General features: G+C 39.4%; 1 pseudogene; it reads right to left on the reverse strand.

The window, feature by feature from the left end:
• Positions 1-12,309: 12,309 nt before the first annotated feature.
• LOC118574724 lies at positions 12,310-49,694 on the reverse strand (annotated as a pseudogene).
• Between the last annotated feature and the right edge of the window lie 22,395 nt (positions 49,695-72,089).

Genomic DNA, 72,089 nt, shown 5'->3' on the forward strand with positions numbered 1-72,089 from the left:
ATTTGGGAACATGAGAGGGTGGCAAGTAGAGAACAGCCTTCCATTTCTCTTTGATGACACTGTCCCTTGAAATCAGCTTCAATTACTCATAGGCCATGTAGCCAGCAGCCAATACTGGTGCCATTTGCACTTTAGCTCTTATTTTATCTCTTTCAGCTCCAGCCATCTTCTATTTTGATTTTGTCTCTCATTTCCTACTTTTTCCTTACTCTTTGCATTCGATAATTGCCTTATGTCACTCAGCCACTGACTGGCTTTTTGAAGGAACCCATTGTGGCCTTCACTAATGGATCAAACAAAACAGATACTTTGGGCCATTTGATCATCAGAGCTGCCCTGTGTCTCTTGCTATAACACATAGATCGACTTTTCTAGCCTCCTTGGACCAAGAGGAAAGAGAGAGGCTGGATAACATTCTCAGTTACTTGTCAAATATCACTCTACAAAGGCCTCAGTCTGGGAAACCCTGACATCATCACTGCCAGGATCACCTCTGAGCTAACCAAATTGTATACCTTGAAACCTCAAATTCTTTTCAAGAGATTGAGCCTGCCAATCAGCTTCCAAAGCTATCTGGAAGTCATTTGGTTCCTTTTTATTTGGTCAGATCTAGAGGTTTGGCACTTACCTTGTTTTTATAGGCTTTTTATGTGATTTGAACAACCAAGGTGGCTTTTCTAGAGAGGCAACAATTCTACTATTGCACTTATTTTTCTAGGAAACAAACTAGAGTCCACAGAAGCTCTGCAGGATCCTTGCAGGATGGCACAGTGGGGAAAGAGACCTGAAGACCTGATTTGATGAAATACCTGTGTGGAAGGAGAGAAATGACTTCTACAGGCTGTCCTCTGACCTTTTATACACAGATTGTGGCAAGTGTGCCTGCACACACACACACACACACACACACACACACACACACACAAACACACACACCATAAATAAATAAACAAATGAATAAATAAATAAACCAGTGAATAAATAAACAAGCAAAGAAAATTCTCCACAGGGTGAGAATAAGAATTTCACTGAGCTGCATCTATAGCTCAGTGGTATAACACTTGTTTCTCATCTAAGGTTCAATTACTAGTACTACCAAAAAACAATTACCCACTTCAGGACTGGTTGAGGCATTCAGAAGGCACTAGATAGTCATTGTCTTCAAGGATTGAGCTCTTCTGTGTTGCAGATCATTTGGTTGTGAATCCTTCTTCTTTTGAGATATTTTGGTCCCAAAGACACAGGAGGAGCTATGTGACATGGTAAGAGTTTGTTATCAGACAGATGCTTACACAGTGGTTTACTTCTTATCAGAATAGCTCCCAAACACTCAAAGAATTGTCCTACTAGAAGGCCACCATCACTTACCCTGGGATAGCTTACAAATATCTCTGCTACTATGCTGCATTAGCAAGCCACTGAGCTCCATTCTGGGCACCAGCACTGACTTCCTAGGATTTCTTGTGTCCATAAATCTAGCTTGCACCTCATAAGGCAACAAGATAGTTTATGAATCTAGAAGGCCATAGGACTACTGAAGTCTCATTGAGATCACTGGAGATTTTTCTGCAGGAGATGCATATCTTGTGATCCATGTGGAGCCTGACCCCATCCCAGTGCCACAGGGCCACATAGTGTGAATGCTCTCTCCTATATTTTATCCCTTGCTCAAGATTATTATCTATGTCAAATAATGCTGCCTTGTCAAGAAAGAGCCTCATTTTCATCTTCCTGGGCACATTGGACTATCTACCACCCACAACCTGCAAACTAGACGAGTCAAAGAATTGGATCACAGAAGGATACTGTTTGTTCTGCACACTGTCATACCTCCATAGCATGAAATTCCTGTCTAAGAATTCCTTGTCCAGACCATACCTTGGCCTTCTGATTGTATGTTTCACACAGGCTTCCTGAAAACACAAAGGACCTCTAGAGGTACAGACCACCCAGGAAAACCTAACTTGATATATACAGTGGGAAATTTCACTAGGTTTATGGCAACAGGCATCAAACACTGGCAATGGGGCTTGAGGTTTATAGCAGCTTCATTAAAAATCTTGAAGGACAGCCCCCTATAACACAGGATGAGCTATGACTTTTTGAGAAATATCCATTGTGCTCTTCTGTCAACTGGGCACATCCTCTGGCCATAGGCTATGTCTGTTACAATTCTGGAAATGATCACTTAAATAATGTGCAAAGAGTTGGTTGGTAGTAATTCAAGATGGGGATCAAAGCAAAACTCTTGTAACTCTCTAAAAATCTTATGCTTTTGTGGAGACCCACAGAGAAGCTCTGTTAATTCCTTTAATTTTTTATTTTGTTTAATTTAAATTTTGCTTTGCTTATCTATTTTATTTTTTCATGTAATATATTTTGATCATGTTCTTGCCCTTCTCCCAGTTCCTCCCCATCTCCCTATCTACCTAACTTTATGTTCTCTCTATCTCAAAAAACCCCAAGAAAAACAACCAAAATCAGAAAACAAAAATCAAAACAGACAACAAATCCCAATAACCCAAAATACCCAAACAAAACAAAATGTTCACAGAAACAGACAAATAAGCATGGATGGAGTCTATTTTGTGTCGGCCAACTCCTCTTAGACATGGTCCCTGCCCTGGAGTGTGGGTGATATATCCAGTGACACTTGGTTGGGAGTGGGACTTGGTGTCCATTTCACCTTCTCAGTGCTGAGATTTTTATAAATTAATCAATTAATTCTATACTCCAACCATAGTTTTCCCTCCCTCTTCTCCTCTCAGTCCCCACCACTATTTCCCATCTGCTTCCCCTGCCCCCCAACCCACTCCACTCCTATTCAGAAACGGGCAGGCCTCCCATGAATAGTGACAAAACACAGCATATCAAGTTGTAGTAAGACTAAGCATTTTCCTATGAATTAAGGCTGAGGACAAGGAAACCCTGTATGAGGAGTAGGGTCCCAAAAGCCAGTAAAAGAGTCGGAGAAAGTCCCTGTTCCCTCTGTTATGAGACCCACAAGAAGACCAAACTATACAACTGTCACATATATGCAGAGAGCCTAGATCAGTTCCAGGAAGGCTCCCTGGTTGTCTGTTCAGTCTCTATGAGCCCCTGTGAGCCCAGGTTAGTTGATTCTGTGGGTTTTCTTGTGCTGTCCTTGACCCCTCTGGCTCCTACACTCCTTCTTCCCTCTCTTCTGCAGGATTCCCGGAGCTTGGCCTAATGTTTAGCTGTGGGTCTCTGTATCTGTTTCCATAAGTTACTGGATGAAGCCTCTCTGATAACAATTGGGGTAGGCACCAATATATGAGTATAGCAGAATATCATCAAGCATCATTATGTTGACATTTTTTGTCCAGTTGTGTTCAGTTCTATCCTAGGTCTCTGGGCTATCTAACCTCTGGATTATGGCCCTCCAGGTAGTGTCAGGGGCTGGCTCACTCTCATAGCATGGGTCTCAGGTTGGGCCAGTAATTGGTTAGCCATTCCCACAATCTGTGTCACCCTTACACCAGCACATCCCATAGACCAGTTCAGCTGTTAAAAACTATGACACCATGAAATTCTAAGAAAAAAAATGGATAAAACTAGAAAAAAATCATCCTGAATGAGGCAAGCCAGACCCAGAAAGACAAACATGGTATGTACTTACTTATAAGTGGATATTAACTATAAGGTAAATGATAACAATGCTACAATCCACAGCCCCAAAGAGGCTAGGTATCAAGGAGGGCTCAAGAGGGGAAGCATAGATCTCTCCGGGAAGGGGAAATAGAAGAGATTTTGTGGGCGGGCTGGGGGCAGGTGAGGATGAGGACATGAGGGATCAAGTGTGGGTGGGGTGGGAGGAGAGCAGTGAAAGAGTAGACTGGAGAGGAAGTCATTTCAGGGTCAGGTAGAAACCTGGTACAAGGGAATCCCCCAGGAGTCTACAAGGATGACCCCAGCTAAGACTCCTAGCAATAAGGGATATGAAGCCTGAACTGGCCATCTCCTGTGACAAGGCAAGACTACCAGTGGAGGGACTGGGACCCCAACCCAGCCACATAACCTTCGACCTACAGTGCTGAAGTTTTTATCTGGTTTGAACTTGTGTAGGTCTTGTGCCCACAGAGAAACTTTGTTCATTCTTAAGAAACACAATCCAAGAAGGGGAAATTGTATAAAAATATTTACAGAATTATGGGTTTGCTCTGCAGCCTCAACATTCTTCAGTGTTGGTAAATTGAGAATTCTAGGTATGAGGACAACTTGAGAGGCATTTTCTTACTTCCCATCCCTTATCGTGAAGTTCCTCCTCTAGACTTCTGTAGAGATAAAGCCTAAAGATCTCATGATCCACCCAAAATTGGAATTGATCCATCTTCATTCTTTCTTCCCACAAAATAAGAGCTCAGAGTACTCATGGGAGTCAAGTTGGCGAGTGTGCTAAGATAGCATACATGTAGACTATGATGATGCTTGATGAAAGATTCATTCTGCCCCACAGTTAAGGTACACTGCTATTTGCTATTTTTCATGTTATGTCATGTCTTTTTTTTTTTTTTAAGTGTGTGTGTGATAGAATTTTTTTGTTTTGTTTTTTGAGACAGGGTTTCTTTGTGTAGCTTTGTGCCTTTCCTGGAACTCACTTGGTAGCCCAGGCTGGCCTTGAACTCACAGAGATCTGCCTGCCTCTGCCTCCTGAGTGCTGGGATTAAAGGCATGTGCCACCACCGTCCAGCACAATAAATATTCCTTTTTTTTTTTTTTTTTTGGTTTTTCGAGACAGGGTTTCTCTGTAGATTTGTAGACCAGGCTGGCCTCGAACTCACAGAGATCCACCTGCCTCTGCCTCCTGAGTGCTGGGATTATAGGTGTGCGCCACCACCGTCTGGCACGAATTCTTTTATGTAAATCAAGCTGACTTTGAACTCACTGTGTAGCTTATACTGGCCTCAATTCATAGCAATCCTTCTGTTTTGCCTTCTGAGTGCTAACTAGGATTACAGGTTTGCACTACCATGCCCAGCTCACCTTGCTATTTCTATATGCTTTATCTTTTCTCTCTGTTCTTTCTTTACTATTTTCTTTCACATTAAATGTGTATTTTCTAGTATATCATTAGGATTCCTTGTTTTGTTAGCCAATTTTCACAAAGTTTTATTTTTTATGTGTATGTGGGATTTGCCTGTATGTATTTTTATGCATCACACATGTGTCTGGTTCCCAGGGGGGTCAGAAGAGGGCATCAGATCTCTGGAACTGGAGTTGTGGATAGTTGTGAGCTACCATGTGGGTGATGTGGGTGTTGGGAACCAAGCTCAGGCCCACTGGAAAAGCAGTCAGTGCTCTTAGCCACTGAGCAATCTCTCTTCTCCCATATATATTCATTTTTAAAGGAGGTATCTCATTATTTTGCCAGGCTGGTCTCAAACCCCTTTTCTTAGTTAGATTTTATTGCTGAAGAGACATGATGACCATGGCAACTCTTATAAACAAAAATATTGCATTGGGGTTGGCACACATTTCAGAGGTTTAGTTCATTATAGTCATGGTGGGAAGCTTGGCAGCATGTAGGAAGACATGGTGCTGGAAAAGGAGCTAAGAGTTCTACATAGTTACCTGCAAACATCAGAAAGAAACTGTATACCACACTGTGTGTAGCTTGAACATATGAGACCTCAATTCCACCCTCAGTGACACACTTCTTCCCAAAAGGCCACATCTACTCCAACAATGCCACACTTCCCAGTAGTGCCACTCCCTATGATCCCATCGGGCCACTTTCATTCAAACTACCACATTCCACTCCCTGGCTCCCATAGGCTTATAACTATATGATAATGCAAAAAAAAAATCAAAGCAGATCACATACTTCTAACACACAATGGCACAGGATATACATTACCATTTCAAAAGAGAGGAAAGGAAGCAGAGTGAGAAAAAACTAGACCAAAGCAAGACCAAAAACCAGATGGGCAAACTCCAAACTCTACATCTCCACATCTGATGTCAAAGCAATCTTCAGATCTCCAACTCCTTTCAGCTTTGTTGACTGAAACACTTTTTTCTCTTGGACTGCCTCCACTCCCTGGTAGCAGCTCTCCTCAGCAGATATCCCAGGGCTCTGGCATCTTCAACATCTTGGGGTCTCCAAGGCAATCTAGGCTTCACCTTCAGAGCTCTATACAATGGCCTCTTGAGGCCTCCATGCAGGGTCACCCCTGACGTACACCTGACCTCACAGTGGCTTTCCTTAGTCATGGAGGGAGATTCCATAACCTCTTTATTGTATCCTTGATTTTAAAGCCAGAACAATGTGACTGAAGCTGCCAACTTCTGCTGCTTGCTGGAGCTGTAACATGCCCCTTAATTCAGTTACATCTTCACCAGCTTTCTGTTCTTCATGGTTTCCTTCATTGCCTAAGCTTTATTGTCCTTGAGCTTGATCTGTAGAACAGACTGGCCTGAGATCCACTTGCTATTGCCTCTGGAGTACTGGGATTAAAGGTGTGTCCCACCACACCGGACTCCAAGCTTTTCTTTAGTTCCTTTTCACAAATTGCAAGCTTAGCTGGGTGGGATCTTGCCCTGAGGTCACCACTCCCTTTATTCCATTTCTTAATTTGTTTATTTCCTTGGGCACAGGACTTAGCTCCACTCCACTTCCTGGTGCCCCATTTCTCCTCAAATTGTACATGTTGTATTTTTCCTTACACAGCTTACTCCTTTTCAACATGAACTGGAGAAGGAACTGAGAGTTCTACATCTTGATCTGCAGAAATCAGGAAGAGACAGTGAGCCACTAGACCTGGTTTGAGCTTCTGAGATCATACTCCTGGTCTCAAGGAATCCTTCTACATCAGCCTCCCAAGTAAGGAGACTGCAGACATGAGTCACTGTGTCTCACTGCATTTATCTTTTGAACCAGTTAAGAAAAAGAATGGAATAAAATGACATTTTATACCATTTTTATATTTATCAATGTAATTGCCAGTGCTTTTTATTTCTGTGTATGGATCCAAGTTACCATCTAATTTGCTTTCTTTTCAGCTTGAAGGCCTCCTTTCAGAATATCTTGTAATGCAGTTCTGCTGGCAATGAATTCTTTTAGTCTTTGTTTAATCTGGAGATATCTTTATCTCATGTTTTTATGATATAATTTTGGATATAGATTCCTTAGTTTATGGTCTTCTTCTGGCAACACATTGAATATAGTATTATACTGTTCCTTGGATTTCTTTATGATGAGAAGTCAGGGACTCCCTTATATATGATAAGTCACTTCTCTCTTGCCTCTATCAAAATTCTGTTTTGCTTATGGAGAGAAATTTAGGAAGTCACCTAACATCAACCTCTAGTCTTCACATGCACACATGTACATGCACCCACATCTACATATATATACACACATGTGTACTGCTATAGTCTCACATGTATACACACAAACATTTCTCTTTAACTTTCATGAGTGACTATTGTATACCTTTGTTTGAATCTCTGAGTTTCTTGGCATTCATTGTAGACTGGTGAACTTTTTTTTTATTTCTTCAAAATTCTTGATCCTTTCTCTTTCTCCTTTACTTCCAGGACTTTCATTATGTACATGCTGTCCTGCAGATCTCTTAGGCTATATTAAGTTTCTTCCTTTTTTTCTCTTTCTGCTTCCTAAACTAAAGACTCTCACTGCTAACTCAAATGTGCTATTTATCCCCTTTATAGAGTATTCATTTATTTTAACTTTCAAGTCCAGAACCTCTGTTTCGTTCATGTTTCAAGTAATTTCTTTGTCTCCATTAATATCCTCTACTTGGTTAGACATTGTTCTTTGATGGTCTTTATTTATTGTATTTATTATATTTGATTTAAAGTCTCTGTCTAGTGAGTGTTATTTTCCATGTTCTCATGCCTTATTTTCATGTTTCTTTATGTGCCTGATACCTTTTAAAAATTAAACTGATAACATGATGTGCTACAGCAAGTCTGGTATTGGATCTGCCTTCAGAGTTTGTTTTCCTGTAGTTAGGTTTGTCATTGTTGTTGAAGTTTTTGTTTCAGCTGTTTTGCATAGTGAGCTTCCCATGTCAGTTCTGCAGCTTTTGTATTCCCAGTGTTCTGTAGTCAGTGAATTCACTAACTTTTAAACTTTTTATTTTCAAACTTAATTTCCTAGATGTTCTAGTTTGAGTCCTGGTACTATGATAAAATACTCTGGTAGGCTGAATAAAGATGGCCCCTGTAGACTCATATATTTGAATACTTAGTCATCAGGGAGTGGCACTACTTGGGAGGAACTGGGAGAGGTGGCCTTGTTGCCCGCCAGTCCCACAGTCGCTCAGACCCAACCAAGAAAGTACACAGAGACTTACATTGTTTAGAAACTGTATGGCTGTGGCAGGCTGCTTGTTATCTGCTTCTTCTCTCTTAAATTAACCCATTTCTGTTAGTCTATACTTTGCCACATGGCTTGTGGCTTACCAGTGTCTTTACATGTTGCTTTTCATGGCGGCGGCTGGCGGTGTCTCTCCCCAGCCTTCTCTTTCCCAGAATTCTCTTCTCTCTTGTCCCGCCTATACTTCCTGCCTGGCCACTGGCCAATCAGAACTTTATTTACACAGAGCGATATCCACAGCACTTCCCTTTTCTTTTTTTTTTTTTTTAAGGACGATTTTAACTTTTACATAGTAAAATTACATATGACAAAACAATTATCAAGCAAGAATTACAGGTACAATATTAAAGAAGATATCCTATCTATCTTATATTTGTGAGTCTAAGGTTTTATATCTAACTTATCTTTTATCATAAACTGAGGAAATTATAACTATCTATTCTTCAACCACATCAAAGACCTCAGAAGGATATAATATTACCTGAGAACAGGGAGAAGGATGTAAGCATTTTTCAGGAGTCTTGCAAGAGTAGACAGAGACAGCTGGCAGCCTGAACAGTCACCTAATGTTCCTTTGTAAAGTTGGGGCATTTGTCTTCAGCCCACAGGGCTAGAGTCTCTCGGTCACTTCTCTCAGTGTCCTGTAGAATGTCTGGCAGTTTCCTCTGCAAAGCAGGAACCTGAAGGACCATTTTGTCAAGCAAAGTTCAGTGATCACCTTTCTATGGGTCCTGTACGTCCAGTTGATCGAGCAGTCCAGGCAAGAGCAGTTTCTTGCCCAAATGGCTATTTTTGCCAAGGTGAAGATAAACTCCATATGAAGTGTCTTCAATGTCCATCCTCCTCTCTGAAGTAAATTGGTGCTGCCAGGAGCAGACATGTCTCACTGTCCAGAAAGTCTAAATTTTAAAAATATTTTAAATGCCATATTCTGTAGACCTTTGAAGTGTTTGAGGATTACCTGTCTATCTGAAATATCTCTCTGTATATCTAGAAGACTTAACTAACATGGCTACGAGTATGATTATCATACATGACTAATTATTAATCTATTTTTAATTATCCATTTCAATTTAAAATGAGCTGTACAAACATAATACCTTAAACAAGAGTAGAAATATACACACAGTATAACAAAATTAACTTTAAGTTTGTATCAAGACTAAAATCTATACCAATGTAAAACATTTTAAATGAGTTGTTGCTCTTTAGAAGTAAGTTCATTAATCTACCCTTTCATCCTATCATATCTATATCATATCCCCTTTTTAATCTTTAGAAAGAGATTGCATTTATAATCAACCTGTTTTAAATAAAATAGTGGTTTTTCTCTGTCCCACACCAGAGGGCTCTTTTGATTTGGGACACAAGAATCTCTTAACCTTTTCTTTTAGCAATATGTCTGGGTTTAGAGAAGGAGTGAGCCAATTCCATCTCTAAAGCCAGCTGGGAATTTGGGCGTAGTTTTTCTTACTACTACCCGCTGGAGGGGGACACTGTATCTTATGGGAACACAAAGAAAATTTTAGGATTATGGAGTAGTCCATGAGGATGAACCTCTGAGCCAGTAACCTTGAAACCATTTTGGATGTCGGATCATCTGGGCCATGGTGTCATCGGAGACCTTTCTTGGCTGATCAAACCTGATGTATCTTAACCTGGAACAAATCCACAGCCTCTGGCTTTCTGTGGAAACAAAAGCAGAGACTCTTTTTCAAAGCAACATATCCTTATATCCAAATTTTGAAGTCAAGGTACCTTTAAAATTTACATATTTGTTTAACTCAACAGCTTTTACGATCAAATCTTTTTCTGTAGTTAAAAATCCCAAAGACAACATAAACCAGATTCTCTGTGTAATATCCATCTTTGTAAGACTGAAACACCACTGTGGCTGCTGGCTCTGCCCACCTCAGCTTTCCATTATGGCGGTGGTACAGTTTACCGCCAGCTTTGGGTCTGGAGCCATGTGTACCATCAACTATCAGAAGCAGTTCTATCAGAGCAGTACATAGCCCAGAAACCTTTTTTTTTTTTTTAATCTAGCAAAGGCTAAATCCACCATGCAGCAGAGTAAAGTGTTGCTTATAGATTCCTCATTCCCGCCACACAGCAGGTCAGACTCATACGCCAGGAACCCGCCATAGTAGCTCAAACCGGCAGGCTGCCGCTAATTTGAGAGAGACAACTAGGAAGCTGTTTTTAGCTCCGTTTTAGAATCTTTTTTTCTCAGGTTTTAGGTGGAAATTCTTGCCCCACGTTGGGCGCCATTTGTAGCTAGAGTTTTCCTGCTTGGCCCAGTCAGGACAAATCTCTCTTACCTGCTAGACCCACAGTCGCTCAGACCCAACCAAGAAAGTACACAGAGACTTACATTGTTTAGAAACTGTATGGCTGTGGCAGGCTGCTTGTTATCTGCTTCTTCTCTCTTAAATTAACCCATTTCTGTTAGTCTATACTTTGCCACATGGCTTGTGGCTTACCAGTGTCTTTACATGTTGCTTTTCATGGCGGCGGCTGGCGGTGTCTCTCCCCAGCCTTCTCCTTTTCCCAGAATTCTCTTCTCTCTTGTCCCGCCTATACTTCCTGCCTGCCCACTGGCCAATCAGAACTTTATTTACACAGAGCGATATCCACAGCGGGTATGCCTTGTTGGAGGAAGTTTATAACTGAGAGTGGGCTTTGAGGTTTCAAAAACCCAATCCAGACCCAGTGTCTCTCTCTTCCTGCTGCCTATGAATCCAGTTGTAGAACTCTCAGCTACTTCTTCAGCACCATGTCTGCCTACATACTACCACACTTTCCACAATGATGAAAATGGACTAAACCTCTGAAACTTCAAGCAAGCCCCAATTTAATGCTTTCTTTTTATAAGAGTTGCTGTGGTCATGGTGTCTCTTTATAATAAGAGAACACTGACTAAGACAAATATCATGGCCAAAAACAATTCAGGGAGGGAAAGGTTTATTTGGCTTATAGATTACAGTTCATCACTGAGGGATGCTGGAGGAAGGAACTCAGAGGGGGGAAACTGGAGAGGCAAAAACTAAAGCAGAGATCATGGAGGAATGTTGCTTACTGGCTTGCTCGCAGACTCACGTTCAGCTAATTTTCTTACACAGCCTGGTCTACCTACCCAGGGATGCTACCACTCACAGGGGACTCAGCCCTCCCACATTAATTATCAGTTAAGAAAATGCCCCACAGACATACCCACAGGCCAATCCAATGGAAGCAACTCTTTAACTGTGATCTCCCTTCTCAGGTTTGTCTAAATTTGTGTCAAGTTGATGAAAATTAACCAGTAAATTAAACATCACACTTCAGTCAGTATGATTTCATGGCCATCCAATGATGAGTCAGAATTCTTTAAATGCCTTGACTGCTTGTAAAGAGAACCTGTGTATGGAGGCATGCCTTCAAATTACAGGTAATTTACAAATCAACCTTAGCTTTCACTTTCTGCTTGCTGAGGCCAGCCAGAATTATGTGAATGAAGGCTTTTCCCCTAGTCCCTCTGGACGTATGTAGAGCCTTCTAAATCCTCAAGAATATGTTGAACTTTTCCAAAGTTCCCTGTGGCCATTTATTTTAAAATCCTTTCCTTTTCAGTTTTTTACCAGGGTTGTGTTTTCCACAACTGAAATCATAGACTTAGGTAGCAGCAGCACAATTACCAGAGAAGATTGATATTTTAATGTTACAACCACGGGGATAAGACTTTGTTCACAGAGCTGAGTTAAGTCAAGTAACTGCAATACCCTGGGACTGAAGATGTTTCTAGGGAGCTGATAGTTAAATGAAAAAGTATATTTTCTGTGCTTCAGGCATGAGGTTTTTAAGGAAACTTCAAAATAGGTTAGCCTCCTTCACTGGTTGAGGTTGCAAACTTTTAATCACTACCATGCCACTGAGCTAGGGAAGGAGTAGTGGGGATGGGATTATTCCTAAGTTAAAAGACCACAGGCAGCAGCAATGGTGTATGCACCCATGTTCTTTTTTTTAAGATTTATTTTTATTTATTATGTAAACAGTGTACTTCCTGCAAGTTTGCCATATGCCAGAAGAGGGCATCAGATCTCATTATAGATGGCTGTGAGCCACCATGTGGTTGCTGGGAATTGAACTCGGGACCTCTGGAAGAGCAGACAGTGCTCTTAACCTCTGAGCCACCTCTCCAGCCCTGCACCCATGTTCTTAAAGAGCATCCAATCACCCACATGCATTTAAGGCAGGTTATAGCGCTCGACAATCCAATCAAGGCCATCACATGTTGTCCCCAGATGCTGGATGGGTAATACTTCTCATCTGGCTTGGGTCTCTTCAGCAGCAGGGCCTTGACATGTGCATGATCATAAAGAATGCAGTTGAATGATCCACAGACTTCGTCATTCACATAATACATGATGGTTTGCTAATTTGACTCATCCTCATCATCAGAGGTGGTCTGCTCTTTCCATACTACTTTTTTGACAATGATATTGACTGCCAGTGTGAAAGCTGACGCGACATAGTATCTGCCTGGCTCAGCTATGACTCTCACTCCAGAGTCTGGTGCGAAGTACTTGTCCAAAGCCGGGTTGATCACACTGGTGATCTCTTCAAATTTAAGCTTTGTATCCTCAGATCCAGGAAAGCCACCACTAATATCAAGCAGATACATGCTGAAACCAACTTCTGTTCCTATGTCAAAGACACAGCGGGCATCTGACAGGGCCTGTATGAAGGTCTCAGGGTGTGCCCCTCAGCTGCTGAGCAAGCGTTTGTACCTTGTACATTTGGTAGAATGGGCCAAAAGCTAATGTTATGACCCATTTTGAAAAATAAACTATCTTGAAATAAATTTAAAAAAGACCACAGGCCACGTGTTCTTATAGACTTAGAAGTTTTTCTTTTATTCATACATTTATGTGCACTCTAACCTTTGTTAAGAACTCTTAAGCCAGTATCTGTAGCTTTATCAGTCTATTTCATTGCTTTTGTGATAGAGTGGGCTAATGCAGTCCTCAGCCATTTTGGACACTGATCTCCTATTATCACATGCTTTTGTTTGTTTGAGACAGAGTCTCATCCTGTAACACAAACTGGCCTTGAACTCACACCAATCCTCTTGCCTTAGTTCCCTTAATACTATGATTGTAGGCAGGATCCATCATGCCTGCCTATCTTTGTTTCCATTTGGGTTTTATTGTTATGTTTACTTTTTTTCAGCCAGGGTCTCAGGTATGCCAGGATGGCTTAAACAGCTAGCTGATCCTGCTCTTCAGCCTACTACATGTTGGGATTATAGTTGTTCTCTACTACACCCACCCCTAAAAAACTTATATTTCACAAGTTTCAATCTATTTGAGAGGTTTTTGTTTGTTTTGTGGTGGTGAAGATTGAACCTAGGGCTAGACTAGTACTCTGCCAGTGAACGCTATCCTCAACCCCCATATTATTTTTAATTAATACATAATATTATTTATAATAATGTACTATCGTTAATGTCACTATTTTGATAAACATTAGCTTCCAAAAATTTAGAAAGTAAAGAATAATTTTACTCATCTTTGTATATATGCAAATAGAATGAAATTCTAAGTTCAAATTTTAGGTACATACTGACTTTTAAAGGGTATTGCTAAATGACTTTACAAAATAACTATTCAAATTTACTTTATAAACAGCATATTGATGTATAATTTTCCTATATACTTTTCCAACACCTGATATTAATTTTTTAATTTATGCCCATCTGATGCATATAGTATTTCACAATATTGTTTTAATCTTCATTTCCTTGATTACCAGTGAAATTAACTTTAAATGTTTATTACATTTTGTTTCTTGTTTTTATACTCTTTGATTAATTTATATTTTTCTTATTGACTTGTAAAACAGTTTTGTTTACTTTGGATTTGGATTCTGTTTTGTGTTATATACCTACCAAGTCCATTTAGAGCTGCCTGTATGTGCATGGATATGGGACCAACTACTGGAGCATAGATATCTCAGGAGCTGCGTTTCTGAAGAAAAGTGACTCTCCCTCTTCCAGTAACCATCAACTGCCAATGGCTACTCCAGGGTGGCACGTCAAGAACCCCTCCATAATCCAGGGATTTTGGCTGGGTTGATCTTGTGCAAGTCTTTTGTACACAGTCCCAGCCCCTTTGAGTTCATATATGTAACTGCATTATTGTGTCCAGCAAATAGTCTTTCCCTACAAGCATTCAGTTTCTCTGGCTCTGAAAATCTGTTCACTGTAGTGGGTAGCTGTTCCAGCTTTGGCCTGGAAGTATTACCCCCCTTGAGGCATGCCTACAAGGAGGGGCCAAGACAGGAGCCCTTAAGACCCGAGATCCAGATGTGCCGGCTTTCTGGGTTCCTGGATCCTAGATGCTAGAGGTAGGTTGAGCAGAGTTCTCCAGAGAACATTGCTGGACTGCACTACTACCTTTCCTGGAGCCTGTAACCTATCCCTTTACTTGTAAGTTACCCTACAAAATAAACCTCCTTTTTAACTACGTGGAGTTGCCTTAATACTACAACCAATACTTCACCTCCTCATCTGTAATAATCCCTGAGCCTTGGGGGGAAAGAGTGTGATATAGATTGTGGGGCATTTACCCACCAACCCCACAGCTCCCCAGAGTTTTCTTGAGTGTGAGCAGCAGGAAATATTAGATAGAAGGATTTAGATTGGGAGATAAATAAAGGATAGCCTCAAGAGGGCCTGGAACCTATTCCAACAGGCCTTGACTGTCTCTGCCCCAGGGTATTTATAGAGACGCCAAGGGGGTGGAGCAAAAGACCTCCTCCCCCAGCACAGCCAAGTGCAGACCATTTCAGACACCTGCACTCAGGCCCGTGGCCCTCATCATCCTCTATGCGGACCTGCTGGGTAAAGCCATGAGGAGCCCAAAAACAGGCTCCCACAGGTCCCCCTTTATTAATATATAAAAAATAACTCATTATTAATAACTTACAGCAATCTCCATAGCTGTTACACGTCCCAGTATAGGAGTAGAGGATGATATAGATGGCATTTCTTTTTTGAATTAGGTCCAAGGTGACTACAACAGTCTTTAGCTGCATCAAGCCCTTTATAAACCAAAAACTTAATGCAATTACAAACTTAAAGAATCCCTTAACTTCATTATTACCATTAACACGTTAACATAAATATTGCAATACATAGTCACAATCCTCCCAATCTTACAACTCAAAGCAAATTCTTTACAGAACCATTTGAATTAACATAAATGGTGTTATATATAGTTAACAATTTTCTCAGTCTTACAGCTTTAACTCTTAATAGAATCATTTGAATTTTCTTGCTAACAGAACACAGGAAAAACTTCGATGTATTCACATCAAACTTAAATATTTCCTTAACTGCACAAAACCGGGGTGCATTAATACCAATAGGTTAAACATCATTTCTGGAAACATAATTCAACCTTAATTCACTCATAACTCCTCCTTTTCTTTATAATTTTTTAAACAAAATCTCAAACCTAGTTAGAAAAAAAACCAAACTTATACAATTCCTACAAACCCATACTGAAAAGCAATATTCTCAATCTAACCATTAACACTTTGAAAACTTTTAGCAAAACATCCAAAAGCAGTTTCTTAAACTTTTTACACTTCAAAAGTAGTCTCTTAATATACCCCATTTGCATTTCTTACTAACAAAACATGACATTAATCCACTCAAATAAGAAAATATTTTAAAAACTAAACAGACTCTCCCTTTTCTTTTTTTATTATTATGTGTTTTAATTTTATACATCAGCCATGGGTTCCCCTGTCCTCCCCCCTCCCGCCCCCATCCTCACCTTCCCCCAGACGCTCCCCTCCATTTCCATGTCCTCCAGGACCAAGACACCCCTGGGGACTCATTTAAACCTGGTGGATTCAGTACAGGCAGGGCCAGTCCCCTCCTTCCAGGCTGAGCATGTGTCCCTGTGTAAGCCCAAGGTTCCAAACAGCCAGCTCATGCACTAAGGACAGGTCCCAGTCCCACAGCCTGGGATCCTCCCAAACAGATCAAGCTATTCAATTGTCTCACTTATCCAGAGGGCCTGATCTAGCTGGGGGCTCCACAGCCTTTGGTTCATAATTCATGTGCTTCCATTCGATTGGCTATTTGTCCCTGTGCTTTTTGCAATCTTGGATTCAACAATTCATGCTCTTGCAGTCCCTCCTCCTTCTCCACAGTTGGACACCTGGAGCTCCACCTGGGGCCTGGCCGAGGATCTCTGCATCCACTTCCATCAGACCCAGGGATCACCCAATGACAGAGAAATGGATGAGATCTACATGAACAACCTAGACGACAGTGGGAGTAATGAAGGGCAAGATTTGAGGGAAAGAAAGCTTAGGGGAGCAGGAGATCCCAGCTGGATCAAGAACAGAAAGGGAGAACGAGGAATAACAGACCATGATAAATGAAGACCACATGAGGCCAGGAATAGGCAGAGGGCTGGAGAGGTCCCCAGAAATCCACAATGATACATCCTCTGTAGACTTCTGGCAGTGGTCGAGGGAGGGTCTGATCTGACCTAGTCTGGTGATCAGATGACTAAACACCCTAGCAGTCGTCTTGGGACTCTCCCTTTTCTTGATAATTTTTTTAAACAAAGTCTTAAGCCTAGTCAGAAAACCCAAATTTTTCCATTTAAACAGTTCCATTTGCAACACAAAACCAGTTCCAAAAGTAATTCCATTTTTACATAAACAGTTCCATAAAACAATTCATGAATTACCAGTTAATAAAGTATATATGCATACACAAAATTGCATCTTGACTCTAGGTAGAAAAAATAAATTTCTTCATTTAAACAGTTCCATTTTTAACCCAATTCCAGAAAACATTTCCTAGGTCATTCCTATAAGTAAACTCAAAATTGTACCATTGCAATGAAATCACTATTGTTCATTTCTTAAGTCCTAAAATTCAAATAATAAATTCTGGTATGAGTCTTCCAAATATGAAGAAATCCATAACAAAAAAATTTGTAGTTTTATCTCTTTTTTAAGTTCAAAAAGTTCATAAATAAATTCTGGTATCAGATTTCAACTTCTAAATATGAAGAGACATTTTACAACCAACACTTTTTGCAGTTAACAATTTTAGTTCAAACAAGTGTCTCTGCAACTTTTGTTCTCACAGAGATCTTTTTAGTTACAGTAGCATTCTAATCCAAACCGTTTTTGATGTTAGCTCAGGTTTTTCTGTGTTGCATTGATTTTCCACGGATCTCAGCTGCAGATGCCTTGTTGTGCTGGTTCTGGCGTCCGCCATTCTTAGCTTCTTAGCGGCTTCTGGAGCTTTTGAAACCACTCAGACTGCCTGCTTTGCAGTCTACTAGGACTCTACCTTCTGTGTCTCAGGTTCTTTCATCATGTACATTAAGCATAGATTCACACTCAATATTTACACTTTTTCACAGACTCACATATAACATGTGCTTAAGCAAAAACTCACACTCTACATTTACACATTTTTACAAACTCACATATAACATTAACATCTACTTATTTATACTCCTTAAGGAAACTATAGAACTACTTTAGCAAGTATATTTCTTATTACTTCTTATATACTTCTTATATTCATTCCATCTTCTTATTTTTATTTAAACTTACATTTACAACTAGCATCTTTACTTCTTACAAGCTTATATTCTTAAAGGAACTCTATAGATCTATTTTACAAACTTACATAGGGCTACCATTAGCATATATCTTAACTTAGCAAACACCTAAAGATTTCTTAACACAGATCTAACAAGACAGAATAATTTCTACAAACTCACATATCTTATTTTCATCTTTTTCTACTTCTTACTCTTAATTATTATCACTATCTCTATTAGAAAGATTCTCTTAACTAGACAGGAAGTATATACATTATTTCTAAAGTTTAGAGTTTATGGTCAGCTTTGCTATACAACACTGGGATTTAGTGAGTGTTGTCATTATAGAATTGTGATACTTGTTGCTAGGGGACTGTAAGATTCTCGGGACGAAGCCACACCCCAAAGTGGCTGAGAGAAGTCAGCCATTTGGGAACCTGCAGAGATGCACTGCCAGCGGGAAATGGTTTTTAACTAGATGCTGTTCCTTCACTCAAATTCATAATAGCTCCTCTAAGTGCTTCAATTCAGACAAATGTTTCTATTACAGCAGTACTTTTGGTTTGTTCTACCGAAAAAACTTCACTTCACACTGAGGGTGAAATTACCGTATTTAGCTGCTGTAAAGCTCTTCGCAAAATACTGCACAGCTATTAGGTGATATAAAGTATTTTTCTAAAGGAGCTACTAAAGCCAAAAGCAGCACAGCTCCAAACTCTATTTCCAGTGACAAAACCCCAGAAACACTAATCAAGCCACTTTCATTCTGGTTCCTTTATAGGAACATCATTGGAGCTGACCTTTCTTAGTTCCATGCTCCTTACCAAACGCCTCAGTAACCACTGAGCTTCATTCTCCTCTTATGAAAAAACACAAACATGTCCTCGACCTCATATTAAAACAGGATCCAGACCCTTCCATGATCCCAAGCAGGGATCTTTCCATTTCACTTGGGCAAAAGTCACTTGGGTGCCACTGTGCCAAAAATCTATCTGCGGCAGACTGCTCACGGACATACATATTTTAAAAGTTCAGAAGAAAATGAACATGATTTATTTTTTGAAGTTGTATTTTAAGACTGCTATGAGCCCTTTCTACAATAACTTGTCCCTGAAAATTATAAGGAATACCCGTTTTACGTATGGTTTCCCATTGGGTACAAAATTGTTGAAATGCCTTACTACTATATCCAGAACCATTATCAGTTTTAATAATTTTTGGTGTACCCATATACAAAAAACACTTCAAGCAGTGCATAATTACATGTTTTGTAGCTCCCCCAGATTGTGCACTAGCCATTAAAAATCCTGAATAAGTGTCAATGGTCACATGTACATATTTTAATTTACCAAATTCTGCAATATGCATAACATCCATTTGCCCTAGATGGTTAGGAAGAAGACCTCGAGGGTTTACCCCTAAGTAAGTAAGGGACAGGAAAATATTTTGGACATACCCCATATCGTTTAACTATTGACGAGCTGCTTCTTTGGTAAGATTGAATTGCTTTAAGCTTTTGCTCTTTTGATGATGAAAAGCATGTGACTGTTGAGCCATTTCCACTTGGGATAATGCTCAGCCATTGCATTACCCTCAGCTAAATGACCAGGAAGATTGGGGTGAGCTCTAATATGGCCCACAAAGCATGGCAGCTTTCTTTTATGGAATAGCATCTTGAATTTGTTTAAACATTGTTTTGGCTTGATTGTTGTTAGTTCCAATATTTTCACCAAAACTGTTACTATTCAAACGAGTCAAGAACATAGGTGTTCTTTCATGAAACATATCCTTCATTAGCTTACTCTGAGAGAAAGCATTTTCAGGATTTAGTATTTTCACTTCATTAGCTTTAACTCCTGATATTATTAGCAGCTGTGATATTTAGCATTGATTTCTTTTTTGGTTTTTTGTTGTTGTTGTTGTTTGAGACAGGATTTCTCTGTGTAGCTTTGCGCCTTTCCTGGAACTCACTTGGTAGCTCAGGCTGGGCATTGATTTCTTTCAGGTGAAGCAACTCTTTTGTAAGACAGCTAGATTTTCTGAAGTTTGTTCCCATCTATAAAGCAGTCATTTCTTTGTGAATGCCTGTTTCCTTGTCTCCTTATTAGATTTGCAAATGAATCACTCATTGCAGGCTGTTTGTTCAAGAGGTAAAGAAGTTTTAGTTTCACATAAGTTTCTTCATAGCTAAGACAACGTTCAGTGTATAAACTGATTTCCCTTGTTTTAAGGATTTTAAAGTGGCTTGTTTGCTCTTATAGTTTAGCTTTTTGTCTGATCTGAGTTCTCAAGAGGTAAGATTAAGCTTTCTAACATTGCTTTAAGAAAATTCATTCTGAGCTGAAAAGTTTTTGGACAGAATTGCCATCTTTAGCTGAAATACTATGTTTTCCAGAATTCATTTCTCTTCATCAGCTCACTGTTAAGAGATAGCTTATGGACTCCATTTCCCAATGTTCTTTTTGAGTCCCTGAGTCAACTTCAGCTACTTTTTACTGGACTTGCTTACAAATTCTTGCCCAGGAGGTTTGAACCAAGTTTTTTTGCTTTTGCAACGGGAGATTTGAACAAGCATTTTACATTTTCAACTATGGGACATTGGGAGATTTCTGGTCTCTCCTCAGCTGGCTTTAACAGGTGTTTCTCCTTCATTAGACACTGGCCCCCCAAATTAGAACTGCACCTGCCTCATTAGTGTGCATTGAGGCTGGCATTCCTGATAGCAACTTTCCTGGGCACTTGCGTTTGCCTTAGTCAGTGAAAAACAAACTTTTACAACAGAGCTTTTTCATAGCTCCTTCAGAGATTTTTTTCTCCCACTGATAGATCTTTATCATATTTTGCTTGTTCCTTCCCCCCAGATGCAGAGCTTCAGGTATCTGTCTGCGGCTCTGTACCTCTGGTAGCTGCCTTTGGAGATAGGGGCTTTCTTCCCCCCAAATCTGCCTCAAATTCTTAGCAGCCTTCACAGGTCATGTTTTTTCTGGGGAGTAATCTGTCCCTTCTGTTTCTTCAAGACTCTTTCTCCCTGACAGTTTCCAGTTTGGTCTCAATTTATCCTCTCTATCCCAGAAACATTTCCCAACACCACAGTGACAGCTTTTTTGTTTGTGAAGGTAGGGGCTTTAGTCCATTTCTGTTTTCAGGGTCTGAGGTTTGTGTTCATAAATAAAGCTTAGCAAGGGAGGTTTTTGCCATATCTAAGCTCACATTAGGACAGGTGTTTTTCCTTCATCAGGCCTTCACCTGGTCCAGTCCCAAAATTTTCAACAAAAGCTTTTTAGTTTAAGAGAGATTTTTTTCCCCAGAAGAGAAAGACCAACTTTTCCCAAAGCTTCCAAACTTTAAACTTCTTGGCTTTTTACACCTGCATTTTTGCCTCAGGGAGAAGTCACTTTCTCCTGCCGATTGGACTTAGCATTTCAGCTGTCCCCATGTCAAAAGCTTCCATAGGAAACTTTTTCTTCCCTATAAGCTCAAAGAAGAGCTTTATTATCCATAAAGCTCAAAGATTTTCCCCCCAGTTTGCAGTCATAGCCCCCCAAAGTTAGAAAACTGAAGTTTTTCTGTCTTGTTGCCTTACTTATTTTTTCTACAATCTTACACTTCTAAGTTTTTCCTACACTATATTACTATGATATACCTTATACTTATTTATCACAGATAGAAATTGAGAACGGGATAGAAGATAGAAAATTTTGACAGAGAATTTTGCACTGCAGCATCAGACATCCTTCCAGTCCATTTTCCTTTTCTCTCGAGGATAAAACCCCTGCCCCATATATATATTTCTACACACACATACATACATATATATATATACACACACACACATATATATACACACACACATATACATACATATACATACATATATATACATATATATACATATATATACATACACACACACACACACACATATATATACATACACACACACACACACACATATATATACATACACACACACACACACACACACACACACACACACACATATATATATATATACATATATATATATATATATATATATATATATATATATATATATATATATATATTCCATAACACTGGCATGCCACTTTCCACTGACAGGGCTGACTCACACTTTCGCCAAATCTCTGTGATAAAACTATTATTTTCCTTCATCTTTTGTCCCTATTACTTTGTCTTTAGTCCCCTTTTTTTCTTTTTTAGTCCCTCTTTTTTCTTTTTTCTCTCCCTTTTTTTTGTCTTTAGTCCCTTTTTTTTTTGTCTTTAGTCCCTGTTCATGGCGCCATTTTGTGGGGCGTTTACCCACCAATCCCACAGTTCCTCAGAGTTTTCTTGGGTGTGAGCAGCAGGAAATATTAGATAGAAGGATTTAGATTGTGGCGATAAACAGGTAGAAAATAAAGGATAGCCTTGAGAGGGCCTGGAACCTATTCCAACGGGCGGGCCTTGACTGTCTCTGCCCCAGGGTATTTATAGAGATGCCAAGGGGGTGGAGCAAAAGACCTCCTCCCCCAGCACAAGTGCAGACCATTTCAGACACCTGCACTCAGGCCCGTGGCCCTCATCATCCTCTATGTGGGCCTGCTGGGTAAAGCCATGAGGAGCCCGAAAACGGGCTCCCACAATAGGTGTCCTGCTGTGGGATGTTCTGTATGTCAAATGTGTTGCTCTGATTGGTTAAAATAAATAAAGTGCTGATTGGCCAGTAGCCAGACAGGAAGGATAGGGTAGGCGGGATAAGGAGGAGGAGAATGCTGGGAAGTGAAGGCTGGGGCAGAGAGACACTGCCAGCCGCCGCCATGACAAGCAAGATGTAAGGTACTGACTGGTAAGCCACAAGCCACATGGCAACTTATAGATAAATAGAAATAGGTTGATTTAAGATATAAGAAGCAGATAGCAAGAAGCTTGCCACGGCCATACTGTTTGTGTGCAATGTAAGTTTCTGTGTGTTTACTTGGTTGGGTCTGAGCGTCTATGGGCCTGGCAGGAGAGAAACATTTGTCCTGACTGTGGGCCAGGCAGGAAAACTCTAGCTACAATGTTCCATTTAGAGCTGAGCATTCTATAGTCTCTTACTTTCTACACTGTAACCAGTATGGGACTCGGCATCAGTCACCACCTACCACAAAAGAAGCTTCTCTGATGGAAATTGAGCAATGCACTAATCTATGTGTATAAAGACAGGGACTTAGGAGGTAGTTTATTATTATATCCAACTAGCATACTAATAGCATTAGGTTCTCCCTTAGGACCTATGACTTAGATGGCCGTAGTGTTTTGGGCCCAATTAACAGTACCAGACATGGAATCAATCTTATGGATCAAGCTTTAAATTCATCCAATCAGGAAACAGTTGGTTACTCCCATAATATCCATCTCATTATTGTACCAATGGGCATATTTTGCCAAGCCAGTTGTTATTGTAGCTCTCAGGATTTCCAGCTGGATAAGCACTGATTACTTTCATCGACCAGTAGTGTTCATAGACCTTTCTTCCAGCATGATAAATGCTAGCCAATAGAGATGAAGCTTCTAGATGAGTACCAGCTGGACTTTTCTATGTCCTATGACTCCAATATGTGGTCTCTTCAGCAACAGTTTCTATATGAGCTTTTCAAATATCTTCAGTGTTAGTTATCCCTCTCCACCTTTTCTACTCCCTCTTCTATGCTGCCTTTCCATCCCCCACCCTATTCAGTTATTTCTGTTCCATTATTCTATTTTCACTCTTCACACTACCTGCATTCTGCACCTTTCCCCATTTCCTCTGAACTACTCTCCATGGTCCCTTATTTATTTTCTGATTTCTATGGCTATTCCAATTTAAGAACTCACAACTGAAGAGTCAAAGCTAGCATCCACATATGTAAGAGAACATGTGGAATTTGTAGCTCCAGTTCCAGGGGAATTTGAATGCCCTCTTCTGGTTTCTGTAGGCACTGCACACATGTGGTACACTAACATACATGTAAGCAAAACACTCAGACACACAAAAAAAATCATTTTAAAGCTTATCCTCATAATACAGACAAGTGTAGCTCTCCCCCCTCATCAAAGAAGATTCTCTTTGCAGCAGACAGAGACCCATATGGAAAACCACAACTGGTGGAAATGCAGAGGACAAGTGATTGGGGAGTGTCCAGCCGCAACAATACAGCTATGACACAATTCAGTCACCTAAAGCTAAGGAATACCACAGAAGAAGGAGCTAGAGATTGTAAGAGCCAGGGGACGAGGAAGTTGGCTTCCATATTTTGTCTTCTAGAAATGACAGGGAAGCTTCACCTATGATGCCTCAACATTATGGCTGCCTAAGTAAGATGTGAACAAGGACAACACAATTGACAAACCAACATGCATGAGAGAATTCTCACAAGGCTCAGCTACTGGCAGTAAATGCTGAAAGAGAGAAAATTAGTTTTCCCCCAGTGATGTGCTACCTAATAGCTATCCAATACTAAGTGGTCAACCTTGTAATCATTTATAAGTACAAGCAACACTAAACAGAATCAGCAGGTTATAGATATATATTTATGTGCATATATATGTAACAATAATAAAGAAAAAGAGACCATAAATTTGAAAGGAAGTGGGGGGGGATGGGAGGAATTGGAAGGAAGAAAGAGAGGAGGAAATGACAACTACTCTTTAATTTAAAAATTTTCAAAATATAGAAGTAAAAATAATTTGGATAAAATATGTAAAAGCAAAGGAGTACCAGGTGGCACACGCCTTTAATCCCAGCATGTGGTAGGGAAAGGAAGGTGGATTTCTTTCTTTCTTCTCACTAAAAATTGATTTTTTTCATACAGTATATTTTGGGGCTAGGCAAAGGCTCAGCAGCTAAAAGTGCTTGCTGCTTAAACATGATGGAAGGGCAGAATCTTTCCCCTTAAATTTGTGCCATGGTGCTCTCCCCCCCCACAAGTGTGTGCGCAAGCACTCACACAAGTAAAATAAATTAATGTAATTAAAATTTTTAAAAGCAAAGGAGAAATAAAGGCTTTCTATGGCAAAAAAAAAAATAAATGTGCTAAATTACCAGTGGATCTCTGCCTCGAAAAAAATATCCAAAGTTCTTCAGCAAGAAACTAAATAAGGTCAGAAGCTAAACAGCCACATAAACAAAGAAACAATAAATGAAAATATAATATTTTATTTTTCTTCTTAGTTGATCTGATAATTAGTTCTTCAAAGGTAATAATAGCAATAGTGTATTGGTTGATTGTTGCTTATAGGTAAATAGAATGAATGGGAATAGTGATATATGTGTGAGAGTCAATAATTAAAAATCATTATAAGGTTCTACTGGTAAAGTGGTATTGAAATGATTGGTCAAAAATTTATATTGCAGACTATAGTGCAAATAATTTTCAAAAGAACAAAATACTTGATCTGCTAAGAGGAGAGAAAAATGGGATCTTATACAATTCTCAATTAAAATATGAAAAACTGGCCAGGCATGGTGGCACATATGTTCAATCCCAGCACTCAGGAGGCAGGCAGATCTTTGTAAGGTCCAGGCCAATCCAGGCCAATGTGGTCTACATAGTGAGACCTTATCTCAACTATGTATATACATGAAACTTATGGACTTAATACCATTAATCTCTTTAACTGTAAATGGTTATGATAAACTATGATACAGGGACAGATATAATTGATTAAAAAATACAGTATTTGTACATGAAATTCTCAAAAGCTAAATAAAACCAAGGGCTGCTTCTCCCTTTCTCTGTAGCCATCCATTGCCTGTGCTCATCATCAAGGGGTGAGGCCTTCCTTGCTCCCCATCTGCACTGCCATGTTAGCTTGTGGAGTCATTATGCAGTATGGAGCTCTTAAAAACGTAAAAAAAAAGCAAAAACTCTTTTAAAAGATACACTGAATTTCTTTCTTTCTTTCTTTCTTTCTTTCTTTCTTTCTTTCTTTTTTTAAATAATCACATTTACAAAAAAAATCACCTTAAATGTAAAGACAGAGACATTAGAAGGGATAGACAAAGACATACCATGCTAACACTAAAAAAAAGGAGAATGGAGTAGTTTACTTGTTTAAGGTAAAGCATTTGTTAGAGCCAAGAAAGACACAGGCAGAACACAGGCAGTGCTTAGAAAGAAACCCACAGGTCTTCTAGGAAATCCGATTGATTGATTGATTGATTGATTTTGTGTGTGTGTGTGTGTGTGTGTGTGTGTGTGTGTTTGTCTTTCTTCCAGAAGGCTTGCCGCCCAAGTTCTTTCATTTACCTATTTACTGTGGGGTGGGGGTGGGGTGGGGGGCATGTGCCTAGGTGCAAGTGTGGGAAGATGAGACAGTTTCAGGAGTCAGTTCTTCCCCCTTGCCTTGTTGAGGCCGGGGTCTCTTTTTCGTTTTTTCCTGCTACTGCATTGCTTGCTCCAAGATGGCTGCCCTGTAAGTTTCCAGTGAGTCACCTGTCTCCACCTCCTGTCTTGTTGGAGTACTGCATTACAGAGTCACACTACTACATCTGGCTTTTTATATGGGCTCCATGGTTGTCAGGGTTACCTTGATAGATCTTTTACCCACTGAGCCATCTCCCTGGCCCTGATCTTCCTTAAACATACATACATTCTTTTAGTTGTGTTCTTCTAGAGAACTCTGCCCACTACAGAATCCTTTAAAAAAACAAACAAACAAACAAACAAACAAACAAAAAACATACTGGAATAACTACTGTGTGTTAAAACCTCAAACCAAAGACCTAAACTAAACACACAACCACCACAAGCAGCAATACCATCCTTATTCTAAACATTACATCTGATAGAAAAAGTGACCCAAAATGGAGTGCAGAACTAAATGTAAAGTTTTAAAGTTATAAATTTTAGAAGAAAACATGGGGGAATCTGGGATATGGCTCAGATGGAAAATTACAGTACAAACATGAGGCTCTGAGTTTGAATCCCCAACTCCCACGAGTGGCAGCGTATATATAACCCTTGGGGGGGGGGCAGAGACAGATGGGTCCTCAGAGCTCACACATCAGTCAATCTAACTAATTCATGAGCTCTAGGTCCAGTGAGAGACCCTGTCTCAAAAAATATGATAGAGAGCAATAAAGGAAGATACTCTAAGTCATCCTCTGGCCTCCATAGGCACAAAAGCATGAATACACAAATGCACACACACACACACACACACACACACACACACACACCACACCACACCATACCACACCACACCACACCACATAGAAAAATATTCATAAGTTGCAGTTAAGGAGTTTTAGGCATATCATCAAAAATGAAACTTAAAAGAAAAATATTAAAACTTCATCATAATTAAAAACATTTGCTCTGCAAGATGTAAGACATTGTTAAATAATGAAAGAGCAAACTATAAGTGAAGAAAAAAATTGCAAACCACATATCTAGCAAAATTCCCTATCTAGAATATATAGGTACAAAACTAAGCAGTAAGAAAATGACGAAATCAGAAATGTTCACAATTTTTTTTAAACCAAAGACATCATATGAAAGGCAAATAGATACACAAATAATAGTCCCAATCTGCAGAGCAAGGCAAATTAAGCTTTCAGTGAAATATACTGATAACACCAAGTGCTGACAAGGGGCAGAAACTGAAACATACATTGTTGAATTCTGAGAATCCAGATAAAATCCTTATCTTTGCTTCTCTGTACAAAAAGTATTTTTGGAATCTTTCTGGCTTTTCAAAATTTGACTTATCTTTGACTTTTTTGAGTTTGAATATAATGCAGTTTGGTCCAAGGTTTCTTACATTTACCCATTTGTTCTGCTTGCTGTTGTCTGTGATCCCTAGATCTGTAATTTGGTGTCTGACATTAGTTTGGAGAAATTGTCAGCTGCTATTGTTTGCATTCTGCCCCTGTCCCTCTCTTTCTTGTCTTTTTAGTTCTCCTGTTTTGAAATGTTTCTTTTGTAGCTGTCTCACACTTTTTGAATACTGTGCTATGTTTATTTTACACTTGTACTTCAGTTTTTGGATGTTTCAATTGTTATGTCCTCACTCAGACACACACACACACACACACACACACACACACACACACACACACACACAGAGGCTTCTCTATTCTGATAATTAGTCCATCTAAATCATTCTTCATTTATGGCTCAACGTTTTGATCTCTAGCATTTTTTAAATGATCTCTTAGAGCATCCTCCTCTCTTGCTTATATTATCCATCTGCCCAACGCTGTGTGCTGTGTGCATTGGCGTCTTTAGCATATTAATTATGGAGTCTTGAAATTCTTTGTCTGATAATCCATTTCCACCCTATCGGAATCTGGGTTTGATGCTTCTTGGTTTCTTCAGACTGCGCTTCTCCCTTTTATTATGCCTTGTGAGTTTTGTTGTTGGAAAATGGACATGATGTACAAACTACAAGGAACTGTAGCAGAGTGGATTTTAGTGACACAATGGTAAAGGACTGAGGGGAAGAAACATTTTACAGTCCTGTGCTTAGCTCTGAGTCTCTGGATGAGCCCATAGCCATGGACTGTGCCCTGAGTGGGTCAAGGTAAATAGAAGGGGCTACGTTGGGTATTTCCTTCTTCTAGGTACGTTAGGGTTTGAAAATTTCCCAGCAGATTAGACTCATAAAACAGTTTCTCTGGAGGGCAAGCCTCAAGAACAGAGTATATTTCAAAATGCTTAATCTTCTCGTGCCCTTGCTGCAAGCATGATGGGACTGTCCTTTGAGAGCTTGGTAGAGCTCCTGTTGCTAAAATTCACAAAAACTATGGAGGCCTCTGTAGAAATGTTAGCTCTCATATCATCTGTTCTGAGACACCAGCAATTCATCAACCACAGTACAAGTACTCCCGCTCTTGCACTGGTCCTGGTGCAGGTCTCTATGGACAAGGCTCTTCTCTGGAACATGATGGTTTCTATATATCCCTTTCCATCTCTCCAATTTTTGAGGCAGTAGTTTGCCCTGTGGCCTTACTACTCTTACAGATCTAAAAAGAGTTGTTGATTTATCCCCCTTGTTCAGCCTTTTCTGTGTTAGGATGGAGTGGCAATTTCTGTGCTCCTTGCATTCTAGACTGGAAGTTCTGTGTGTTCATTCAGAAGACAAAATTTTTAAAGGAAAAAAATCCTCAGATGCAACAATAGTCTGGACGATGGCTGACTGCCTTTGAAAATACTGGCATGAATTCAGACATAGGTCTAAAACACGGGTAATAGACATACAGAGAGATCGTTCACGTCCTAACCCTGTCTGTATCTCCTTCATAGCTTAGGGCTTCTCGTTCGTGTATTGAGGGCACTTGGTCTAGGATCAGCCAGATCAGGGGCTCCCAAAAGTCAAGGCATTAAGAGTATCAGAACTATTTTGAAAACATGAATTCATGCCCCATCTGAAGAAATTCTGACTTAGGAGGTTTCTATAAGGCCAGAGGAACTATTGGTCTGTTTTCATATTTTCTTTTATTTGCCCTTTCACTTGCTTTTTGATTTTCAGCCATTCAGATGTCTAGCAAGGTTTAAGCCCTCTTAATGTGATTCAAATTTTATGCATTTCTGAGCTGTGACCTGCAGGTGGTGCTGCTGTAGTATTCCAGTATAACTGAACAACGGCTATGGAAAACCAGGTTTAAAGAAGAAATAACATAACGTCAGGGCCCCAGATCTAGTCAGAATAATAGATTGAAATTTTTAGGTGACAGAAAAAAAATAAAGATTAATCCATGCCTTCAAACAGTCATTTGTTTCTTCTGTTACCCTTAAATGGATCTGAAATGGTGCTTCCACCCTTCTAATCTAGCCAATGGTCAAAGGCACCACAGACTTGAATGTTTCTGAAAACACCGTTGCCTTTAACCACTGGAGATCTTCTGTCACTTGAGACTGTCTCTCTCCCCATTTACAAAGAGTCAGTCCCTGAGAAGAACAATCTGAAAACTTGAACCTCCACTGTAGATTTTTATATTTGAAGTCCAAGAGCCTGTGCTCCTGAGTCAAAGTGAGTACACGCCTTTCTCTGGATGAACATCTGAGTCTAAGACCCAAGGACCAGCTGAAGTTCTAATGCAGGTTTGGAATTTTCATCTCCTATTCTTTTATTTTAATTTCTAATATTTTCTATTGAGAAAAGGTCTCACATAGCCCAGGCTGGATTTGAACTATGTAGCCAGAGGATGACCTTGAACTCTGGATCCTCCCATCCGCCCCTCCCAAGTATTGAGACTGCCAGCATGTGCCACATCCAGCTCATGCCCTGTTTTTAAAGTGCCTCACAAATAGATGACAATTTCCTTAGCAAGGCAGGACTTGGCCACAAGCCTAGCCTAAAGATATTGTTGGCAGCATGCATCATAGATGAAGCTCAGGGTCTCAGTTCAAGAAGATACATTTCTAGGTCTCAAGATAGATATGTCTCAAGTCAAACATGTACATAGCTAGAGAATAGTTGATTGACTAACTTACCATCATACTCCAAGGTGCTCTTAGGAGCAAAAGTCCTTCAGTAGAGCAGAGCTTGCCATCCTGTGTGACAGCACAGCCATTTGTCTTCTGAGTGTCAAGTGTCTGAGCAGAACCTGAGGGTGTTATATAGTCTGGATCAGTCACCTCTGCCAATGAGCAATTTCTTCCCTTGATCCTACAGAGTTGAACAAACACTGTTATTTTGTTTATATTCTACATCACAGGAAAAGCTATGGAGTTTTTACTTTGTTTTGTGCTGCTATGGACTGAACCCAGGGCTTTGTACATAATGCAGGAAGCTCTACAGTAAATCCTGCCAGGACTCTGCATGGTAACATCTGGGCTCATTGGGCTCAATTCTTCAATATCCCTCGATGATCATTAACATATCTTCTGGGGTACCAGCCCCCTCCCTCATCTGATGGTGTGAGGCTCAGATAAAACAAGAGTTGTAGCCAAGCTTGATTCATTTTCGACCATTACCAACTAGGAATCTCTTTCCTAACCAAGTTTTTATTATTCATTTGGCTCCTTCTTATCCATCTTAAGTGTAATCCCATGTCAGTGTAGCCAGGAAATGAAGTCAACTCTAGGGTCCAGGACTAAGACTTTGACCTGTTGTGTACTGTAGTCTAATTTGTCCAGATAAGGCTTCCCTTTGGAAGTTTGGCCTCATGGTAAGACTGTTCAACTGTAGAAATGAGCCAATAGAATGTGGTCAAATAACAGCTTGCTGATCTGTGCCCATTCTAGAGGTATAATACAAGAATATTGGTATTTTCTACCAAGACATGAATATAACATGGTGTTTTAATTAGGGAGATTATTGCTATGATGAAACATCATGACCAGAAGTAACTTGGGCAGGAAAGGGTTTAGTTGGCTTACATATCTTGAATCATAGTCAACTGAGAGAAACCAAGACAGGAACCTAGAGGCAGGAGCTGATGCAGAGTCCATGGAGGAGTGCTGCTTACTAGCTTGCTCCCCATGGCTTGTTCAGCCTGCTTTCTTATAGAACCCAGGACCACCCACCAGCCTAGGCATGGCACTACCCACAATGGGTTAGAACCTCCCCCATCAATTACTGATTAAGAAAATTTCTTAAAGGCTTGCTTACAGCCTGACATTATGGAGGCAGTTTCTCAATTGAGGCTCCCTCCTCTCTAGTGGCTCTAGTTTATGCCAATTTGAAATAAAGCTAGTCAGTACACATAGGTACTCATGGAATCTTTCCTAAGGTGGCTACCAGATTATAGGCAAGGAACAAACTGTCTTTCTACTATATAACTGATTCTCAGTCATACCCATTCCCAAAATAAGAGATGCATGAAAGATGCCACTAACCCCAAGTTACCATGAGTACAGCAACATAGAGAACCCCCACACACTGTGTTGAAGGTCCAAGATCATCAGCCTTAACCTTAGCCTAAGTATTTTTTTTTTAAGTCACAGAAGTCACTCGACTGTGAACATAAGACCAGGCTCAGTCTCTGCTAGTAGTCTCCTGGGGAAAACTGTAATATTTATTCATCATCCCAAATTTTATGGCTATTCAACCTTCTGTAGACAATTGTAAAATGCATTGAGGGGACAACATTTCAAGGGCAAGGATATCTTGGTCTCCTCTGCCTGGCACCCTGAGGCCTGTGCAGATGTAGCAGCAAATGGTAGCATGTCACACGTGACTGTGAAGCCACAGAAACAGTAGTAAGAGTCAGTGTATATGATGGAAGAGCATGACATCATGCATAACTTGATGGCTTGGAGACAGTCACGAAGTTGTACAGTTATCACCACTATTAACTTTAGAAGACAATCATTGCTTCAAAAAGAAATTTCATGACCATTATAGTGGTCATTCTTTACTCTAATCCCACCTTAGCCCTTAGCTACCACTAATCAACTTTCTGTCTGGCCTCTGTGGATTTGCATATGCATAAATGGAAGCACACCACATGTGATCTTTTATATTTGGTTTCTTTCATTAAATGTGTTTTGAATGGTCATCTATGTTGTAACAATTACCAATACGTCATTATTTTTATAGCTCAATAATATTCTATTGTATGAACAAACCAAGCTTTATTCATTTGTTAATAGAAATTTAGTTTTTTTTTCACATGCAGTGCATAATAGTGTTATAGACATTAGTGCATAAGTCTTTGTGTGGACAAGTTTTTATTTCTCTTGGGTAGAAAACTAAGAGTAGAATTTTTGGGTTGTACCACATTTCTGGTTAACTCTTCAAGAAACCTCAAGGCTTTTTCCTAACTTGCTAATATGAATATCTATTGCATTTTAATAAAAAATGCTTTGTAACAAAAAAACAGAAACTACAAAAAATTCTATAGCCCACGATGTACTGTTTGACTCAGAGAATGACTCCATGCTCAGCCTGACAACTTTTACTTCCTACATTTCTTTGTCTGGTCCCTGAGTGTCTATCCCAGTGCTACTATGTCTAAATGAAGGCCACTGTGTAGTAAAGGCTCATGGGGTAGAAAAGTCTTGCTTCAGAGGTAACAGTACGTCAGCCAGTTTGTCTGGAGTAGAGAAAGCACAAGAACAAGAGCATGGCAGACAGGGTCAGACTGGGGGTGACATTGACCAGGGAATTCTATGATGAGGCAGTGTTGTTTGAGCAAATAGCTAGATAAAAACATTGCAGAGAAAGGGACAGTGAAGGGAAAGGCCCTGCAATGGCAGCACGCTTGGCTTTTTTGAGGAATGGCCAAGGGCATGAGTATGGCTGGAAGAGAGTAAACACGAGTGAGAGTGATGTAGTAAGGAAGGCAGAGAGACACAGAGAGGAAGATGCTCCAGCACCTTTGCTATAGTTTAAATGCATCCTCTCCAAGTCCTCGCACTGAAGATGTAACCCCAGTACAACAGTGTTGAGAAGTGCTTTAGAGGTAAGTAGGTCACGAGGCTGTCACCTTCTTGTATAGATTAATGTTGTAAAGTTAGTTTATCACAGGAATGACTTCCTGACAAAAAGATGGCTTTGTTTGCCCCCTTTCTTTTCTCCCCCACCTCTCTCTCTCCCTCCCCACCTCTCTCATTCACTCACTGTATACTTGCTCCTTCCGGCCATGTGATGCTTTCTGCCACATTATGATGCGATAAGAAATCCTGCAATATCAGAATTCCCAGCCTCCAGAACTGTCAACCAAGTAAACATCTATTGTTTATAAATTGCCCAATCTGTGGTGTTTTGTTCCAGCAGCAAGAATAAATCGACAAGACTATCTTGATGGCCATTAAGTAGGTATATACTTTACTGATAAATGGAGCAGTGTGTGGAGGTTTTTAGAAAGGGCTGGGGCTGTAGCACAGTGAGTGGCAGAGTATTTGCCTATGGTACTCAAGGCCCTGGCTTCAGCCACACAAAAGAAAAAGAAACATTTGAAAAAAGGAAGAATAGGGCCTGACTTGTGCTTTAAAAGAATTCCTCTGGCCACTGTGTGAGGTGGGGCTGCAGAGACGAACAGATTCCCTGTAGCTACCCCGACTTTCTGAGCTAATGCCAAGGAGCTCTGATCTTCACACAAGCTGGAAGGATATGCACAGATCCATCAGTTAGAGGGATTCATTTACTTAGATCATAGTGGTCCCTATTTAACACCCTCCGGTGGCTTCCCATCACATGTAGTCCACTCTGGTGCCCTTGCCTGTAAGATCAATGCCTGCCTTTGTCCTCATCACTTCCTGCTCTTTCCCTTCCTCCAGCTATGGCAGTCTCACTGAGCTGCCTTCCCGATAGCCCTTCCCTCCACACTTTCCAGTAGTATTTCTTATTCAAGTCCTTTGCACTTTCCTTCTCCTGCAGTAATTTTCTCCAAAGTCTTCTCATCACCCAGCTAAACATCATCTGAATAGGAATGGAATCCCTGATCCCTTGCCACAGAGCAGCTCTGGGATCCCTTCCTCTCCCTGCACTTCTCAACACTGTTGTACTGGAGTTATGTCTTCAGTACATGAACTGGGAAAGGTCACCCTTAAACCATACCAACGTGCTATAGCATCTTTCTTCTCATGCTTCTCTTTGTAATTGTCTTAACCATTTACATGTTTCTATGGTCACCCTAGAATGTGAGCTCCAGAAGGCAGCACTTTATTGTATCCATTATTGTATTCCCAAGAATTGAACCTGTGAGAGTGTTGGCTCACCATAGGTCTACTCATAGGTCTATTGAATGGATGGGGGCAAGGAAATCAAGCCATTGCTCTTGAGTTTTCTAGCCATATAAAGACAGGTTAGGTTTTTGGGAAGAAATTGTGCAAAAAGTAAAGGAAGCTGAAAGTACAATAAAGGATGAAAATGCAAAAAAGTATGTCTAGCATGAGAACATAGAACAAGGAAATGGGAGGGTCGAGCTGGAACAGGGACAGAGTGGGAGGGCAGGGAGGAAGATACCATGATAGATGAGGACATCATGGGAATAGGAAGAGGCAGGGTGCTGGGGAGGCTCTCAGGAATCCACAAGGTCGACCCCACCTTGGTCTGCTGACAGTGGTCCAGAGGGTGCCTGGACTGGTCTACTCTGGTGACCCGTCTAGTGAATAGCATAACCGTCATCATAGAGCCTTTGTCTAGTGACTGATAGAGGCAGATACAGAGATCCACTGCCAGGCACCAGGATGAATCCAATCAATGAGAGAGAGGAGGGATACTGCAGGTTGGGAACGTCAAGATCATGATGGGAAGACATGCAGAGATGACCGGCCACACTAGTGGAAGCCCATGAACTGTAGACTAGTGGCCTTGGAGCCCCAATGAGACTGGACTAGGCCCTCTGGATATGGAAGACGATTTTTTGGCTCAAACTGTTTTGGGGGCACCCAGACAGGGGGATGGGGACCCGTCCCTGGTGCATGGGCAGGCTTTTGGGAGCCAGGTGCCTGTAGTGTGACACCTTGCACAGCCTTGGTGCAGTGGGGGGGGGGGGGGGCTTGGACCTGCCTAGGTTCAGTGTGCCAGACTCTGCTGACTCCCCATGGGAGACCTTGATTTGGGGGATGTGGGGATGTGGGGTGGCTTTGGAGGGAGGGTTAGGGGTGGGAGGAGGGAGGAGGGGAGATCTGTGGGTGGTATGTAGAGTGAGTAGAAAATTTGTTAATAAAGAAAAATGAAAAGAAAAAAAAGTATGGCTAAGCTTTCCAATAAAGCATGAATCACTGAAAGTGTGATTGTACTTGTATCCACATAAAAGCCACAGCTAACCTCACACTCAGTGGAGAGACTGAATGCTTCCCACTACAATGAAGAACAAGATATAGAGAGCCACTCAGGCTAATTCGATTCAACACTAAACTGGACCTTTTACTCAGGGCAGTTAGGCAAGAAAATAGAAGAAAAGGCCTCCAGATTAGAATAAAAGATGAAATCCACCTCTATGCAGACAGATCTTGTATATCAGAAACCCTAAAGAAGCCACTAAAACACCCACCACCAAAACTGAATCAGGGAGTGAAGGGACTGGTCAGCAATGTTGCAGGAAGCTTGCAGGGTATCAGGGCTAGGAGACAGACAGAATTTCCTGCCTGTCCAGAGTTGCTGGAGCAGCCTTTCCATGCTCTAGGCTACCATCTCTATGGAACGAACTAGTACAGACACACAAAGAAAGACTCATTCTGCCTTTCTGCAAGCAGTTCTCCAGCTCCAGCCTCTCTTCTCCCTTTGTTAAAAGGTTGAAGGATTATATTCTCATATCCTGTGTGCCTTGTGAGCTGTGCCAGCCAAGCCAGCCTGAAGCCAGAGTGCAGTTATCTCAGGATAAGGAACTGGACTCTATAAAGCATCATTCTTTAAGCTTTTGTATTCTCTCTCCGCTCTCCCTCCCCCCTCTCTAGTTTTGTTTTTCACTTGGTTTCCTAGCAAATTTCCTTTTGAAAAATTCCAATATTGTCTCATCTGAACCAACGGGAATAGGATTGTCTACAAGTTGGTCGCTGTAGGGTTAGCTTAGAGGTCAAGGGTCCCTTGTGGCTAGGTGTGGGGGTGGCTGCAGCCTGCACAGCTGGAGATGCAAAGAAGGGTTGAAGCTGTGCAGATTTGTTTTTTGGACGATGGCTTAAGATACTGGAATGATAGGCTTTTGGCTAAGGATCGAGTGCATCTCACTAGGGAAGAATGTGGTTGCTTGGAGACTTGCCGATCTGATCAAGATGACTTTAACTGGGAGGAGGGGGGACATGCCCATATCACACTGTAAGGCCAGATACTATAGACAGCATCAGGCATGTCAGCGACAGAAGAATAACAGCAAGACAGACACCCCGTGATTTGCAGGAGAAAATGGCTGAGAAGGAAATCGGGTATGGCACTTGCAGCTTCAATTGTCAATATGCCAGTGTGAAGAGTGAGAGCAGAAAATAAAGCAAATTGAGATTGTTTTCAAATACAAAGAAGTTAAAAAACACACACACACACACAAAACAAAGGTATCACCAAGACTCTGAAGAAATCGATCCATAACTGAAATAAACTCACTGTCTGATAGAGTTGAGTGTCCCACCCATAGGATGGAGTCCTTTGTGCCCACTTGCACCAACTTTGTGGCATCCTGAGGTCAGATTAGGAACACAGAATCAGGGGAAGAAGTACTGAGAAACCAAACACAAAGTTCAATAATTGTGGAAAATCTTCCCTCAGTGGTGCATTTGGTGGCCCACATTCTGGACATGAGTGAGGAAGTCAGACGGTATCTGCTCTCAAAGAGATGTTACTGAGAACAGATAGATAATAAGCACAGGAACCAAGTAACCCCAGATCACGAGAAGATCCACAGAGAAAATGCAATGAAAAGGAGGGAGGACTGTGAAAGCTTGGGTGGTCTGGGGTCACCTATCTGCAAGGGTGATTGTTTTACTGAGCTCAGAACAAAGTGAGAGAACAAACTGTGTGAACAGAGGGAAGAGCTCAGAAACAGGAAACAATAAAGGACCCAAGAGCAAACAGGGCAATTGGCTCAGCTTTCTCCTGCCAGAAATGGGCTCTGGGACAACAATTTGAGTTTAGGTAGCTTATTGTGAGATGTGAGAATTCTGGGAAGGCAGTGAGGAAGTCACAAGGGGGAAAAAGTTGACCAGGAACATGTATGATAATAAACAAGCCATATAGTGGGGGATCCCTGGGAAACAGCACAAGATGTGTTTCAAAAGCACCCCATCTTTCCAGAGTCACACATTCTCCCTGAATAGAGTGACCTTCCATGTTTCCAGAAAAAAAAAGCTGCTAAAATTCAGAAAAGATGCTCTGAAATAACAAATTGAAGGAATCTGGGAAGTGCTGACAATGTCTGCTATTGTAACAACAAAGCCTGGAGCAGAGTCAGAAAAAGGGCTATCTGGAGGGTCCAGCAGGATTGAAATCACCTCTGGCCAAGACCAGCTGCAAACTAGAGGCCAGCAAAAGAGTTTGAGTCAGCCTGCACAATGTTTGCCTTTGTATTTGTTTGGTTTATTTCACATTTGTTTTTCAAGGTCAATAGTGAAAACTAGATGAGTTCATATATTGTCCTAAATTTCTAGTTCTTTTGGAAAAAGAAGGCTCAAACCCAACAGTAGTGGACTGCCATTGGGTAAGATGCCCCATTTGGGAAGGTCCCATGCTCTCCAGTCAAGGAAACTTCATTGAGACTGTAGTAAGTGATGAGGGTTGCTACAGTGAGTTAAGGTGGAGAGCAGGCCTGAAGCATCCCCAAGAAAACAGAGCCTGCTAGGTCATCAGACACTCTCTAACACTGCAAACACAAGCAAAAACTTAACCTTTGTCTTATAAATGCCTTTATTAGAGAAAAGCAGAAACCAAACTTGAGCAGTTTGAAATACCAGTATAGTTTTAGTTATATAAGTAGGAATGCTGCAACCAGATTAACAAAATAAGGTAAGTGAAGAGTGGTAACCCATCAAATGTTTTCTTTGCTTCTTCTGCATCCATAGTAAATCAAAATCCTCCTATTTCCCTCTGCATAGCTCTCTGAACCACATTTGGCATGATTTGGAGCCACCCAAATCATGAAGTTTATTCTATTAAAATAAAGGTGTCTCATGCTTCATTGTGCTCTTTTGCAATGCTGGGAATGGAATCCTCAAGCATGCTAGCTAAGAACTCCACCACTAAGCTACATTCCAGCCACTGGTCCACTTTTTAACAAGACTCATGGTCCCATTATAAGCACACAAGGGAGGATGGATGAAATCTGTTCAGTTTTGTGCCAAAAGAGGTAAGAATGGTGATCATAAGAAGGCTATGACAGTGACCTGGCTACAAACTGATGGGACCTTGGAAACAGGTACTAGCGGGGAGGAAAGGCAGTGAAGGAATTCAGTACATAGTTTTCAGTGGGTAGGACAGGGTATGCTGGTATGAGTGATGGACAAAGAGGCATTTTAGCAGGCCAGCTATATTTCTGCCTTTAGAAAATACATAATTAGTCCACTAATGGATTGAAATTGGAAAGACTGGAGAAGTAATGGTTGGGTTTGAGGAGATCATGCTTTATTTTGAACATAGTATATGTTTGAAATGCCTACTAGACATCCTAGTGGAGATGTGAAACAGGATATATCAGAGTCAGAAGCTCAAGTGAGGATGTGAGAGGCCAGGATATGGGAATGTGGAAATTATCAGACTATAGCAATGGCAATATATATTTCTGGCAATATTGTCCGTGTGATGCTCAGGCAATAGCTTATTCCTGCAAAACAGCTATAAATTCTGGACAAAAGATAACACATATCTTTTAAAATATGTTACTGAACTCAAAAGGAAATAAGCAAGACTCAAGAGCCCAAACAGAGTTGAATTTGAAAAAGTTAAGGCTGATGCTGCTTTACTTGTGACCTGGAGGCAACTCTGGATTACTGACCTAGTAGAGTTTGAGCTTAGTCTGTTTTTCATCTTTTCCATTTTTAAGGGTGGGGGAAAGCACACTAGCAAACCTCACTTTATCATTAAAAAACCCTATGCAGTTGTGACTGATGAATCTACTTTAAGATTGCCTGTATTTCAAGTTATAACAATTGGCTAAAACTTTTAGTTCTAGCATCCTCTTGCGGTATAGTTGCTATACAAAACCTGCACATATGTAATATTGTGCACAATATAATGAGTTTGGTGTATTCACAGACCCACAGAACCATCTCTATCACCTACCAAGGTATTGATAAAAATGCTTAGTCTGAGATTTATTTTTTATCTGAGGTGCTGTTTCACTGTGTCATCCAAACTGGACTTGAACTGGTGATCCTTCTGACTCTACCTCCCAAAAGCTCTTAATCAAATTTTAAGTGCATAGTATAGCATTGTTAACCATAGCCACTGTGCTGTACTTAATATCTCCTGAGCTAATATGTTCTGTATAGTTAAAACTTTATAGCAATTGGTCAACTTTCTGCTCCTCCTCATCCTTGATCCCCAGTAACCATAGTTCCAGCCTCTGCTTCTGTGAGTTTGACTGTTTTAGGGATCCTATCTAAATGGAATCATGCAATATTTTTCTTTCCATAAGTGGATTGTTTCATTTAGCAGTATTTTTTTATGGTTCACCTCTGTTGTTACAAATGTCAGAATTTCGTTGTTTTCAGGCTACTGAATAATAAGTATTCTACTGTGTATATATTCACATTTTCTCTATCCATTTTTGTCTGTTGACAGGCCAATTCCATAACCTGACTACTATAACGAGTATGGCAATGGATATGGGTGTGAACATGGGTCTGAGGTCCCACTTTAAGTTCTTTTGGATTATTTGTGCAGAAGTGGAGCTGCGGGATCATATAACAAATAGTTCTACTTTTTGGAAGGACCTCTGTACTTTTTGTTCAAATGGCATAAACTATTTCATGTCATCACCAACTTAGTAAAGAGTTCTAATTTTTCTACATCCTCACCAACACTTAGACTGCATTCTTCTTGGTGGTGCTGCTGGCAATCCAGGATATTGTGCATTCTACACAAGTGCTCTGCCACTCAGCTACATCTCAAGTCCCACTGTTAGTGGTTTTGCTGCTGTTGTTTTTATAATGCACATAATAACTGTTTTTTGCACGAGCATCTTTATCTTTCTGGTGACCATTTATATGTTTTCTTGAAAGAAATGTTATTCAAAGTCCCTGTCCATTAAAATGATTTAACTTATTTTAAATTGTTTATGTGTGTGCATCCATTTATCTATGTGAGCATATGCACATGAGTCCAGGTGTCTATGGAGGCTAGAAGAGGGCACCTGATCTTCCTGGGCCTGAAGTTACAATGGTTGTAAGCCACCCCATGTGCTTGGTGGGAAGGAACTCAGTTCTTCAAGAGCAGCAAGAATTCTTAACTGCTGAGACATCTCTCTAGCTCTTTTTGCCTGTCTTCTGTTTATTTTTCTGCTGAGTTTTAGGTCTTAGTTATATATTTGGGACATTAACTGCTCATCAGTACTGGCATAAAGACAGACATGTAGACCAATAAAACGTAACAGATCTCAGATTATATGTTTGTAGTCATACACAACTAATCTTTGACAAGCGTGCCAAGAATACATGACAATAAATAGTATTGAGAAAAGTGGAAATGCACATGTAGAAGAATAAAATTGGACCCTTGTCTCTACTCTACACAATAGAAACTAAAAATGAGTTAGACTTGAATAGAAGACTGAATTCCTAAGAAAAAAATGAGATAAGGAAACACTTTGACATCAGTCACAATTGATCAATTTTTAAGTAGAATGTAGTCAGAAATTTCTCCCACACCTGTCTGTTCCCAAACTTGGAGGCTTAATATTATTTATAAATGCTCAATCAGTAGCTCAAGCTTATTACTAACTAGCTCTTACACTTAAATTAACATGTAATTTTTATCTATGTTTAGCCACATGGCTTGAGACCTTTTCTCAGGACAACATTCTCATCTTGCTTCCTCTGCATCTGGCTGGCAACTCCTGACTCTGCCCTTCCTCTTCCCAGATTTCTCCTAGTCTGGTTGCCCCACCTATACTTCCTGCCTGGCTACTGGTCAATCAGTGTTTTATTAAACCAACTCAAGTGACAAATCTTTACAGTGTATGAGATGTTATCCCACAGCAGTAGAACATCAACAAAAATTTAAAAATGATTTAATGTTAAATACCATTACTCTACAGTATTTGTTTTTACCATATACAAAACATCTGTTTTTTCTAGCTTATAATCCATTTTTAAAGTAGACTTCAATTAAAATACAACACACAAACTGAAAATCTTATGTATGCCTTAAATGTCTTACTTAAGGAATTGTCCAAATGGACACACCCTGTGTAGCCAGCACTTAGATCAGGAAACACAGTATTGTCCCAGAAGTTCGATCTCCTTGTATCCTATTCTGTCACTAGCTACCAAAGTTCCTGTGTTCTTCTAAAAATAGTAGATAAATTTATGTGGTTTACAACTTTTTAGCATGGAATATGATAGCATACATTAGTGCATGTCCGGTCTCTTTCGTCCATGATACTGGATATCAGTGTAGTTTGTTTATTTTCATGTCTATATAATATTTCAATGTATAAACATACTAGAATTTATGCATTCTATTGTTGCTGGATGTTTGAGTTGTTTTCACTTGGTAATATTATAAATAATTCTGCTAAAAACATCTTGTACATGTCTTTTGATTAACACACATAAGTATATGATAGAATTACTGTGTTATGACTGATGTGATGTAGGTATTAAATTTCTGTAGATACTCACAAGCACTTTCCAAAGTGGTTATACAGATCTATTCTCACACAAACAGTGTTTATAATTTATAATTGGGCTAGGAATGTATCTCATTGGTAGAGTGCTCACCCAATATGCACAAGGCTCTAGGTTCAATCCTTAGCACCATAACAAGGGGACTGAGGCATAGCTCAGTGGTAAAGTGTTTGCTTAGCATGAGCAAGGTCCTGGTTTGGACCCCCAGCACTACAAAGAAAACAAAAATCTTACCCACTTGTAACTTGTCTCTTTTCTTATTAAGGGTATCTCTTGATAAACAAAATCTTAGTACAATCCAATGTAACAATTTTCCATATATGATTAGATGTTTGTGTGCCTATCATCCACAAATATAGATGAAGGTGCTTAAGGAACCATAATCTTGTTAATTATACTAGAATAATTCCATTTGATAATAATGTAAGAGTACAAGTAAATATAGCTCTTTCAGCTTCAACATTTTTATGTATGTATTAGTGAATAAGGTGGAAAATTCATAACCACAAAGAGTTATAGATAAAATGTGTATGACCTGGATATCCAGGAAACTGAATCTGAAAATTAACAAAAGTATCTTAGTTTCCTGAGTTCCTGAGAAGCAAAAGTAAAGCAACTCCATAGGATGGAATATCAAGTCATGCCATGCAGTTCACCAACAGATAAAATCTCACAAAACTGAGGTCACAACTGAATTAAAAGACCCGAAGAAATGACACTACTTATGAGAACTGGCAGAAAAAAGTAGGTAGTAGGGTTATACCTCTGTGAAATCCCCCAAAAGGGCACAGAATGTGTAACTATGATGATTAAAGAAATACAAATGAGGGGCTGGAGAGACAGCTCATTAGTCAAGAGCACAGACATTCTTACAGAGGTTTCCCAGCACCCACGTTGGGTGGTTCACAACTTCCTGTGATTCCTGCTCCATGAGGACCAATGCACTCTTTTGGACTCCACAAGTGTGTTCCCATATGTATAATGAACACTCACACATACATACATACATACATACATACATACATACATACATACATACATACACACAAGAATAACCATCCTGTTCCCTCATGTTCTCATCCCCCATCCCCTTCCCTCTGCCCATCCCCAGTCCTCAATTTACCCAGGAGATCTCATCTATTTCCCCTTCCCAGGGTGATCCATGCATCCCTCTTTGGATCTTCTTCATTAACTAGCTTCTCTGGGGCTGTGGGTTATAGTCTGGTTATCCTTTGCTTTACATCTAGTATCCACTTATGAGTGAGTACATACTGTGTCTTTCTGAATCTGGGTTACCTCACTCAGGATGACATTTTCTAGTTCCATCCATTTGCCTGCAAATTCCATGATGTCATTGTTTTTTACAGCTGAGTAATACTCCATTGTGTACGTGATGGTCGAGCTGGGGAGGGATGGAATGTGAGATCAATGAAAGAGGTATCTTGACAGAAGGGGCCATTATGGAATTAGGGAGAAAGCTGGTGCTATGGAAACTCCCAGGAATCTGCAAGGACGACCCCAGCTAAGACTACTAGCAATAGTGGAGAGGGTGCCTGAACTGGCCTACCCCAGTAATCAGATTGGTAAATACCCTAACTGTCATCATAGAGCCTTCATCCAGTAAAACTGATGGAAGCAGATGCAGAGATCCACAGTCAAGCACCAGGCTGAGCTCTGGGAGTTCAGTCGAAGAAAAGGAGGAGGATTCTATGAGCAAGTGGGCTTCAAGATCATGATAGGGAAATCTACAGAAACAACTGAACCAAGCAAGCTCTTGGAAACTCATGAATGCTAGACCAACAGCTGTGAAACCTGCATGGGACTGGACTAGACCCTCTGCATATGGGCATAGTTGTGCTGCTGGGTCTGTTTGAGGGGCCCCTAGCAGTGGGAATAGGATCTACCCCTGGTGCATGAGCTTTTTGGAGCCCATTCCCTATGGAGGAATGACTTGCTTAGCCTCGGTGCCAGTGGGAAGGGCTTGGTCCTGCCTCACCTGAATGTACCAGGCTTTGTTGACTCCCCATGGGAGGCTTTATCCTTGGAGGAGTGGATAGGGGGTGAGTCAGAGGGGAGGCAGGGGGATGGCAGAAAGAGGAGGGATGGAAGGGGGAACTGTGGTTGGTATGCAAAATGAAAAAAATTAGATAAAGAATAAAAATAAATCTAAAAATGAATTAAAAATGAAAAGGGCAAAAATGTAGTAGTATTAATAATTATTTCTTTGAAAATGCTAGATAGGTTTTTTCTATCCAAATTAGACTATGACAATCGATATTTTTAAAAATTAAACTTATTTTAGACTCATATGCATTTGCCATGAATAATATAGAGCTCCTATTTAATTTTCACCTCATTTCCTCAAGTGGGAGCACCATGTGTTAGTACAGTACAATATCATAATTAGGATATCGACACTGGAACAGCAGACTAATTTTATTTGAATTTCTCCAGTTTTACATATACCAAGTGTTGGTGTGGGCATTTGTGTTTTTATAATCTGCCTCACTCCTGCCTTGTCCCCCCCACTCAATCATAAGCAACCACTAATCTGTTTTACATCTCTATAATTTTGTGATTTCAAAAATACACGAGTTGAATCATGCTGCATATAAAATTGCAGGGGTGGCTTTTTTTTCACTCAAGATGACTCCTTTGAGATTAATCTACATGGGTGTGTATAGCATGGTTTATTCCTCTTTGATGATTAGCCCCAAGGCCCCAATATACAATAGTTTGTTTATTCAATTGCTTATTAAAAATATGAACATTCACATGCAAATTTTTGTTTAAGTCTAAGTTTTCGTTTCTCTGGAATAAATGCCAAGGAGTCCAGTGCTGGCCCACATGTGCATTTTACATTTAGTTTTTTTAAAAAAGAATTTACTTGAAAACAGATATGGACATACTTCTAGTAGTATTAATTTCACTTAGGATTGCTTTGGCCATCCAGGGTCTTCTGTGTCTATATGAATTTTAAGATTTTAAGACAATTTTTCCTATTTCTGTGAAGAATTATGTTGTAATTTTGGAAGCTGTAGGACATTTTTGGTAGAGCAGCCATTTTAACAATATCAATTATTTTTAATCCCTGAGCATGGTAGGATTTTGCAAATTATGGTAACTTTTGCAATTTCATTATTCAGAGTTTTAAAGTTTTCATTGTAAAGATCTTTTACTTCCATGATTAGGTTCAAGGTATGTTTTTACAGGCAATTGAGATGGGACTATTTTCCTGATTTCTTTCTCAGTATGTCATTCATACATAGAACGGCTGCTAGTTTTGTATGTTAATGTTGAATCTTGCCATTTTGCTGAAAGTAGTTATCACCTCTAAGAGTCTTCTGATGAATTCTTCAGTGTCTCTTATGTATGCGGTCATACCGTCTAAAAATGAGGATGCTTTGATTTCTTCCTCATCCATGTGAAGCCCCTTTATTCTCATCTGTTATCACACATCTGTTATCAAGCACTATATTGAATCAGAGTGTAGAAAGTTGACACCCTTGTCTTGCTCTTGCTTTCAGTATAAATACTTGAGTATTTATATTGGCTATAGGTTTATTGTATATAACCTTTAATATGTTGAGATATGCTTCCTAGTCTCTTAGGGCTTTTGCCATAAAGGCATGTTGGATCTTGTCATGTTATTTCAGTCTATGAGTCCATCCATGTGATTAATTGCATTTGTTGATTTGCATATGTTGAATCATCTCTGCATTTCTAGGATGAAGCCAACTTGATCATGATGGATGAACTTTTTGATGAGCTCTTGAATTCTGTTTGCAAGTATTTTATTTAGAGATTTTATATCTATGTTCATCAGGGAGATTTTCCCATTATTTTCTTTTTTACTTGTGTCGTTATCTGGTTTTGGCATCATACTAATACTGGCTTTGTAAAAAGAGGAAGTGTTCCTTCCTTTTATCTTCTACGGAGTATTTTGATAAATACTGGTGTGTTAGTTTTTTAAAGTTCTGGAAGAATTCTGCAGGGAATCTGTCTGGATCTGGATCTTTATTTAGTTTAGTTTAAAAATTACGTTAATTAATTTACTCTCTCTCTCTCTCTCTCTCTCTCTCTCTCTCTCTCTCTCTCTCTCTCTCTCTCTGTGTGTGTGTGTGTGTGTGTGTGTGTGTGTGTGTGTGTGTGTGTGTGTTCATTCGTGTACCATGGCTATGTGTGAAGGTCAGAGGACAACCTTCTGGATAGAGTTCTTATTTTCTACCATGTGGGTTCTAGGGTTCAAACTCAGCTCATCAGGCTTGACTTAAGTGCCTTTACCCACTGAACCATCTCACTTCCCAAGTTTAGATATTTCTTTATTATTGATTAAATCTCCTTGCTTGTTATATATCCATTTAAATTATTTAAATCTCATCTTGGTTTAACTTTGGTAGTCATACAATTCTAGCCACTTCTTTTAGACTTTCAAATTTAGTAGAATATGAATATAGACTTTTAAAGTCATGTTCTTCCAATTTTCTAAATTTCATTAATATTTATTGTGAGGATAACCATTTTACCTCCAGTTTTATTAATTTGAGTTTTCTCTTTCTTTTGGTTAGTTAGTTGAACTTGTTTGTCTTCTCAGTGAACAAGGTCTTCATTTCAATGATTATTTGTCTTTTTAAAATTTTTGTTTAATTATTTTTTTCCCTGATCTAAGTTTTTTTTCATCTATTGCATCCCACATGTTTTGGGATATTTATCTTTATTTAGATATATACAATTTTCTTTATTTTTAACATTGAATTTCAATTACAAAATCTCTCCCTTTCCTTACCTCCTTCCTAACCCTTTTATATACCTCTCTCCACTCTCCTTCAAACTCATGGACTTTTTCTCATCAATTGTTACTGTGTGTGTGTGTGTGTGTGTGTGTGTGTGTGTGTGTGTGTGTATTTGTAAATAAAATACACATGTATTTCTAAATGTAACTTGTTGATTTCATAGAATGTTACTTATATGTAACAAAGAAGATACCAACAAACATGCTAAAGTAGACAGGAAAAGCCTTACAAAAATAACTACAGGTAACTGAGTAAAGCTAGGAGTGGACGAGGTGGTACCACTCTCCAAGACAGAGCTCATCAATTGATTGTCTAGTCACTAGACTCTAGTGAAAAATGGCGAGCGCCCCCCACCCCAAAGTGGTATACATTTTAAATTTTCCTTTATACTTCTTTTGTTTTAGTTGAAAATAGATTCTTCTCTCATACAATATATCCCAACCACAGTTTCCCTTCCCTCCACTCCTCCTCCTTCTTCCAATTCCTCCTCATCCCTCCACCTACCTTCTCTCTCCCCCAGATCCACCCCTTCTCTGTTTCCTCTTCAGAAAAGAGCAGGTCTCCAAGAGACAACAGCCATAAGACAAGGCAAAAGTCCTCATGTCGAGGCTGGACAAGACAACCCAATAGGAGGAAAAGAGTCCCAAGAGCAGGCAAAAGAGTCAGAGATACACCTGCTCCCGTTTTCAGGAGTCCCATAAGAACACCAAGCTAACAGGTATAACATACACCCAGAGAACCTGGTGCAACCCATGCAGGCTCTGTGTTGCCCTTTCAGTCTCTGTTAACCCATGTGAGCCAGGCTTAGTTGATTCTTTTTTTGGTTATGGGTTATCTTCAAAAATAATTATGCTACTTTTTTTTGCTTTGGTTTTCTGAGACAGGCTCTTTCTACATAGCCCTGGCTGTTCTGGAACTCACTGTGTAGACCAGGCTGACCTTGAATTCAGAGATCTGCCTGCCTCTGGGATTAAAGGCATGTGCCAGTATGCTACTACACCAGTTTGTGCTGTTTGGGGTGGGTTTTTGGGGGGTTATTAATTTCTGTTTGGATTATGCGTGATTCAATTCTTTAAAATATTTAAGATTTGTCCAGGGCTGAAGAGATGGTTTAGTGATTAAGAATGTTTGCTAAAGGATAACCAGGCTACAATCCATAGCACCAGAGAAGCTAGGTAACAAGGATGACCCTAAGAGGGACACATGGATCTCCCAGGGAAAACAAAATGGATGAGATCTCCTGGGAAAATTGGGGATGAGGGAGATAGAGGGGAGGGGATGAGAACATGAGGGATGAAGGATCAGGTTGGTCGAGTTAGGGCTGCACAAAGTGGGAGAGTAATGAAAGAGATACTTTGATAGGGGGAGTCATTTTGGGGTTAGGAAGAAACATGGTGCCAGGAAAACTCCCAGGAATCCACAAGGATGACCTCAGCTAAGACTCTCAGCAATAGTGGGGATTGTGCCTGAACTGACCTTCTCCTGTAATTAGATTGGTGACTACCCTAATTGTCATAATAGAGCCTTCATCCAGTAACTGATGGAAGTAGATGCAGAGATCCATAGCCAGGTTCCAGGCCAAGCTCCAGGAGTCCAGTCAAAGAGAGAGAGATGGGGTTATATGAGCAAGGGGGTTAGGATCATGATGGGGAAACCCACCAAGACAGTTGACCTGAGCTCGTGGGGAATCAAAGACTCTAGACCCATAGCTAGGGAGCCTACGTGGGACTGACCTAGGTCCTCTGCATGTTGGTGATAGTTGTGTAGCTTGGTCTGTTTGTGGGGCCCCTAGCACTGGAATTAGGACCTGTCCCTGGGACATGAGCTGGCTTTTTGGAACCTATTCCCTGTGCTGAGCCTCTGTTTCCCACCCACCCCCTTGGTCTCTTTTGTGTCTGTTCTTTAGATTGAGTAAATTCCATTGGCCTATCCTAAAATTCACCAATTTACTAAATTATTGACCTACCTAATAGACATTTAATTTCTATTACTGTATATTTTGGCTCTGTGGTCAGCATGTCCCCTGGCTGTAGTACAGATCATGGATATCAACATGAACTATAGGGGCAGCAAAGACCATGGAGGTCTTTCAAGGAGTCCCAATCCATAAAATTAACCATTCTCTATCTTAGACATCTGTTTTTGTTCAGTGCCAGGGCAATCATGCTGCTGGGTAGACTGTTCAGGGTCAGAGCCTGAGAGAGCTCCAGGCTGCTGCACACCACCCTGTTGGCCCCACTCAGCAACATGATCCTGTCTGCCACAGCCTTCTCCCACATCCGTCATGGCCAACATATCTCTAGCTCTGCCTCTCTCCACCAAGCACCTCCATTCCTCCATTCTTCCCACCTCTCCATCGAATATTTGTTCACTGAAGTGGCATCATTGCAAACTGCAGCATGGCACACAGTATATTTTGCCCCCGAACAACTTTACATGCAAATATTCATGGCAATGAGTCATTGGTTCAAGGATTCTCGTTTCTGAAGCACCATAAATACTGGCCTATCACTGAGCCACATCTCAGATATCCGTTGCTGCCCAGAGTCCGGGTGGTCTTGTAGTCAAGCAGAGCATCTGAGGGCAGGATTCATGAGAGCTCTAGGCTGCCACACACCTCTTTCCCCTCAGCTACTGCAGCAAGACCATTGTGCTTGCAGCAGTACCGTCCCCTCTCCCCTCTTTCATCCGTGGAAGCTCTGTGCTGTGGGCCAGCAAATTCTTTGTCCACTGTGGCCATGCTCTCTCATATTGATTGCTTATACCCTTCACCCATGCATCTGCTGTCTTGCCATTCTCTGCTCTGTGCACTTGTCTCTACTCTGCCATCTTTCCTTTCACTTTCCTGAGACCACTTTTTAAACGCATCTTCCCATCAGATCTGTCTCTTTAAAAGTTGTTCTGTAGACTCTTCAGGCTCTGTGGACTCCTTCTTGAAGCAAGGCAGCGCTCCAGCTGGGGCTTGGGTTCCAGCCACCCCAGCTTCTCCATGGCTGCAGGACTAATGGCAAGGGCAGGAGGGGGGCACTGGCTTGGCAGCAGCATCACTCATCCATGTACTGAGCCCTGCATGGCTGCTGTGGGTCATCAGCTTCGACCTGGTGCAGGACACCTGGGGCCAGGGAGTGAGTGCAGGAGAGACTCGCCTCCACCATGGCCATCTTGGCTCTGCCCTTTAATATGTATTTTTAAAAGTTTATTATAAAAAAATTATTGTGCCCTAGACATGTTATCTATTATTTCAGGAGTTCTTGATCACATTTAAAACTTTCATTTTAGCAGTAGTCATGCTATTTATGTATGGCATACAGACGTTGGACTATGCCTATGGACTCTGATCCCAGTGACAAATTTGAGAGCCTCTAAAGGCTGTTTATGCAGATTGATTGATATAGTGCTACAGGGGCTCCCACTGCTTTTTTTATGGTGATGCTAAGTGGGCAGAAGCAGTTTCCCCAGGCCACTAAATGAGAATGAAGAGTACTTCCTGAGCCATACCTTTGGCTAGGCACTCCCTTTTCAGTGCTTCCAGAGCTTAACCAGTTGCTTTCTCTTGCAGGGAATGGGAGTATCAGTGCTAAGGACATTATTTCTCCTCTTACTGTTTGCAAATCTTTGAACTGATTTTGCCTTTTGATGCATCTACTTTGCTCCAGAATTTCCACTAGGATTCCTGTACCACCCAGGGAAAGACAAATTCCATTCAACTGCCCTTTCTTGCTAGAATGAAATCAGTAGACCCTGGGCCTGTGTATCCTTCTTCTTCTGGGCTGGAAGTCATAGAATGTCTTTCTAATATTTTTCCATTCTTAAAGTACCAACAATTCAAGCTTTGTCCTTACATTTTTCAGAGTTCTCATTTGACTGAGTCTGGTATTATTTCCTGAGTTTATCTTATTATGGAATGTAAACCATCATCCTGGGTCCTGCTAATGGCTTATCTCAGGTTGGTTTCTACCAGTTTCTGTTTCTTTTGACACTGAATTACATATTCCCATTTCTTCACATGTCTGCTAACTTTTTATTGTCTTTGACCTTGTGGATTATACAGACAGACAGGTTGTTGATTTTTTTATTCTAGTGGGCAGATAAATCACTAGTTAATAATATAAAATTCATAGGAATTTGTTTTACACTTTATTTGTGTGTACATTGTGTGTGTACAAATATGTGGAGGTCAGAGGTCAATGTTAGGTGTCTTCCTCAGTCACTCTCCATCTTGCCTTTTGAGACAGAGTTTTTCATTGAACCCAAAACTCACCCAATTCAATTAGACTGGCTGCCTTGCAAGGCCCAGAGACCCTCCTGCCTTCATTGGGGTTACAGACGCATACTGCCATACTCAGATTTTTAAATGGGTACAAGGGATCAAAACTTAGGTCCTCATGGATGCACAGCAAGTGCTTTGCCAATGGACTCATCCCCAACAGCCTTCTCTTATGATTTTTAATGGTGGGTCTGTTTCAGTAATTTGCCTTTAGCTTCAGGGCAAGTTCTTTCATCCTTGGATAGTCTTTGTTCCAGCCTAAAGCCTTCTGAGTTTTAATGGGAAGCTTTGAAACGTTGACCCTTTTAGTTGGCAATACTCAAACTCCAAATTCTGTCTTCTCTGAAGCAGGCAGAGGCTGAAAGCCCTGTGCAGGACTTGCAACCTTCTAGCTATTGCTTTCTTCCAAGTCCTTAGAGTCCTTTCATGCACACAAAGCCTAGCATCACTCAAGGATTTCAGCTCTTTCCATATAACTCCTTTTCTACCAGACTTCCCTTCCCAACTGCCAACTGCTCCTACCAGCCCAGTCTCTATCTTCTGACAATGCAAAAGGAAGTAACATGAATTTCTCGTTAAGGTGAAGCCATTCTGTGATACAAGAACTGTGTATAGAGATACAAGAACCTGTGCTACACACGGGGCAAATGATACATATTTGTGGCTTCCAATCAGCATCAGTCTCTTCTTTTAGGAATCTAATCTCTTCTAGTGTCTGTTTTTGTGCAGTCTCCAAAGTTTTCAAATAATTTGTTTTATTTCAAATAGTACTTTAAACTATTTTGGATAGGGTTCATAATTATTTTCTGTGGGAAGCTTAGACTGATATAAGCTATGTTGCCCTGCCTAGGACCAGAACTCCCCCATTTCTCCTATTTTCAATCACAGCCTCATCATTTGAGTTGTGCTATTGGAATAGACTCCTTCTGGGTTTCTTTGTCTCTAGCTGCTCTTATGAGCCATGCTTATAAGCACCATTAGAGTGGATTGTTTTTAAAGCTAAAAACTGATCTCCTTTCATAATTTTCAGTGTCTTTCCTTCCCATCATGTATGAGGATATTCATCAGACATTCTGTTACTGTATTGAAATACTTGACATATACAGCTGAAGGGATAATGGATTTTGGATTATGGTTTCAAAGGTTTTAATTTACACTCTTTGTCTTGATGTTGTTAGGCTGAACATCATGGTGGTGGGAACATGTGGCAGGTTCCATTCACCTGATATTAGGCAGGAAGCAGAGGAAGAGTGGCAGCCTGAGACAAGATACAGGTTACACAAGAACACACCCACAGTGATTCACTTCCTTCAGTTTGAACTCATCACTGAAAGTTTCTACAACCTTCCTAATTAGCATAAATTAGGAACCAAGCCTTCTGCTGTGGGACACATTTGATAGTCAAGTTTTAACAACAGGACAGAGTCAAAGTTCTAAGGCATGATTCGACATGGTGACTCATGCCTTTAATCCCAGCACTAGATATAGAGGCAGGTGGATCTCTTTCAGTTCGATGCCAACCTGGTCTATATAGTTAGTTCGAGGACAGCCAGGACTGCACAGTGAAGTCTTGTCTCAAAAACAAAACAAAACAATTCTATACCATGACCAGACACCCATATGTCTCTTAAGCTTTACATTTGGACACTTGCTCATCCCTTCAGACGTCTATCCTCACATTGTACTGGATTATCTGCATTTTCTGTTATGCCTTGTCTTGTCTGGGGGCTTTTATACTCTTCCATTTTAGGATTTAAAACAAGAAAGACATTAGAGAAAATATACTTTTATAATAAGGATAATACATAGCATTTATCTATTACTAGTGTGTTGAGGCTTTTGTATTCTGCCTTCTCTCTGCTAGTAAAACAAAAATGATAATTGAGGAAAATCTTCAGTGATCATAATGATAATAGATAACATTTATGGAGTGCATTCTGTGCGCCAGTGCTGCAGTAGATGCTTTCAAATTATTTTCTCATTTCATCCTCACAACAACCTTGCAAAGTAAGTACCTTTTTAATTCTCACATCACAATTGACAAAACTATGGCTCAGAAATTGAAAGTGGCAGTGGAAGGCTATTCTAGAATCAAATCATGTTCCACTATCTTCCACTTAAGCAAAGTGTATGTATAGAGCTTAGAAATAATATAAAAAAGAACTAAGAATGCCCTTGAGAGCTGAACTGTTGAATTAATGTAAGATGAATGTTAATAAAAATATGCAATAGCACCCTAATAAGACAGAATGGCTCCCTTGCCAGCAAGAACTTGACTGTAACCTGATGGAAGTTATTGGTGTGTCTAAAGAAATAATATATCAAATAGAAAGGGAGATGGCCAACTATAGATGGATATACAGAACAAAAAACAAATATGTGTGATGCATGCCAGACACTTTCCAAATAATATAGTTACCTGGCTTAAGGACCTATCCCTGACATCCCACATATTTTAGAGTTTTCCAAATTTCTTGGCTAGATTCTTTTATATAAATAATGTAACCATATCCCTTCATTTTCTATAATGCCCAACAAGCAAGTTTCTCATTATAATTTTTGAATTCTTTTACTCTTTGCTTGCATGTAAGAGGATTTACAAGTATGGTTTATATGTGGCTGTTACAACTGAAAAGGCAATCAGCTTAAGAGAACATGCAGATAATGACAGCATGGCTATCATGATAGAGAAAACAGGTGACCATACCTTGTACACTACACGTTACTATAGAGCCACTGAATTAAACAGCCTGGAGCCTTCCTTTTTATTGTCTCCAGAGCTCTTGTTATGGGTGAAAAATACAAATTATTTATTATTAAAGTCAGTTGATTTAGAGCTTTCTTTTATGTTTGGAAATATGGCATGAGATAGATTCCAAAGTCTTTAATCAAAGGGGATGGGATAGAATATGAGTGGGATGAGGGTACTGGTAGACAGTAGTAGTGAAAAGGAGGTGGGGGTGACATCCAAAATCATATGAGCCTCATATGCAAGATTTTAATAGCTTCTGAAAAAACTGGGGCTGTAATTGATGAGTCAGTGATTTACTGTTCTTCCAGAGGATCCAAATTCAGCTTTCAGGACCCATATCAGGTGGTTTACCACCACCTGTAACTCCAGCTCCAGGGGATTCAGCACCTTCTTCTGTCCTCCATGGATACCCACATGTGGTCCGTCCGCATGCCCTCTCTCTCTGTCTCTCTGTCTCTGTCTCTCTGTCTTTCTCTGTCTCTCTTTCTCTCTGTCTTTCTCTGTCTCTCTGTCTCTTTCTGTCTGTCTGTCTGTCTCTCTCTCTCGTGTGTGTGTATGTGTGTGTGTGTGTGCGCGCGCACACGCATGCACACACACACACACACACACACACACACACAAATAAAAATAAATCTGTCCTTAAGAAAAAAAACACAGGACAAAAAAGGATATGTGCTTTACATTACTGATGTGTGTGATATGAAACAGCAAGAGATATGCTAAGGGACCATCTGGACTATAACTTTGGCAGGAGGTTGATGGAAGGTTTGAAGAAGAGGCTGAGGGAATTTTGTCAGTCACAGTGTGGATTCCAGAGTGTTAATCTGGATCAAAAGAGGAAGAAGCTGATGACCTGGTCAGTGAAGAGGAAGTGCAGACTTACTGAGTGTGAACTTTCTATTGAGAATGAATTCTCTATGGGCATTGCCCATTTGCCCCAGCTTCATTTCCTACTCTTCACCTATAAATTATGTGATCAGGTGCCCCTGATAACTGGCTTTGGCTGACAGGAAATACTGGTGGGAAAAGAAGTCAGAATGAGGTATCCCATACTCTCTCTGAGAATTTCTGGCAGTGGCAGTATCTCCCTTCATAATTTCAGCTTCCCAGTGGCCATCATCATGACCTCAGATTCTATCAACCTGCCTTGGCTTTACCTCTTCCCTTGTGTTTTCCTAGTGTCAGTAATCACACAGGCCATTCCTTCTTTGGCTTCTCAGCTCTTCTATAACCTGTATTACCAAAGTTTTATACTTAAGTATCCAAAGCTGTTTATTTTTCTCACACTGACACCAGTATTTGACCATGACTGGTGCTGCACCTTTTCATGTTAGACTTTGAACACTGTGCTTTGGCCAGGAATTCCTCTTACATGGGTTAGTCCTGGGTTCAGTTTCAGATTCCTATGGAATATATAATTCCAGGACAAGTTAGTGTACGTAGTGTTCTTTCAAGTATCAGCTTAGAAATCTATTTAGATACCAAGATGGTCTCTCACCAAGCATTTATTGAAAATGTGGATTGTGTTCTAAAAGTTTAATAAGAGTCCTACTATGATATTAAAAACTGGAAATGTTCTTGGTGTAAGAAAAACCATTGTCTGTTTTGAGATTCAGATGGTTTTAAATGTATTACACTACTCAATACATTTAAATTGTCATATCTGCTTCTACATCCTAAAATAGGCACCACAAAAACAGACCTTACACTTAGTTCTGAACCATTTTAAAGCAATTTTTTTAGCCAAGGCTGGCCTAGAACTTGTGACCCTCTCACCTCAGCCTTCAAGAGTACCACTACATCTGATTTTGAATCATTTTCCTCGTTCCATTACTTTACTGTCTTTGAGACTGAGAATGAGTCTCACTCTCTTGCTCAGGCCCATGTTTTCTTGAGTGACCTTGAGTTCTCAATAATCCTCCTATCTCAACTTCCTGAATGTTGTAATTACAGGGGCTGGCCACTATTCCTGCCTTTACATCATACTTCCTGATCTCTTTTCTATCCTCTTGATTTTAGGCCTTGCCCCTAATCTCCTTTTAGCTTTATTTTGATTTCTCTGGCCTTGATGTTTTTATGTCCTCATTGATCACAATCTGCTTATGGGGTCATGGGATACTTTAGGTAACTTGTAAACCCACAATTTTAATTTAGCCTGTTTTCTATGCTGCTTGGTCACCTCACTTCAGTGTCCCATGTGTGGTGTTCCACTTGATTTTTATCCAAGTTCTATGTATGAGATCATTTCTGGTAGGAGGGGCCATCTAAGACATCTGTAGAAAGGAGGAATTCAGCCCTGAATGGTCATATGCTTTTTATTTCTGACACAGCATCTCTTTAGGGAGTCATTCCTCCTAAATTAGTTCATGAGATCCAGATGGGGAAATCATCCCACCTGCCACATTCAGAGTTGTAAATGAGCTAACTAGCCAGACTGGGTAGATAATTTCTTCAAAGTATCAATGAGGAATTTCATTTGCCAGACTATTGTTAGTCTGTTCTAGACTAATAACTAATAACTAATAACTTGGCTGACATCATTGGAAAGACATGAGTACCAGTGTCACTTGTACTCCCACACTTTCTTTCTTGTCCAACACCACTTTGTGGCTAGACTTCTGTCACTGGCAGTCAAAAGAGTCTTGGATGCAGTGCTCAAACTCTTACTTTTCAGATTTTACCTTAGGGAAGTATTGATGAAAACAGGCCACAGCATTTTATATTTGATCATACTAGGTAAAGTCATGGGACTTATAAAGATGAGATTATGGCAAACTATAACTTTTTGTCCTTTTCTGGCTTCTCTACCACAATACACAAATTCCTGGAAGATCATAAGAAATTAGATCTGTTTGAGTTTACATGGAAGGGATCTGGAACACACTTGTTTTCTCTGTCTCCTTGGGTCCTCTTGAGAGCTGAGCTCTTTGAAAATAGGCAAGGTCTTGGGATTGGAAGTCGTGTAGGATACTTTTATTCAAGAACTAAGAGCATAAGGCACATACACCAACTGAGTGGGTAGACAGCGTCCATATTACTAGGTCAAAGGTAATCTTTTCTAGTCTTTGGACTCTCATTCTTTGGATCCAAGGGGGCAGTAGAGTATAAAGACGTGTGTGTGTGTGTGTGTGTGTGTGTGTGTGTGTGTGTGTGTGTGTGTGACATAGGCCTGTTTTCTAGCTCTACTTCTACCATTTCCTAGTTGAGTGATCCTGAAAGAGTTACTTTACTGCTCTGAGTCTATTTCTCCAACTCTAAAATGAAGAATGTGCCCCATAAAGGTGCTTGTAATGAGTAAATATGATATCAGTTATGGTGAGACAATTTGTGCAGCCTTGGTGCAAAGAGGAGGGGCTTGGACCTGCCTCAACTGAATGTACCAGGCTCTGCTGACTCTCCATGGGAGACCTTGCCTGGGAGGAGGTGGGAATGGGGGCGTTGGTTGCGGGGAAGAGTGGAGGTTTGGAGGAGGGAGGACAGGAGAATCTGTATTTGATATGTAAAATGAATAGAAAATCACTTAATTTAAAAAAGAAGGAAAAAAGTAACCACAATAGCTCTTTGAAAAACATCTTTGCTACTCTTGCCCCCTACCACTCACTCCCTGTGCAACAACTAGAAATTAAAATGTTCATCTTATTGAAATACAATTTATGTCCAAAAGCAAATCAATTCAATAGTAGCACTTGATATTTGATGGTGTGATTTGACAGTACACTTTGATGGGTTTGGACAGCCATCAATACTTTAGAAAACATCACTGCCATCAAGACCCAGAATATTTTCCTTGTCTCCCCCAGTTCCAAGTGCTCAGTCACCATCATAGTTACCCGCTTCCAGCCCACAGCCAGAGTCACTTTTATACATATAACTCAGCTCGCTTGTATTTTCTGCCCTGCGATGACTTTCCACCCCTCAGGAAATTGGATCCTAATTCATTTCCATGCTCTCCCAATGCCCTTTGTGTTCTTAATCTTCACACCTCACATCATTCAGACCTCATCATTTACTTCCTTCTCGCCAAGTTGGCCTCCTTTCTGTTCACAAAGCTAGTCAATTCTCACTTTAAGAGCTTCCTTGTTTCCTCTGTTTGGAATCTTCTTCCTTCAAATATAATCTTCTCACTTGTCTTCAGAGCAGTCTTTCTCACAATAATTTTAAAAATCAATCTACTGACTTCCCCTTATTTCTTGGGGGACTCATGAGAAAAAGAGCCCCCTTTTTATTTATTCATGTACATATATGTCTGTTTCACTCAGTGGATTGGAGTTGCCAGGATAAAAAGGTCAAAAATGTTCCATTCTCCATTGTATTACAGTACCTAGGGTACAGGAATCACTCAATAAATATTTTTGAGTGATTATAGAATACTATCTGGAATATAAAATGTGTGCAATATTACTTTCTTCTATCAACCCCATCTCCTCATTCTTTAAGGCAATAAAAGCCCTACATGAAAAACTCACAGCTAACATCATATTCAAGTATAAGACTCATTTTTCTTCAAAAACCAGGAACAACACAATGATGCTTGTCTTCACCATTTCTAATTAACATAATATTACAAGTTCTAGCCAGATCGTTTGGCAAGAAATATGAATAAAAGGCATCCAAATGGAAAGGAAGGAGTAAAATTATCTCTGTTCACAGATCACATGATATTATATGTAAAAAATACTAGAAATTTCAGAAACAACTGACAATGCTAATAAATATGTTCAGCAAAGCTGCAGAATGGAAAATCAACATGTAGAAATGATTTTTATTTTATAGCAATGAACAATCAGAGTAATAAACATTCAAGAAAAGAAATTAAGGAATAGTTCTATTTACAGTAGCATCAAAAGGAATAAATATAACCACGGAAGCAAAGACCTTGTATGCTGAAAATTGTGAAACATTACTGGAAGAAATGAAAGAGAACATCAATAATTTGAAGGGCAACTTGTGATCAAAAGACTCAATATTCAGATGACAATAATGTGCAAAGATTTTTATAGATTCAATGCATTCCCTGTCAAAAATTCCTCTTTGTCTTGTTATTTGTTTTATAGAAATAGAAAACTCATTCTATAATTCACATGAAATCTTAAGGGACCCCAACAATCCAAAACACTCCTGAGGAAAAAAGAAGGGTTGGAGGACTAACACTTCTTGATCTGGAAACTCCACATCTATCGTAATCCAAATAGTTTGCTATTAGCATAAGAACAGACATATAGACCAACAGAGTAGAATAAAGAGCCCAGAAATAAACTCTTGCATGTGTGATCAACATTTTATTTTTGAGTAAAATGCAACTCTCAATCTTTCAGCACTGAATACATTAGCTGTGAATTTTTCATGTATTTTTTTTTGTTATGTTAAGCAAATTAAAGTAGGGACTTGGAGAGGACGTAGGTATTTATCTCGTGTATGTTATACACCAGGTATTCTAATGCATCATTAAGTCATTCAACAAATATTTATTGACTACTACTGTGTGCTCTAGGCACTGAAATACACAAGGAAGCAAAATGTATATTAAATTGGAGAAAAAGACAGTCTTTTCAAAAACTGCTGTTGGAAAAACTAGATATCCACTTAAAAGGAACTGTACCACTTACTTGATACTAAAAAAACAAAACAAAACAAAACAAAAAACTCAAAATGCCCCAGGATGTGGTGGCACATACTTTTAATCCTAGCACTTGGAAGGCAGAGGTAGGTGGATCCTTGAGTTTGAGGCCAGCCTGGTCTACAGAGTGAGTTCCAGAACAGCCAGGGCTACACAGAGAAACCCTGTTTCTAAAAACAAAAACAAAAAGTCAAAAGGGTTCAGAGAACATAAAATCTCAAACTAGGAAACTCATACAAAACATGAAAAACTCTTCATGAAATGCTATTTGGCAGTGTTCTATAAATGACACCAAATGACTAGCAACAAAAGAAACAATAGGTAAGACTTTCTCAAATTTGAAATTCTTATTTTGAGACTCTTGTGTGGTCCAGGCTGGCCTGGAATTTGCAATCCCCTTGCTTCAGCCTCCTCAGTGCTAGTATCACAGTAATGTGCTACCTCCCCCGCCATAAATTAAAAGCTATTTTTATACCAAAGAATACCAACAAGAAAATGAGAGGATGTAATGAGAGACAATACTCACAAATTCTATATCTGATAGGCATCAATAGCCAGACTGTATTAAAAAATTCTACAACTTAATAACAAAAGTTAAAATGAGTAATGAACTTTAGTAAACATTTCTCCAAAGTAGATATACAAATGGTCATAAAAACACATGTAGACACATTAAGCTTCAGTTATTACTTTTTTCTTTATTAAGAATTTTTTTATTCATTTTATGCACCGATCCCCCTCTCATCCCTCCTCCTGGTCCCCAGCCTTTCCTCCCCAACCCACCTCCATCCCCTCCTCCAAAAAGCTAAGGCCTCCCATGGGGAGTCAGCAAAGCCTGGTACATTCAGTTGAGGCAGGACCAAGCCCCTCCCCCTGCATTAAGGCTGTGCAAAGTGTCCCACCATAGGTAATGGGCTCCAAAAAGCCGACTCATGCACCAGGGATAGATCCTGAACCTACTGCCAGGGCCCCCTTAAGCAGACCAAACTACACGACACAACTGTCCTATACAGGCTCCACAGCTGTTGGTCTAAAGTTCGTGAGTTCCCACTAGCTTGGTTCAGTTATCTCTGCAGATTTACCCATCATGATCTTGTTGCCCCTTGCTCATAGAATCCTTCTTCCCTCTCTTTGACTGGACTCCTGGAGTTCAGCCTAGTGCTTGGCTGTAGATCTCTGCATCTGCTTCCATCAGTTACTGGATGAAGGCTCTATGATGACAGGGTGTTCACCAATCTGATTACTAGGGTAGGCCTGCTCAGGCACCCTCACCACTGTTGCTAGTACTCTAAGAAAGAGTCATCCTTGTGGATTCCTGGGAATCCCCTAGCACCACATTTTTCCCTATCCCCATGATGTCTCCCTCAAAGAAACAAAATAGCAATCACAATATGCTATTTCCTACCCATTTTTTAGTTATTTAAAAGAAAAAATATTCTTTTTGGGTGCACCCTCACCTGTGTAACCCCTTAACTTTGTGACATAATTTTTAATAACCTGTTGAGTCTAATCTGTGCTTTCCACACATTCACAGGTGTGCAGCAATCCACTGGAGTTTGGTCAATCTACCGGGGGCCTTATCCCTTAGACAAAACTGTGTCTCCCTCTCCAAGAAACTATCAACTGTCAATAACTCTTTAGTTAGGGGAATGAGTGGGTAAACTCCTCCCCTTTAGGTGCTATAATGTTGGCTATCTTGATCTTAAGCAGACAACCATTGCTGCTGTGAGTTCTTGAAGGAAACAGTCCTGCCATATCCAGAAGACAGTTTCACTCCAGTCGTCCTCAACCTTTGGCTATTAAGACCGTCTTCCCCCTTTTCTATGACTCTTCCTGAGACTTGAGTCGAAAGGATGGTATAGATGTCGCTTTATGGCTGAGCACTCAATAGATTTTTTTTTTCTCTGCACTTTAACCAGTTGTGAGTTTCTATGTTAACCACCATCCACTGACCAAAGAAACTTCTCTGGTGAGGTCTGAGTGCTGTGTTAATCTATGAGCATAGAGATATGAATTTATAGGGCAGTTTTATACTGTGTTCATTTAGCAGAATAATAGTAGTAAGTTTGTTCCTGCTGTCTGTGAGCTCCCCAGCCATGGGTTTTTGACCCAGATTTACAGTACTAGGCATGCATTTTTTTTTCCTGTAGAGCAGGCCTTAAAATTAACCAGAATGTCACCACCATAACATTCTTGCCACTATTGAACCCACAGTATATCTTGCTACACTGGTCAATATTGTAATTTTCAACATTCACAGCTGGGTAAGAGGATTAATATTTTTCCCAGAAGTTTATGTAACACCTTTCACTACTGTGAAAACTAACTAGCAGGAAGGATGCTTCCTAGTCAGTACTAACTTAATTTCTTCATGGCCTGTGACCAATGTATGTGGTGTCTTCAGGAATAGGGTCTTACAATCAAGTTATGGTGTGCAAACAAGAGCATCAGCAATATCCTATATTGTCTTGGGGGAATGGGTCCCCAGGAAACCCTTACCAACAAGACAAGGGATGGTATCACACATGTGTTAACTGATATGCCAATGTGGGAGAAGCATAATCTCCCATGTAAAGCAACTCCAACTAAACTCTTTATATATAAACACACATATTTGTATTTAAGTAAATATGTGCATATATTTAAGGAAGTTTATACAATGTGTGGCTCTTTAAAGCATTCTTAGTGTTGGTTATTCTTCCTCCCATCCTCTGACCTACCTTCCCAAAAGGATGGACATGAAATCACAACTGCACTGCCTCCTGAGTAGTTGGAATTGTGAACAAACACCATTATGGATCTGAAGTTTTAGACAGATGTCATTTGGCACACTGTCGTGTATTTTAACTATATAGTATTTCTAAGTACATAATTTAAAATGTTTAGAACTACACTTTTAAAAAATATGTTATTTTTATCTTATGTGTATGATGTGTATTTTGCCTGCATGTATGTCTGTGTACCACATGTGTGCAGTATCCACTGAGGCTATGGAAGGTGTCGGATTCCCTGGAACTGGAGTTACAATTATTAACCACCATGAGGTACTAGGAAGTGAACTTGGGCCCTCTGGAAGAGCAGCCAGTGCTGTTAACTGATGAACTGTCACTCTAGTCTGCCTAGGATTATAATTTGGGGGAAAAATGTATTGTTGCTTGCTTACGAGGAAACAATTTCCCAAGGATTTTGACCTTTTCTGGTTTTTTATTTGTTGTTATTATTTATTCATCATATAAAAACTTTTGGAAATGGTCTTAAAGTTAGAGAAAAAGTTCAATGTTCTACCAAAGAAATTTCACTTTCCAAACCAAATTGCTGACATATGTCACCATCCCTGATTACTTTACTGTGTATTTTCTACTGGTCAGAACTTTCTGTGCAGCAAACATAAGAAAACAAATGCTAATATTTTCTATCATTTAACCTTTAGATTCTTTTCCAAATGTTGTTACTTTGATGTCCTTTACATGCTAAAGATCCCATCTATATGCATGTATGGCTTCAACTCCATTAGTAGTTTGCTCTATAGACTCCATGAGTCTTTAACATTCTTCCATCTTTTGTGGGACTCCTGACCTGGAATATTTGAAGGTAGAATACCTTAGAGTTGGAATTTTCTGATGTACCATTATTATTAGACTCAAAACATTGCTTTTGGCAAGTATATCACAGACATTATTTAGTTTTCCTCATTGTACCCTATCCTATGGCTATAATTTTGATACTCTCATTAGTGATGATTTTTAGATTGATCATGAAAGGTGGTATTGCTTAGGGTTTTTTTGCATAATGTTATTTTGTCTTGTATTTTAGTGCTTTGTGGAGTAGCTGACATTGTACTACTTACTAACAATTCCTCATCAAATTAAACTTTTAATTTTTCATTTAGAAAAAGAAAAATGACAGGACATAACAAGCACTGGCAAGGATGTGAATAAATTGGAACCCTTGTGAATTACTAGTGGGAATATAAAATAATATAGGTACTGTGGAGTTCAATTTTATGATTTCTAAACAGGATTACTACATTGTCCTACATTTTCATTATCAAGTATATTCCAAATTGTTAAAAGCAGAGGCTCAAGATATTTGTACATCAATGTTTATAGCAACACCATTTTTAATAGCCCAAATTAGCAAACAACCTAAATGCTCATAAATATTTGAATGGATAGGTATATTATAATAAATACATATAATGAATATTTTCATCCTTATAAATGAATTTAAAATTTGATATATGCTGTAACATAGATGGACATTAAAGGTATTATTATGCTGCGAAGTAAGCCAAATACAAAAGGGCCAATGTTGTATGATTATATTTCTATGAGATACGTATAATTAGTAAATCCAGAGACAAAATAGAGACTAACAGAAAATGAGAGAGAGAGGAGTGGTGAATTATAGTTTAGTGAGTACAGAGCTTCTATAGGAAGTCATGAAAACATTTTGGAAGTAAATGGTGCTGGTATCCACTCGATATCATGAATGATCTTAACTGTAGCACAAATATCTAATGGTCTTATTAATAAAATCAAACCCAAAGCTGGGTATTGGGATGAATGCTGGAAGATCAGAGAAGCAGAACAAGCCACAGCTAACCTGACCTCACCAAATTCCTCAGCTGATCCTGTTTCCTCAGACTGGAAGCTTCTGAGTCCTCATTCAAATGGATCTCAGCTGAACTGCTACTCAAAAGCCTGAAAGCTTAACCAGGCTCTAGTTCCTGTTTTTCACGCCTTTTATACTTTTCTGCTTTCTGCCATTACTTCCTGGGATTAAAGGTGTGTGTCACCATGCCTGGCTGTTTCCAGTGTGGCCTTGAACTCACAGAAATCCAGAGGATCTCTGCCTCTGGAATGCTAGGATTAAAGGTGTGTGTGCCACCATTTTCTGGCCTCTATATCTAGTGGCCTTTTGTTCTCTGACCTCCAAATAAGTTTATTAGAGTGCACAATATTTTGGGGAACACAATATCACCACATTACATCTGGCGCCCAACAATCGTGGTACGAATTTTTGAAAAAGCTTCTCGCCTGTGGCCTTGCGGGCCCCAGCTCAGATCTGAGCTACACAGGCTGGCTGGGTGGTGGTGGCACATGCCTTTAATCCAGAGGCAGAGGCAGGTAGATAGATCTCTGTGAGTTTAAGGTCACCCTGCTCTACTTAGCAAGTTTCTCATTATGCAGCAACTAGACAAATGATACAGGACTTGACAGTTATCCCAAAATTTTCTTTTCAGGATTCCATAAAGATGTCATTACCCCCAGAAAGCAAGAAGTAATTTTAAGAAAACAACATCCACATTCCCAAGAGGTGGGGTGGGTGTTTTTTTGTTGTTTAATGAGTTATAGATATTGTCATTGTTTATGATGGTTGGTTACAAGTTGTTAATTGTTAACGGTCAGGAAAAAAGCTGAACAAGGAGATTAGATTCAGAGGGGTTTTTTGTTTGTTTGTTTTTTGTTTTGTTTTGTTTTGTTTTGTTTCAGGACAGGGTTTCTCTGTATAGTTTTGTGCCTTTCCTGGAACTCACTTTGGAGACTAGGCTGGCCTTGAACTCACAGAGATCCGCCTGGCTCTGCCTCCCAAGTGCTGGGATTAAAGGCATTCGCCACCACTGCCTGGCTCAGAGTTTTTGTGTAAAAAAAAAAAAAGTAAAGAAAAAGAAAATATAGATATGAGGTAGATCATTGACTCTATTCTGAGAAAAAAAGATAAAGAAATAATAGGATAAATGGGTAGATCACTGAATCTACTCTAAAAAGAAAAAGGGGAAGATATAAAAATGACAAAAGGTAGATTATTGAATCTATTATGAAAAGAAAAAGGAGAATATGAAATAGAATAAAAAGGGAGATTATTGAATCTACTTTTAAAAAGGAACTACTTGTTTTAAATAGGATAAGTAATGAAATTTTTGTCTGAGTTTATCAAATGTTACTGGACTGGACATTGTTAATATATATATAATGGATCTTTTTGTCTGAATCTGTCAAATGTTAATGGACTAGACATTTTAAGAAAAGAAACTCACTAAAGAGGTGTAAGTGTATAAATTTGAAAGACATTATAAATTAGTTCTGTTAGTAATATAAGTTAGGATAGAAAGCAAATTAGGTACATTTTGGACTTACCAAAAAGGATAGATAATGAAATTATTTTCTCTGAGTTTGTCAAATGCAAATGGACTAGACATTGTTTAAGTATTTATTGCTTGTATATATTCTATATAGGTGTTGTACTTATTGGATATAGTTTTTCTTGTATTAGTTATAAGCTTTTATATTTTAGACAAAAAAGGGGAAATATGGTGATATTGTGTTCCCCAAAATATTGTGCACTCTAATAAACTTATTTGGGGTCAGAGAACAGAACAGCCACTATATATAGAGGCCAGAAAATGGTGGCACACACACCTTTAATCCTAGCATTCCAGAGGCAGAAATCTATCTGGTTCTCTGTGAATTCAAGGCCACATTGGAAACAGTCAGGCATGGTGACTCATGCCTTTAATCCCAGGAAGTAATGGCAGAAAGCAGAAAAGTATATAAGGCATGAAAACCAGGAACTAGCCTGGTTAAGCTTTCAGGCTTTTGAGTAGCAGTTCAGCTGAGATCCATTTGGATGAGGACTCAGAATCTTCCAGTCTGAGGAAACAGGATCAGCTGAGGAACTAGTGAGGTGAGGTTTGCTGTGGCTTGTTCTGCTTCTCTGATCTTCCAGCATTTACCCTAATACCCAGCTCCAGGTTTGTTTTTATTAATAAGATCCTTTAGAGATTTGTGCTACACTTAACACTACTGAACTGTGCATTTAAAAGTAGTTTAAAAGGCAAATTTTAAATAACAGACCACATCTAGATAGCCCATAGTAGTAATACCTGAGTTTCCAGCTTTAAAAATTGTAAAAGTTGTAAGATATACCATGCTAACACTAACCAAAGAAACTTGAAGTCCATATATACACTTTATCAAAAGAACCTTAGAACAAGGAAAGTTACCTGGGATGAAGAGGGCTCTACATGATGATAAAGGGATCCGTTTTCCAAGAAGATACAAAATGCATAAGTGAGCCAGGCGAAGAAGGCACACGCCTTTAATCCCAGCACTCGGGAGGCAGAGCCAGGCAGATCTCTGTGAGTTCGAGGCCAGCCTGGTCTACAGAATGAGTTCCAGGAAAGGTGCAAAGCTACACAGAGAAACCCTGTCTCAAAAAAAAAAAAAAAAAAAAAGCATATGTGTTTATAGAATGCCAAAATAAACAAGAAAAAACTAACTGTAGTGCAGAGGGAAACAAACAAATCTACTATGATAGTTACAGACTTCTACTTTTGATGATTGATAGATCAAACAAGCAATACACCAGTAAGGGTATAGTGGACCTGAAGAGCACCATTAATCAACTGGGCATAGTTGACATTTACAGAGTACTTCATGTACAGAAGTACTTCATGTACTTCTTCAAGAGAAGAATAGTATTCTTGGGCTTCTAAGAATCATTCAACAATATGAGCCATATTAAGAGCCAAAAAATTTTAGAGACTTCTAAAAATAGAAATATTACAAAGTATGTTCTAAGTACACAGTGGAATTAAGATAGAAATCTGTAAATGGGAAGATATTGGAAAATGTCAAAATATTTAGAGATTAAGGCACACATTTATAAATGACACAGCCAATGAAGTCTCAATAGAAAATTTAAAAAACCTTTGATGTAAATAAAAATGAAAATACAACCTGTCACAATTCTGATGCAGAGATTTTTAAAGGCAAATTTCTAGCATGTGTTGTATATATTAGAAAAGAAAATCTAAAATCAGTAATCAGAAATTCCACTTATAAAATAAGATAAAATAGAGTAATTTAAGATTCAATGAAGAAGAAAAAACGATATATCAAAATTGGTCCAGAAAAATCAAGAACTTGAGAACATGAAAAATGCTCAAAATTAGCATAACAATAGGGTGATTTTTTTTTAAAAAAAGCAAGTGTGAGCAATAAAATAGTAGTTAGACACACCAAGAGACACACATATTTCCAATATGAGACGTGAGAAGGATGTTAAGTGTCATCATTACTGATCTCTTGGACTATAAAAGAATAATAAAGAAATAATATAAACATTGGATCAATAATAATGTTCTAAGCTTAGTTTCAGTAGTGATCTCTTCTAAATGCTTAAAGAAGATATTAATTCCCAACAATATTTTCTAAAATGTAAAGTAAAAGGAACATCTACCTTATATAAGGCTAGCAGAGGTCCATGGATAATTATAAGAACAGAGAACAACACAGACCATTATATCTCATGATTATTAATGAAAATCCTCCATAAAATACTAGCAAATGAGTCCCAAAATGTATGAAACTAATCATGTCAATAGATACATTAAAAATCCTTTCCATAAATTCAACATTCTTTTATGTCAACAAATTCTCTCAACAAATTAAGAATTAAGTGTTCTTCAATTTGACAGACATCTATAAAACTGATATCAGCTTACATCAAACTTAATACTGAGAAACAGAATTTTTTCTCCACATGACAAGGAACAAAATAAAGACATGTCTTCTTACAACTCCCATTCATCATTGTACTGAGTCATAGATAGTGTAATAAGAAAAGAAAGGGAAATAAAATATGCATATTTAGAATTAAAAATCCTCTTTTTTCATAGGTGGCATAATAGTTATTAGAATATCCTAAACAATTAATATGAAAAACAGAAAGGAGAAATTAGAGTTTGAAATTTAAAACTATATTTTACAATAGCACAAAAAATGAAAATAGTAATATGCAACTTTAACACAATGTGAATAGGATCAACATACAGAAAACTGTAAAACCAAAGAAAGCAAAGCTCTGAACAAATGGAAAAATGTTCATTGTCCATGGCTAGAAAAGCATGTTGTTAATATATAAATTATTTCCAACTCCATTTATACATGCTATCTTGGTCAAAATCCCAGCAACCTATTTTATGGATTACAAAGTTTGTATGAAAAAAGTCAGAATAGCCAATACAATATTGAAGAGAAAATTTGGAACACTGTCAGTATTCAACCTCAAGACTTCCTATGAAGCCACAGTAGTTAAACTAGTGTGTACTTACTGAAAGAATAAATAGCATAGAGCAATGAAACAAAATAAACAACCCATAAAATAGACTCATACAAATACAACTAACTTATGATATAAAAAGCAAAGGCAACAAGATAGAAAAAGGGTGTCTTTTCAAAAATTGTGCTGGAACAATTAGATATCTACATGCCAAAATGACTCTAGCAAAAGACCTTATATCTTTCATAAAAATCGAACTTAAAGTAGAATGTAGTCTAAATATAAAGTACAATATAATATTATAATAAAACTTCTAGAGAATAATGAATGAGAAAAATCTATGTGACTTTAGGTTTGAAAATTCATCTTTAGATACATCACTGAAAGTGCAACTCATAAATTCAAAACTTCTCTGTCAACGATACTGTTTAAAAAATAAATGGTAAGCCATAAATTTGAGGAAATATTTGAAATCACAAATATAATAAAGTACTTGCACCCCACATGTATCCATAACACTGTGTGGCCAAGACTGGTATGGAACTCAACATGTAAACCAGGCTAGCTTTGCTCTCACAGAGATTTGCTTGCTTCTTCCTCCCAAGTGCTGAGTGCTGGGATTAAAGGCATGTGCCCACCACACTGGGCTTACCAATAACACTTTAAAGTCAACAATGTGAAAATGAAAAGTACAGTGAAGAAATGGGCAAAATACCTGAACAGACATTTCAACTGTTAAACTAAGGAGATGACAAATAAGCATAGAAACATCATCTGCCACTACGTAATTGCAAATCCAAATGAAAATCACTTATTATTATATACCTATTAGAATTGTTAAAATACAAAAAATGACAATATTCACTTCTGGTAATGATATAGAGATATGAGGACTCTCAGTCAATGATAGTTGTATTACTGAAATGGTACAATGACTTAACGAAACCAATTGGTAGTCTTTCTGTTAATTGAGTGAAGAGGCAGCCTCAAGAATAGAAGAAAATCCTTCCAGCTATAAATCTAACAAAGGTTAATATTCAGAATATATAATTAACTTTAAAAAAACACAATAGACTATGGAACCAAACAAAGAAGTCTCAAAGGAAAAAATACAAATGGCTAATAAACACTTTAAAAAGTGTTCCACATTGTGTTGGAGAGATGGCTCAGTGGTTAAGAGTACTTGCTGCTCTTGCAGAGGACTGGGATTTGGTTCCCAACATTCACAAGTGACTCACAAGCATATGTAATTCCAGTTCCAGGATATTCAGCACCCATTTATGACCTCCTCTGGCACAAAGCATACAGTGACATGCATATATATATTCAGACTAACACTCATACACATAAAATAATGAATTTAAATAGAGTGTTTAAACACATCATTAGTCTTTAGGAAAATGCAAATTTAAAGTGCTTTGATATTCCTTCTCACCCAATCAGAATGATTATCACCAAAGGAACAAAGGATAACAAATGCTGTTGAGGCTGTGGAGAAATGGAGACCCTTATTCACTGTTGATGGAAGTGTAAACTGATATGGTCACTAAGAAAATCAATGTGGTCTTTCTCACAAAGCTGAAACTTGAGCTTCCACATGACTCAGCCATACCATTCCTGGGCATCTATCCAAAGGACTCTGTTTATTGTAAAAGAGATGCTTGCTTATCAGTGTTCAATGTGACTATGTTCTGGGCTACCTGTCAAGACCCCGTCTTTTCAAAAGTATACAGGATGAATAAAATGTCCCTCACGCCACCCTTGTGACCATTCATTGTCAATAGTTCTTCAGGAAAGGGTAGGTGTTTCATGGGTATTTCTCTCACAATAAGTAGAAAATGAAATCAGTCTACATATCCATCAATTGATGAATAGGTAATGAAAGTATGAGATTTTATCAAGTTATGCAGAAAATTAAATTTGCAAGAAAATGTATGAAACTGGAAATAATTATACCAAATGAGATACCCAGGTCCAGTAGATAAGTACTACATGTTCTTTCTCATGTATAGAGCTTGGTTTCAAATTTTTAGATTTCTGTGCTTAACTTAGAGTGAGTATCTGTAGAGGCCAGGAAGCAAGAAAGGAGCCAGAGAGCAGGGGTATGCATTAAGATGGATAGTAAAATGCAGAGTATCTGAAAGTAGAAGGGGCACTACTGGGAGTGAAAAGATTTAAATAGGATGGTGAGGGAGGGTAGGAGAAAGGGGAGATAAAAGAGGATTAGTGAAAACAAAGGAGATATGAAAAGGCCATAGAGAAACCTATCACTTTATAGTCCAACAAAAAATATTACTTGAAAAAGAGCTTATACAGGTAGATAACACTGCTCTCTGAAGTCATGGTGGTTGTTATTTGTTTTATCTTAGTTACTTTAAAATCTTTTTGAGATTATAATTTGATTAAAACATTCCTCTCTGCAATTTCCTTCCTCCAAAGCCTCTCAAATAATGCTTCCTGCCCTCCTTCAAATTCATGATTTTTTTTTGCTTTAAGAATTGTTACTACATGCATGAGTGAAAATTTCAGAGGCAGGTGTAGGATATATTCTTATGAGTTATTGATCAAAGAGAACCCACAGACTCCCCAAATAATACAATTGTTGTACTGCTCTTGATTGCCCACCAGGGTTAGATGGTAAGACACTATTGCCAAAACATCACACATTTTGTCCACAGAACACAGAGAACCCAAGATGGAACTGAATTGGGAGCTTTCTGCTGTTTAGTGTTCATAGTGCCAGAACTTGCTGTGTAGGAGAAAAGGTATTGATGGTTTTCCCCAACTGTGCACCCTGTATGATACAATACTGACTTGCCAGATAAGATATTCCCACTGGTACAATGTTTGAGGGGTAACCAACAGGTTTGCGATAGGATTTGAGACACACACACTCTTCATACTGTAAGCTAAACCAAAACATATGGCTGGGAGGAGGGTTCATAGGCCCTAATGGGGAGTCCATCACTGTTGTTTTGCTAAATGGACATGTTCTCAAATATATTCTAAATAATTATGTTCATGCTCATAAACTAATGCTACTTTTGACCTTGAGCAGAGATGCTTTTGTTGCAGAGGTCAGTGTACTGAGAATAAATGACTATTGAAGTTCAATCATAAACAGTACGCTTTTATCGTCCCTGTCAATGCCCAGGGAACCTACAGAAGAAGGAGTGGAAAGAATGTAAAATCTGGAGGACAGAGAGAAGTGCTCTGAAACTGGCATCCAGATACAACATGGCTGTTACAATCATAAATGCATAGTATCTGTCCATAGTTATATAAGGACTGCACGCACAGGATTGGCCCGATCAACATTCCATAAGCAGTGAAGAAATTGCCCCTGAGGTGCCTGTCCTTTCCTAAAGAACTATTGGTGGTTAAGTTTCTGGGGAAGTGGATAACATGAGTTGCCTATGCTCCCCCAAATATC

This window comes from Onychomys torridus, chromosome X (assembly GCF_903995425.1).
Source record: "Onychomys torridus chromosome X, mOncTor1.1, whole genome shotgun sequence".
In the NCBI taxonomy this organism is placed as follows: Eukaryota; Metazoa; Chordata; class Mammalia; order Rodentia; family Cricetidae; genus Onychomys; species Onychomys torridus.